Genomic DNA, 72089 nt, shown 5'->3' with positions numbered 1-72089 from the left:
TATGAAGTTTAGAAATTATCATTAGAGCAGCTAAATATTGGACATATCCCTATTTTTGTTAATGAAGAAAGCCAAGCTATATGACATAACTTTAGACACTTATGCTAATTTATGAAGTTTAGAAACGATAATTAGAGCAGCTAAATATCAGGTATTATCTATTCCATAATATTTTGTTAATGAAGAAAGTCCAGCTTTCGGATATATCTATGCAAGTTTTTCTTCAGGAACGCCCAGGTAATTTTGATATAATGTATAGTGTTTAGAAACGATTATTGGATCAGCTAAACTGTTGAATTAGCTGTGCTCATTGATACAGTTTAGAAAACAAAACCTTTAAAGGCTCAATTCCGCACCTTGCTTGTCATTCAGTTGGTTGTATAATTCAGTATATACCTTTCTTTTTTCATCTCCATTACAGCGAGTAGAACACGTACCATAATTAGTTTTCAAGAATTGCTCTGCCAAAAATATTAAATTAGAGTTCCACATAAGAACCTTTTAGGTCTTATCTTATAAAACAAACTTGAAACAAAATAATTTAATATACGATGCTAATAATATTTTGAGATCATCCGCGATTATGATTTTGGCTGACTTCTTTCATAAATTTATATGTTTCAGGAAATTTGCCGTATCTGTGTACCCCTAGAAATATGATCCCAGTGGCGACTAAATCATATTAAGTTCACTTCATATTTTGACATACGTCTGTTTCAAACAAAACGGATTTCATATAAGCATTATATTGCCTTCTGTATTGTGTGGAGCAAAAACAAATGGTAGAATGTAAGATAAGCCGTAACTTGAAATGTAATCTTTTGGGGTATTAGGTAAGTCTTGGTCCTATTTCATGAAAACTGTAAAGGATATATATTTGCATGTTACAAAAGGTCACCTTAAAGAAAAATAAATCGCTTTACTAATGATACCCCACAACCAGGTTATGTATAAGTTAGGCTCGGCATATGACTTAAACAAAGACAGGTTTAACAAAAATGTTCGTGGGTCTCAAAATCATGATTTTGCGGTACCCTTCAACACATGACTGTGACAGCTATTGCGTCCCAGTATTTTTTCAGTTAAAAGTCTATTTCATATTTGTGACTTGGCCTTGTAGCAAATAAAACAGATTTCATACAAGGCATTACCCTTTATTATATGTCTAGGTTAAAAAGTTGTAGAATTTTACGTTTAACAAAAAAGATGCGATTCGCAATACTTTGACTTTACAGTTCCCTTTTCCAATATTTTTTCTGTTAAAAGTCTCTTTCATATTTTCATATGTCTCCGTAGCAAATAAAACAGATTGCATACAGAGAATTGCCCTTTGTAATATGTTTAGGTAAAAATTGGTAGAATTTGAGATAAGCAGTGACAGTAATTTTGCAATATAAAGTTTGGGGTATAGGGTAAGTTTTGGTCATATTTTATAAAAGCTATGAAAGATATTACATATTAAAATATGTCATCTAAAAGAAGAATAAAATCCCTTTCTAATGTAAGCCCACAAGCTAGGCTATGTAAAAAATAAGCTCAGCAGATTACTTACAAGAAGACAGGTTTAACAAAAACGCATGCGAGTTGGCAATACTGTAATTCTGCGGTACCCTTCAAAGTATGACCGATAGACCTATAGCATCCCAATATTTTTCCTATCAAAAGTCTATTTCACATTTTGACATGTCCCTGTAGCAAATAAACAGATGTCATACAAAGCATTGCCTTTTGTGTTATGCCAACGTAAAAAATAGGTAGAATTTCAGATTTTTGGGGTATTGGGTAAGTTTTGTCCCATTTCATATAAATCTATCGAAGATATTGCATATTACACATGTCAATTTAAAGAGTAATAAATTTCCATTCTAATGATATCCAACAAGTCAGGTTATGTTAAAAAAACTTAGCAGAAGACTTACAAGTACTACAAGAAAAAAGCACATGGGTAGCAAAATGGTTATTTTGCGGTACCGTTCAAAAGTCGACCATAACAGTTATTGCATCCCTATATTTTTTCTGTCAAAATTCTATTTCGTATTCTAGGGATCCCAAGGCCAAAGACAAAGACAGGTTTGTTATCCCTGGGGTACAAGTAGACCCCTCTAGCCCACGGCCTAACATTTCTTGACTGCTGACACAGACCTTATCTTTTGAGGCGAGCGATCACTCCGCTCGCCTACCGCTCGCGCAAATCAAATAGCCTTGTTCACGGTTACAGAGGTTTGTTACTAAATATAGCTGTACGCGCGCGACATCGGACACGCAGCTTGAAATGCGGACAAATTTTATCAATGTTGCATGCGTGGCTGTTTTGCAGCTTGTACTCTGAGTCGTGAATATGTGTTTTAGTATTCACTGTTACACTAGCAGTCGCCCACTGAGATGTATTTTCGTCGTTCTTGCATGCGTAATTTTCAAAAGCGTAATCTAAAAATGCGGACAAATATTTATTTTTGCATATTAATGAGAGAACAGTGACGTAAACTGTGAACGGCCCTATTCCGGGATTGTGCTAACAGCCAGTCTCAATTTTGAGCTAGAAAAACTCTTTTCAGCAAAATTATGAATGGTAGACAGGAATTTTAGATCAACAACAATGACGTTTAAAATATTTTCAATCAGGTTTTTTTTTTTATAAAACTAGTCTATTTTTTATATTATTCGCCTTTTAACGTACGTCGCAGCACAGTGTATAAAAGTCTTGCTGACTCAATGATGCTTTTTTTGTAAATCAATCTCCTAACCCTGACTGAAATTCAGTTGTCCTCTATAAAACACGTATTACCTGACCACGAGGAAGGCTATGATGCTCAAAAACATTTTATTAACCTAAGAGCAATTGCGCCCGTTTATTACCCCAAGAGGTCGTGTGTTACCAGAAAGACATATTCCCCGAGGCCGAACGAGGGGGTAGAGCGATGTGTTTCTGGTAACGCTCGGCCACAAGGGGTAATAAACGTGTGGTATAGCCCGAATAAAGACCAGGTAATAAATGTTTTATAACACACCACATGCTCATGTTGTTTTTATGAAATAGTTTTTAATGTGTTTTGATATTACGCTCTGCAACAATCCATTGTCACAAGTTAACTGGGCGATTTCTCAACAGCGGTAACAGTTATACCAATTTTTTTCACGAAATATCATCAGCATACCTAGCAACTTCCTTTGTTGTACTTGAATCTCTGTCATCGATGATCTATTGAAGTTCCAACACTGTTGGAAAGGAGTATATTGCTGTTTAGAGAGAGGCTCGTCGCGCATCCCATGTCATGGCTCGAAATTAACTTTTCTCCCTGGTAGTCCGATTGGGCTACCATTTTCTGAAGTTGGTAGCCCAGCGACAAGGTCTGGTAGCCCATGCATGAATGAAGAGGTTTCTTTTTGTAAAGGATATTTTTATTTATATCTAGACAATGAACGATTTATTTTGCATGATTCTATCCAGGAAGTGAATTGTCTAGTCATTTGACATCAATACCTGCAGATCATAGCCTTAGGAGAACGGTATACCATTTGCAGTGGACAACGGTGACGCTACAAAGTTTCACGAATTATTCACACATACGCAGAGCTTATATGTAAATTTTGATGTTCGCAATGACAACGACTTTTCTTGAACTTTTAAGTAACTTTAAGTAGAGCAGTCTCTGTATTGTGAAACTTTCTATGTTTAGATTACAAAGTTTCCAGTAGCAACTTGGAAGTGAGGAGTGACAGTGTTTGCCATTATTTTATGAAAAATAACAAATCTCATACGATAGCTTTTTAGGCCATTGCTTACTTGAATAACGTAATAAAGGTACTTTTCCAGACTGTAGGGAGCGATTAACGGTTTGTGTACAGAATTAATTATTCAAGCATTTCTTCAGCAAGGCTGTGGGAAGGGGATCAAGACAGCTTCTTTGACTGTATGATGAGAGATACATGTAGTTCTTCGGCTCTGCTCGAATGGAAAGACAAGAAACTGAATTTACCAACGATATGAAAATTTAAGAACTAAGAATCTAGTCTATACAAGGATTTATATTTATCTTTCTTGCACACTACAAAGATGGAGGTACAAGCGAGATTACTGTATTTTCTGGTTGGCAGTTTCACTTTTTGTCGTTGTTTTGCTCATTTTAACACTTCCTTTGTTGTGTTTCGCACCTCCTGCATCTTTTGTTCTCCTGTGTACATACCTTTTTACAGTGAATAATTATGTGGGTACGTTTGTTTTGGGCCACAGTCCTGTGATTCAGTTTTTGCACGGAGCACGGTTACCGTACCCAAACGTGCATGGGGATACAAGCAAGATGGTCTTTGCTTAGATTTCTAGTTTTCGAAATCTGATACTATATACCACTGATCGAATTTAGGAATACAACCTATTGCTGTAATGTTTACCATTGAAGATCAAAACGGCGGCTACTGTTTTGCAGTACCGACACTGATAGTTGCAAAGGCACCTGATATATTCATGAAAGCAATAATACATTACATTTTGTGCAACAACTTCTCTAAGGCTCAATGTGTTCAACTTGAATTGTGATAAATCAAACACTTTTCCATCATCATACCGTATGGTTGGAATAGTGGAATCAAATGTAAGCATTAATTTGTCAAAATTGGTTAAATTGTGAATGGTCAAGGGTGGAGGTGGGCTGAACCATCGTGGCGCAGTTGTAGAGTCCAAGCCTTTGGAACCATAGTCAATAGAAGTCAGGCCGAATGAATAGAGTTCAATACCCGCACAGGCCCACCTTGATGCAGAGACACTTGGCGCACCTCTACTTGTACAAGCTACCAAAGACAGAGCAAGGCGAAAACCAGGCCCGAATACAGCCCCGAATCTGCAAAGCAGTCTGTAGTCATTTATTGTTATTAAAATGGAGACAGTGGTTTCCATGGTTGGTATCGTGTATTTTTTTTCTTTAAAAATATAACTTTAATAAAAACCTTTGCTTTTATTCTTTGGCGGTAGTAAGTTATAATATATACTTTGTTCTGCTTTCATGACCCATTATTATTATCACTTTGAAAATGTGATGGAAAAAATGTGTGCAAAAGTTGGAACAACCAAGAAAACTCTTTCCATGTAGGATATCCCTATCTAGGCTAGCTATTGATTAAGCAAGAAAGTACCGTTACTGTATTACTGACATCAAAGACATTTTTTTCAGAAAAGCAACATTTGAAAATATGACCAAAATATATACCAACATCACTGTTATGTAAATCAAAGTCTTGAAATGTAACAAATAAGTCTACTTCTATGACTTCAACAGTACTGTCTGTACATTAATTGCCATGCCTGTTAACTGAACTAAAAGCAAGATATGTGGAGAGTGAAAACATTTCATGATACAAGATATTAGGGCTAGTTCAATTTGGTTTAAAAAAGTCTCTGCGATAGTGTAGTCCAGGCATGCAGTGAAACAGAAAGTGTGACACGGTGATATATTCAATTACATCATTTGCCACCATCAGTTCGTATAGAACTTGAAGATGAATTCCAACCTATGATTCGGTTGGCCCTGTTACCATGTCCTAATATCTATCCAACAGTAGTAACAAAAATGAATAAAGATAGAAACATCAAAGTAAGACTAAATTAAGCTTCATTAAACCAAGGTAAGTTTACTTCAAGTTGAGATCGATGCGGTCGTTGAAAGTAATGCTTGAGTCAAGGACGATATTAAAATCTAATTTTCGTTGTCACATCTGTTAATTGCCCTCCCTGATCCCCTTCATTAATTTGTCCTACCGATCACCGATGCGGGGGCATATAGCCTTGACCAAATAACTTGTTAGCAGCTCTTATGATATGCTAACGAGATATTTGGTCAGGGCGATAAGCCCCCGCGTTAGTGAAGGGGAACAGGAAGGATGTAAACTGTTTTCTTTGAAATACTATGACGAGTTAGCGATGGTAAAGTAATAGGTACACACGTGACACAGGTAAGGCTTATATAATGAAAAAAGGTCAAATACACGACATTTATTGATCATATTCATGACTTCTAGACGAATAATGCCTGCAGTACCCTGTGGTCTATGTGAGTGTTTTGCTTACGCCGCAAGGGAATCACACACAAGTAAACTTAGTGAACAGTTTGACTTTTGACCATATGTTGATCATTTATGTAAGGGTATGGAGGTCGTACACTGTACTAGCTCCATGGGTAGCTACATATCTTACACCGCAAACTTGATAGACTTGGGATTGGTCCCATTGCATTTCTTAGATGTAAGTGTAACCTTTCTGAAAGAACATAGTGCAACTAAATATTCTTGTTAAAAGTGTTTGCACTGTGACCAAAAGGTGATAAGCAATACTTAATGACTTCGCCTTCCTCGGTCAGTCTGCACAATTCAGCGTCCGACGGCGTGAATGACGCCTCCAACGACGCGTAAAAGTTGACGTCATTTGTCAGCCGTCGCAAGTGTAGTCTGGTTCCCTGACCCATTTCCCCGGTAGAGGGCGTGGGGAAATATAGGGTCAGGTACCGGGTAGCCATCTTGAACAGAATTTTGTTCAAGATGGCGGAGGTTAGTCACCTGACAAAACATGATACAACAAATATGGCTGCTACCATGAAACGCCGGTCAAAATTCGACTGGATCAGAATTATGTTTGAACACTGGTATCCGAACCAAAAACATTGGCACACGAGACGGGAAACATAAACTGAAAGGATTAATCCAGAAGTACGGAGAAATAGAGGTGATTGAAGGCTGGCTGTGATATCGCAGCAGTACTTGTTGTGTGTATCGAACGCGCTAGGGTCATTGAGGTCATCGCCGACTGTGGCGTGACCCCAATGACCCGAGCACGTTCGATACACGCCACATATACTGCTGCGATATCACAGCTAATTGAAAGCAAACTTTGTTTGAACTGTGAACGACGATGATTTCGATGGATAGAATGGTATCCGAATTTCGTGAAAAATGCCAGGCATCATGTCGACGTTCTAAAAGTATTAAGAGGTGTGCTAAATCACAGTGGCTAAATCATGGAGGTAGAAAGTCTTTCTTTCTACCTCCACGGCTTTGTGGTACAAACAAGAAGTTGGTGTCAAGTGAGCCTGAAAGTGCGAAACCCAAGAAAGATGAGAAAAAGTTACAAGTGTTACTTTCACCCAATCACAGCTTGTTTTATTTTAACCCAATAGCGTCCATGTTTACATTAGCCGGTACCTGACCCTATATTTCCCCACGCCCTCTACCGGGGAATGGGTCAGGGAACCAGACTATCGCAAGTGACGCTTTGATAGGGATTCAGGAACGATATCCATGACACGTATAGTGCAACATGTATAAAATAAAAGTAACATTAACGATCGTAATACGTTGTTTCAAAATATTATTTTACAAAATACTATTCACTGCGATATTTTTTCCATGGATGAACCTACTATACCAGTAGGTTCATACTTTAGATTAAAACTTGCAGACCTGACATCAGAACAGTAACTGAACACTTTTGATTTTGATCAGGGTATGTCAAAAAAAATAAGTCAACTTCTCATTTGCAATCAATTTCAAAACTGTATGATGATATTGTTAAAGCTTTGAAGGATGCTGGTTTGCAAAGCATTCCTTCTAATATCCAGTGTAATAATGGGGCTAAATCAATTCCAGGTTGGAATCAACATGTTAAAGATTATCATGACATTGCTCGTGATGCTTTCCTGTTGTGGTGGGACTCTGGCAGTCCCAGACAAGGTCCTATTTTTCGATCTCATGAGGACATCACGTGCTAAGTTTAAGTATGTTTTTAAGATCTGTAAAAATAGTGAGTCTCAAATGAGAGCTAACGCCTTAGCGGACAACCTCTGTAACAAAAATGACAAGCAGTTTTGGAAGCGTGCTCAAAGTAAGAAGAAGTCACCGTTGTCATCAACCATTGATGGCTGTAATGAGCAACATTACATCGCAAATTTGTGACGTGACCATTTTGCAAGTCTGCTTTCCTCTGTCACCAACAACAATAATGAGTGTTTTGTGAAAGATATTATTTCGATTCTTTAATTCGATGAGGATATGATTGTCACTCAAACTGCCACTAAAAATTCAATTGCAAAATTGGCCAGTGTTAAATCTGCTGGTCCAGATCATAGGGGATTCAATCTCCGATGATGACGATGACGATGATTAAATATTTAAAAATGAAGATAAATAAACATATATTTGGACTCAGTAAATTTGTTGTTATGTTGTTGTTGTCGTTGTTGATACTATTTGCAGAAAAGAACAAAGTATGCGCTGCAAATTTCAACACAGCCTAACTATACATGTGCGTCGCAAATTCAATACAGCCTAACTATACATGTGCGTTGCAAATTCAATACAGCCTAACTATACATGTGCGTTGCTGCCTAACTATACATGTGCGTTGCAAATTCAATACAGCCTAACTATACATGTGCGTTGCTGCCTAACTATACATGTGCGTTGCAAATTCAATACAGCCTAACTATACATGTGCGTTGCAAATTCAATACAGCCGGGTAATGTTAGGCTGTATTGAATTTGCAACGCACATGTATAGTTAGGCAGCAACGCACATGTATAGTTAGGCTGTATTGAATTTGCAACGCACATGTATAGTTAGGCTGTATTGAATTTGCGACGCACATGTATAGTTACGCTGTGTTGAAATTTGCAGCGCATACTTGTTCTTTTCTGCAAATAGTATCAACAATGACAACAACAATAACAACAACAATAACAACAAATTTACTGAGTCCACATATATGTTATTTATCTTCATTTTTAAATATTTAATCATCATCATCGTCATCATCGGAGATTGAATCCCCTTTGGTCAGATGGCATTACAGCTGAGCATCTAAAGTTTGCGCATTCCCGCCTGCATATTCTTCTCTCAGTGATGTTTACTGCATATCATGGTTACTTGCCATCTCGCATGATGGACACCACCTTGGTTCCACTTGTAAAGAATAAAAATGGTGATGTTACTAATTCAGGGAATTATCGCCCAATTGCTATTGCCACTGCCATTTCTAAGATTATGAATTATTCATTCTTGATAAGTTTGATAGTCTACTGTACACAAGTGATCATCGATTTGGTTTTAAAGAAAGTCACTCAACTGATATGTGTTTTTATTAAAAGAAATAATTGATTTTTATAAGCGTCATAATACCCTTGTTTTCCTTTGTTTTCTTGATGAGACAAAAGCCTTCGATAAAGTGAATCACTGGACACTATTTCGCAAATTGATTGATAGGGGTTTGGGTTATCGATCTGCGCATAATGAGATCTGCATAATGATCTGCGCTCCCATTCTGCACTGTCTATCTTTCTACACTAAAGGAAAAAATTACGAAACTGGAGCGAGAAAGTGACACTTTCTCGCAATTGGTGAGAATCTCTTGTCATTCTCACTGCAGTGAGAAATGCACTGCTTGGTGAGAATGGAAATTCTCACCAAGCACTGTGAGATTGGTGATTTTCATGGTGAGAATGTATTCACCGGTGAGAATCAACCAGACTCGTTGTTCAGGGGCCGTCATTGATACATTATGATCAAAATGCAATGAAAATGCATTTCCATTGACCATCACTTCCAGTGCCTGTCATTCAAGTACGTCAGTTCAGATATTTGACATTGCACGCCAAGTACTGACCGAATTTTATGTTTTTATTCAGCCGAAAAGGCGTTGGGTGATAAGACTCGCCGAAGAGGGCGTGGTGTAAGACGATGTACAGCGGTAAAACCGAAATCAAAACTGCGAATTCAACATTATACCATTGCATATTGCAGTTTCCTTGCAAGTCATGAAGAAGCAAATAAACACAATCGACATTGGTCTTAAAAGTTGATATTCCGGTGAGAATGTAGGGGTCTATTTTTATTACGCCTCGCGCATTGTTATCACAAACTTCATGTAAACAGGTTTCATTCATAAAGTCAATTAAGTCGCGTGCAAGACCGTAATCGCTTGTTACCATGGGTGTGGCACTGACTGCCACGCGAGTGGTAATGGACACTTCCGCTATTGCCACCAAAGGGGATTCAATCTCCGATGATGACGATGATGATGATTAAATATTTAAAAATGAAGATAAATAAACATATATTTGGACTCAGTAAATTTGTTGTTATTGTTGTTGTTATTGTTGTTGTCGTTGTTGATACTATTTGCAGAAAAGAACAAAGTATGCGCTGCAAATTTCAACACAGCCTAACTATACATGTGCGTTGCAAATTCAATACAGCCTAACTATACATGTGCGTTGCAAATTCAATACAGCCTAACTATACATGTGCGTTGCTGCCTAACTATACATGTGCGTTGCAAATTCAATACAGCCTAACATTACCCGGCTGTATTGAATTTGCAACGCACATGTATAGTTAGGCAGCAACGCACATGTATAGTTAGGCTGTATTGAATTTGCAACGCACATGTATAGTTAGGCTGTATTGAATTTGCAACGCACATGTATAGTTAGGCTGTATTGAATTTGCAACGCACATGTATAGTTAGGCTGTATTGAATTTGCGACGCACATGTATAGTTAGGCTGTGTTGAAATTTGCAGCGCATACTTTGTTCTTTTCTGCAAATAGTATCAACAACGACAACAACAACAATAACAACAAATTTACTGAGTCCAAATATATGTTTATTTATCTTCATTTTTAAATATTTAATCATCATCATCGTCATCATCGGAGATTGAATCCCTATGTTGCCACGCGCACATTGCAATGGACACACCACAGTCACTCGTGATCAGTCTATTCCGCTCGGCGTCTATGCCCCCATAGACTTGTGTACATATGCCTCCGTTTGGCGTGGTTGTACAGTTAACCACCATCATGTGGGGTAGAACTGAAAATTAATGTATCAAAAACTAAAGTTGTTGTTTTTAGAAACAGTGGTAGGTTAAAAAATTATGAAAAATGGAATTTAGATGGTAGAGATCTAGAAACTGTATCTTATTTCAATTACCTTGGAATTTCTTTGTCTTGTACTGGAGTTTGGTCTCATGCCCAGGAAAACTTAGCAAAACAAGCTAAGAAGGCAATTTTCAATGTTAAAAAACGTTTAAGTGAATTTAAAAATGTGGATGTTGACATAGCGTTGCGTATCTTTGATTGTAAGATTTTGCCAATACTTATGTATGGTTGTGAAATCTGGGGGTTTCATGAGGGTAATGATGTTGAAAAGGTACACCTTTCATTTTGTAAATATATTCTGCAAGTGAGTTATTCAACATGTAATGCCGCTGTCCTAGGTGAGCTTGGACGCCACTCTCTAAGAACCCTTCGATTATCACGGATAATTAAATACTGGATAAAACTCATTCACAGTGATGATACTAGATACATCAAACAATGCTATAATTATCAATTTGAAATGGCCTCGAAGGGTTATATGTGTGTGGCAAAACATGTCAAAGATATTTTGTTCACTTTGGTTTTGGTATTATTTGGGAATCACAGAATGTAGGGAATGAGTCTGTATTTCTCCATGATTTTAAACAACGATGTAAAGACATAGGATCACAACAATGGAAAATGAACCTGGAAACGTATTCAAAGTTAGATACATATCGTTTGTTTAAAAACAGTTTGATAGTTGAAGATTATTTGAAAGTTATAAAGATTGATATTTTTAGACGAGCCTTGTGTAAATTTAGAGTCTCTAACCACAATCTTCTCATTGAAAGTGGAAGATCAGAGAAAATTCCAAGAGAAAGCAGAATATGTCAGATGTGTAAATTAAATCAGGTGGAAACTGAATTTCACTTCTGTTTAGTTTGCCCTGTATTTCATAATTTAAGACAAGCTTTTTTACCATCATTCTTTTGGGAGTTCCCATCACATAGCAAATTTTCAATTCTTTTATCATCAAAGAACCCAAATACTTTAATTAATTTATCTAAGTTTATATTTTACGCTTTGAAGTCAAGAGAAAAATTACTCAGAAACGAACCGCTGTTGTAAATTACATGTTGTAATTAGTTTTATGCATATTTCGCCTCACTGTGTCGAAACTTATTTCTTATTTTTTGTACTGTATTGTAAATAAGGCCAGAGGCCTCTATTACTGAATAAATTATCATATCATAAACAAACACACACCATTCTTTATTGACAAATATGAATAAATATCAATTCTTTATTGGTTCTTTATTGTACATGTATATGGAAATAATCATACATAAGTAATAAACAAACACACATAAACAAAAAATAAACAAACAAGCTTGAGTTTCCTATAGTCAATGCGGTCTGTTGCTTTTTCAAAGTCAGTAAATGATACTTTCTAGAATGCAGACAAAACTTTTACCTACAATGGGTAGCATTGTTATTCCTCCGTTAAGTTACATGCCACAATCATTTTAGATCAGAGTTATAACACATACCCGTGCTTTTGGGAAATTGTCAGTCACTAAATCAGTATTAAAAAACTCCAAATGAGTTCAGATACAATTTAAGATATACCTGAGGTAATCAATTACTTATTCTACTTCCTCAATTTCAATTGTTAAATTCCAAACTTCCTAATTCATCCAAATTGCTTACCTAAATCCAAACCATCATTTTCAAAATTATCAACAAAATCTTTAATTTTGTCATAAAAGTTCCATGCCATGGTCTTTAACAGAGCAGGAAATAACTGAACCACTCATCAAAAATCAGTATCAAAAGCTGGTAGCAATTTATCTTTCACCAGCACCAAAATTGTTTTACATCTGTTTCTTAAAAAGCTGGCACCAGTTTAAATCACACTGGTTGAGATTTTTCTTCTTTAGCTTTTACAGCACAATTTCTCAGAAGTCATTCTTGTTTTTAAATACTTCTAACATTGAAAATAAACTCTCTGATTCTAAAGTAAGAGATATTGTGCCAGTGCAACAGATTATGTTAAGGGGCTGTCTCACATTGTCGCATATGTTCAAAAAGTGAAATTCATTTGTTTATGGGGAAGGAGGTTTGCCCTACATTCAATCAGGGAACTGTACTTTCACACTTTTATTTTGCAATCAAAAAGTGTAAAAATAAACTGTTTCTAGCCCATTCGTGTCCCAAATACAATTTACTGACAGTAGCATGGTATCCAATACCTTTCATTTATCAAATTATTAAGATACAAGTCATCGTTGATGACACAGTCCCCGCTTGTCTGCTTGGTTAATAATCTTTGGTGTCTTGGTTGCTGTGGAATGACCTTGATGCAAATTGCATGGGGCCTACGATTTGCAAACTAATGTTATTTGTGGAATGTTCAATGAATGACCCATTTCTGTGGGTATTGACTGCTGATGTCAGATTTTTAATAAGTTGATTATTTTTACACTGCCTTGAAATCACACAAACATGCAGTTTTAATGATTGAAACAAATGTTTCCAGAGAGAACTTTAAAAACATACATAGCAAAAGTCAATGGAATTGCACAGGCAATTTGGGCGAAATATGGTAACAGTGTAATGTCATTAGGAAGAAACTGCCCCAAAATAGAAATGTGCAAATTTAACCATTCTTTTACTTGATTTCACTTACTTCACTCACGGAGATGTTTACAGTTGTCAAATGGGCTGTTATCGTGGGAAGACGAATTTTTGACCAAAACTGGCAAAGAATGCCCGGAAAAATATGAATATGCAAATGTCAACAAAATGTGAACAAATCTCACTGAGAGAAGACTTTTCTTGTTATTGCCCAATAAATACAAATATGCAAATTTCAACACAATTTGAACAAATTTGATGAAAGTCACCGCTAGGGATCTGCATATTATATTTGAAAGCAATCAGATCAGTGCAGATGGCTTTTTGATCAAAAACAGCAAAAATTGCCCCAAATATTTTGATATGCAAAATGCAACACAATTTGAACAAATCTGACTGTGGGGTATCCCAATGAACCTGCATATCAATTTTCAAAGCAATTGGACCAGCCGGTCCAGAGTAGAAGATGTTTTGACCAAACATAACGAAAATTGCTCCAAAATTACAAATATGCAAATTTCGTGACAATTTCAAGAAATGTGACTGTGGTCGCCCCAACAGTCTTTCATATCAAATGTGAAAGCAATGGGATCAGCAGTTTCAGAGAAGAAGGTGGCAATTGTTGACGGACGACATATGGACGGACAGTGACGGACAATGAGCTATCTGTAAAGCTCTGTGTCGATGTCAGCGGAGCTAAAAATTGCAAAGGATGGCTGCCTCTCAGCTTGGCTATTTTGGATTGTATTGTAAAACATATTGATGTGGATATGTTGGTCATGGTGCTATGCGTTTGTGCCAAGTTGCAACAAAATCAGTACATGGATGTTTGAGTTATGGTTCAAAGACATGAAAAATCGCAAAAAAATGGCCGCCTCACGGCCATAGTTGATCGTATCACTAAATAAATTTGACATGCACATGAAGATCATAGTGCGTTCCTTTTGTCTAAAGTTTGAACAAAATCAAGTCACAGATGTTTGAGTTAATATTCAAATAAAAATCGCAAAAATATGGCCCATTGCAGCCATATTGAATCGTATCACATAATAAATCGATGTGCATCTGTAGGTCATAGTGCTATGCCTTTGTGCCAAGTTTGAACAACATTGGTTCAGCAGTGTCTGAGAAACTGTTGATGACGGACGGACGGACAGACGGGACCCAATCTATAAGTCCCCGCCGGACTTTGTCCGCGGGGACTAAAACGTATCATTTTTCAATGTGCTAGAAGTGTGTGCCTGCCCTTACCATACCTAGTCATTTGACTGTTACTGTGTTGACAAACAGAACTGAATACTGACATCTTCATGAGACGCATAATTCTCAGTACATTGTTCTCCCAGGCAGATGTCAATGTTTTGCACTTTTGAACTTTCATGTAGGGGAGGGGGTTTTGATCTAAATGAAGGAATTTAGTTTCTTGAACTTATGTGACAATCTGAGACAGTCCTTAAGATTTTGCTAAAGTTTGTAAACTTTTTAAAGAATATGACTGAATTTGACTGAAATGATTACTATGAAAAATAAAAATTACAATGCAAATTCCATGACTTTTATTTCATTCTCAAACTCCAGCCAAGATAACATTTGAAAAAGTATGTTGAACCATTTTCTTCTCCAAGTTTAAAGTGCAACATAGAAAAGTGCAAAGATAACACACAACTTTTACCAATCCTTCTATTAAGATGGTTCAGTTTCGATAAACATTTTGTTACGTGCAGAGAAAACGAACAAAAGGGTGAACTCAGCAGTTAATGTTTAAACCAAATTTATTACAAAAATAAAACTAATTGCTAAGTCAGGGATAGAGTACAAGCTTTAAAAGTGTACAGACTACTTATCTCAGCTGGGACGGCAAAGCTCCAGTCTCAGAGTTGTAACAGTCAGTCGGATGAATGAACAGTCCTTTGGCTTGCAGGCTTGAAGCTGCACAAAGTCCACAGTATAAATCCAGCGTTGACAGTGAAGGTCTTGAAAAGTCTTGAGAATGACTACTGCTGGAGTTTAGTAACACACAAGAGACACGATCCCAAAAGTCTGACTGGAAGCTGAGCACGTCCCTTTTATAAAGGCATATAAGAACAATCTAGAACTTTTATTACATGCTAATTACTGTTCTAAAATTATCTCCCTTACACAACTAATCAACTTTCCAGAACATTCCAAACATGACTAATTGGATTCAAGGTTGTTAGGTAATCAAGGGCAGTGACCTTGAGAATGTTCTAGACTAATTGAACTCAGGTCATGAGTGTGGGGGAAATGACCTACATAACACACCCCCTCTTCAAAAAAAGAAAATTTTTCAAAGAAAAATCTTTCTTTTACAAATGTAATCTTGAAAAGGATTTAAGTACTCAAATAATGTTTTACTCTAAAGTAAAATTTCTTGAAAGTGAACAACAATTAACTCTAAATACGAGAGAGACAGTCTGCAATTAAATTGTCTCTGCCTTTGATATGTCTAATGTCAAGATTAAACTCCTGTAACATTAAACTCCATCTTAGCAATCTCTGATTTTTGCCTTTAAATTTCTGCAGAAAAACAAGAGGGTTGTGATCAATATAAACCACTATTGGCTGATTTGAAGAAGTAACATAAACTTCAAAATGCTGTAAAGCTAATATCAAAGATAAACACTCTTTTTCAATTGTAGAGTAGTTTCTCTGGGATTTGTTAAATTTGCGTGAAAAATAGCAAACAGGATGATCTACACCATGACTATCCTCTTGCAATAAAACAGCACCAGCAGCCGTATCACTAGCATCTACAGCTAATTTGAATGGCAAAGTGAAATCTGGTGCAGACAACACTGGGGCACTTTGCAGTATGGCTTTAAGTGTATCAAATGCCTGTTGGCATTGCTCTGACCAAACAAACTTTACTTTCTTTTTAAGTAAGTTAGTCAAAGGCTCAGTAATTGTGGAGAAATTTGGACAGAATTTTCTGTAGTAACCAGCCATACCGAGAAAAGCGCATCAGTTGTCGTTTGCAGTTTGGTATGGGAAAACTTGAAATGGCACTGATTTTGGCATCAACAGGTTTTACCTCACCCTGTCCTACAGTATGTCCGAGGTAAGTTACCCTAGCCCAACCAAACTCAGATTTGGCAAGGTTGACAGTCAACATTGCTTTGCTCAGTCTCTCAAAGAACTTCCGCATGAGCTTGATGTGTTCCTCCCAGGTGTCACTATACAGGACGACGTCGTCAACGTAAGCTGCACATCCGTCTAGCCCGGATATGACGTCGTTGATCATCCGTTGGAACGTTGCCGGAGAGTTCTTCATTCCGAATGGCATCACCTTGTACTGGAACAATCCGTCTGGTGTAACAAAGGCGGATATTTCACGAGCACGATCCGTCAGAGGGACTTGCCAAAATCCCTTCAGTAGGTCAAATTTCGTCACAGTACTTGGCTTTTCCCACTCGGTCGATGCAGTCATCAATCCTCGGGATTGGGAAAGTGTCTGTCTTTGTTAAAGTGTTGACCTTCCTAAAGTCCGTGCACATACGATAACTGTGATCTGATTTGGGAACAAGTATGCACGGCGAACTCAGTTACTTTTACTGGGTTCAATAAAGTCATTGTCCAGCAGGTATTGACTTCTTCCTGGAGATATTTCGCTTTTGTTGGATTCAGTCTGTATGGATGTTGTTTTACAGGCTTACTGTCCCCAACATCAACGTCGTGATAGATGACGTTTGTCCTCGTTGGAACATCTTGAAACAGGTGTTTATATTCATGGAGCAGTTCTTTCACCTGTTGTTGTTGTTCTGGCTGGAGGTGTGCCAACTTTGTAGACTCCAGCTTCTCCAGGATTTCTGAGTTCTGAAGCTTGACCGAGCCCAGCTTTGAGTTTAGAGTATTTTCACTCAAGTCAGTTTCAGTATCACTATCTTCATAATGGCCAGAACTGACTGTACTGACAGGCTTTGTTTTAGTAGGATTATCCCTATCCAAATATGGCTTAAGCATATTTATGTGACATAGCTGTTTTTGTTTTCGCCTGTCAGGTGTTATTATGATGTAATTTAAATCACTCAATTTCTTATCGATTAGATATGGCCCAAAGTAACGAGCATGGAGTGGTTTGCCAGGAATTGGAAGTAGAACAAGAACTTTTTGACCTGGTTCAAACTTCCGTTTTGAGGTGCTTTTATCATATTTGATTTTCATTGACTGCTGAGATGACTCAAGATTTTCTCTGGCTAATTCACATGCTTTAGAGAGTTTCGTACGAAAATCTGACACATATTGCAAAATATTCAGACAATCATCATCGTCTGATAGGAATTTCTCTTTAACTAGCTTAAGTGGGCCACGGACTGTATGTCCAAATACAAGCTCAAATGGGCTAAAACCAAGAGACTCTTGAATTGACTCTCTAACAGCAAAGAGCAGAAAATGAATTCCTTCATCCCACTGCTTCTCTGTGTCAAAACAGTAGGTCCTAATCATGTTTTCAAAGTTTGATGAAATCGCTCAAGAGCACCCTGACTTTCTGGATGATAGGCGGATGACCTATACTGTTTAATGCCTAGCTGATCCATACTTGTTGAAAAATACCAGACATAAAGTTGGAGCCTTGATCGGACTGGACACATTTAGGGAGGCCAAATAAAGTGAAAAATTTGACTAAAGCTCTCACTATAGTCTTTGTCTTTATATTTCTCAGTGGTATGGCTTCGGGGAACCGAGTTGATGTACACATTATTGTCAGCATGTACTCATTTCCTGATCTTGTTTTTGGTAGGGGCCCAACACAGTCTATTAGTATCCTACTAAATGGTTCTTGAAATGCAGGAATTGGCTGTAAAGGGGCCTTTGGAATGGTCTGATTTGGCTTTCCTACCATTTGACATGTGTGACAAGTTTTACAGAAATGTGCTACATCCTGCCTGAGATTAGGCCAATAAAAGTGACTGAGAATTTTATGATAAGTTTTCCTGACTCCTAAGTGACCAGCCCAGGGCGTTTCATGGGCCAGGCGCAATATTTCAGCACGGTAGGGCTTTGGAACCACAATTTGATGTTTTATAGCCCAATCGTCATCAACCAAAACATCTGGAGGTCTCCATTTACGCATTAGAATACCAGACTTTGTATAATAGGAAACAGAGCTATCTGAAGTTTTACCTTCATCATCTACCCTGTCAAACAAAGACAAAATATCTGGTCTTTGTGTTGTTCTGCAATGAGATTTGATCTAGAAAATGTCTGACTTTGGTCAGCAGAAGTTTTACTGGAAGTTTCAAATCCACGAGGGATAACGGAATGATCCGTGTCAAACACCTGACTGAGAAAGGTGTCATTTAAGTCAACATCTGTGACATTATTTTTGAGAGTATTTTGATTCTCAGAAGTTTTCTTTGACATGGCTCGAGTAATAGCACATGAAGGAAATAAATCGGGTATCTCTTGTTCAATTGGCTCTGGATCCTGATCTAAAGTAGGATTATCAGTCACAAGTGGATTAGTAATGACCTTGTCCCCAGCAAGGTCGTTTCCAAGAAGAAGGTGAATCCCTTCAAAAGGCAAAAAAGGCCTAATACCTAAAGTCACAGGTCCAGAAACAAAGTCCGAAGACAAATAGACATTATGGAGAGGAACAGGAATGTAGTCATTGCAATCTACCCCCTTAATAAGAACTTTAGAACCTGAAAATGACTTTTCAGAAAACGGCAGGGTATCTGCCAACAAAAGAGACTGGGAAGCCCGGTATCTCTTAAAATTTTGACAGGGTAGCGGAAGAAAAATCACTAGAAAGTGATATAAAACCATCATGAATAAATGGTTCGAAAATACCCATAATGCTATCTTGAGAAGAATTGACCTTGACCTCATTAATTGGGGATAAGAGGGATTTAACCTCAGAAAATGTGTTGCACACATTATTAGACTCTAATTGAGTTGATGAAGAAATAAAGCCGGTGGGCTTAGATCCACTTTGACCACTTTGACCTTCACGTTTTCTTTTCAATTTGAAACAATCTGACATTAAATGGCCGTCTTTCTTGCAATAATTACAAGAAAGTGTACCGAACTGTTTGTCAGAAGGAGATTGAGACTTGGGATCTGATGATGTGGGAGTGTTACTTGAACTCTGTGAACTGTTGTCATTTGATTTTCTACTGTCCTTTGAAAAATTCTTGGACGAAAAGGAGGAGTTAAATTTACCTGCATTGTTTCTGTAGGAAAAGGACTGGGATGGTTTGCTGAGAAATGAAGATTTGTGGGTCAATGAATAATCATCGGCCAAACGTGCAGCAACCTCTAATGTATCTGCCTTTTGTTCATTGATAAACGTCTTGATGTCACTCCGGATGCACCTTTTAAATTCCTCAATCAAAACAAGTTGTCGTAATTTGTCATAATTCTGACTGACCTTTTCAGAAGAACACCAACGATCAAACAGTTGTTCTTTTGTTCGAGCAAATTCAACATAAGTTTGATCCTTCACCTTCTCACAATCCCTAAATTTCTGACGGTAAGCTTCAGGCACCAACTCATAGCCCTTGAGAATTAATTCCTTCACAGAATCATAATCTGAAGCCTGCTCTACTGACAATTGAATGTAAATTTCTCTGGCTTTACCCACCAAAGCACTCTGCAAAAGCATAGACCAGGACTCCTTAGGCAATTCAGACTCTGAGCAATTTTCTCAAAATGAAGGAAATATTTATCAACATCCTTTTCTTGGAAAGGGGGGACTAACCTGAAATGCTTAGTGATGTCAAAACCGTGTGAAGGGAAGGATTTTCCTGACTGTCCAAGCTCTAAACGTTTCATTTCTAATCTTTCCTGCCTATCTTTCTCTCTCTGTCTTTCTTCCATTTCTAACTGCATTTGTATTTTTTCTTTTTCTATTTGTAATTCTAGTTTCTTGATCTCCAAATTTGTCTGCATTTCTAATTCTAATTTTCTGAGTTCAGAGGTAGACTCGGGCTCATAATCTTTCAGGGTGGATTCCTCAAATTGGCCTAAATCAACTAGATGTTTGGCAATGCGGTACTGTATTTCCCTCTTGCGCATAGATCTTTTGACTTCTACTTTAAGGAAATTGGCCAGTGTTATGAGGTCGTCTTTTCTGAGGGAATCAAATGTGTCCTGATCAAGTTCATCCATTTCCTCTGGTTTAAATTCCGCCATGATTAAATTTCGCTGAGTTCACAGTATACAGTAGTTTTAAAAAGGCTGGCAAAATGTTGTCAAACGGCTCAAAATGTTCGTACCCCGGACGAGCCCCCAATTTGTTACGTGCAGAGAAAACGAACAAAAGGTGAACTCAGCAGTTAATGTTTAAACCAAATTTATTACAAAAATAAAACTAATTGCTAAGTCAGGGATAGAGTACAAGCTTTAAAAGTGTACAGACTACTTATCTCAGCTGGGACGGCAAAGCTCCAGTCTCAGAGTTGTAACAGTCAGTCGGTTGAATGAACAGTCCTTTGGCTTGCAGGCTTGAAGCTGCACAAAGTCCACAGTATAAATCCAGCGTTGACAGTGAAGGTCTTGAAAAGTCTTGAGAATGACTACTGCTGGAGTTTAGTAACACACAAGAGACACGATCCCAAAAGTCTGACTGGAAGCTGAGCACGTCCCTTTTATAAAGGCATATAAGAACAATCTAGAACTTTTATTGACATGCTAATTACTGTTCTAAAATTATCTCCCTTACACAACTAATCAACTTTCCAGAACATTCCAAACATGACTAATTGGATTCAAGGTTGTTAGGTAATCAAGGGCAGTGACCTTGAGAATGTTCTAGACTAATTGAACTCAGGTCATGAGTGTGGGGGAAATGACCTACATAAACATTTGCAAAAATGTAAAGGATATGAGCTGTTGAAGTTTAAGACTTTCAGAAAATTTTGACACCAGGAAGTGCATGCATCATCATCAAATGGATGGCAACGGTTTATAACTTGTTTTTTTAACAGCTTTGTAACTGAAGGAGAATGCATGGATCAATCAATCAATCAATCAAAAAATTTAACACATGTTTTTGATCAGTGTCATAACTCCACTGAGAAGCTCAATACTGTTTTGGCAGTAATCTAGAATGTCACAGAAATTTCAGTGCCTTTTTAAAACATTAAAAAATAGAACAGAATAGAAAAACTTTATTGTCCATTTATGGAAAATTATCTTTTGCTTCACCAAAAACACATTACACATCACAACATTAAGTGTTAAATATAAAATATGAAAGTGTCAATCACCTTAGTAAAACAAAGAGATCTGTCTCCTATGGACAAAGGTCTATATTCAGTATAGTTACAATAGCTATAAACAATATTTTGAAAAGGTTATTTTGAATTACGAGTACTCTGTATCGCCGTTGAGATGGCATCTTCTCAAAATGTAAATGTAAAAGGTGAGAAGTATCACTGACAATTGCATTGGCTTTTCTATGAATGGTGATTATACAGATCACAGAGTTGATTTGTTTCTTGTCAGTTGTTTTTCCTCCAATGTTTATGACACATGTGAGTTTATTTCTATTGCCCACTCTGTAATGTTACAAGTGAGAACACTCTCTTCAAGGCTTTCGTAGACCTTTTCCACCACTCCGACAAACCTCAAAACTTTTCAATCCTCAATGAAAACATATGCTGCATAGTCTTCTTGTCTATGTACTAACTAGTATTTTCACTGAAATTCAACCATTCATCTATCTGTGATTGAAAGTATTTAAAACACTCAAAAATTTCAACAGACTTTCCATTCACGACAACCGGTTCAAAAGTAGAACCCCTAGTACTGGTACTTTTATCTTTGATTAGCTCCTTAGTTTTACCAACATTCATTTCCAGTAAACTTGACTTACACCATTTTTGCAAGGTCGCTACATAGTCAAAATAAATCTATTAGTAGCTCTTTCAAAAAGATTCCTACAAGTGCCATGTCATCAGCGTATCTAAACAAATTGACAAATGAAGTTTGAATTTTCCTTTCATTGAAAGCATGCAACTGTGAGGAGCACCTGTATTCAAAACAAGTGTTTTTGAGAACATGCAATCAGTCAACACCATTTGTGGTCTATCACGAAGAAAATCTCAAATCCACAGGATAATATATTCATTCACATTTACATCAAGCAGACGTTGCAGACAAATGTGAGGGTACATTGTATTGAATGCTGAGCTAAAATCAATGAATAAAATACGCACCTATGATTTCAAGGATTGCAGGTGATTTGCAACAATATTGAATAATGTAATCACAGCATCTTAAGTCCCCCTTTAGCTTTGCATGAAAACTGCAAAGGATCTAACAATCTGAAACTGATGATACCAGATGTTTACTGATGACTCTTTCCATACACTTAGCTAACAGAGAGGTGAGGGCAACAGTAAAGTCATTGAGTGAGTTCAAATTTTTTATTTTGGTACAAAAATTACAGTCGACATGTTACATGTATTTGGGACAATGCAATGATTAAACAAATGCTGGAAAAGCATTGTCATAACTTGTTTCAGTTGCATTGCGCATGTTTTCAACACTTTACCACGTAAACCATCAGGTCCAGGTGCCTTGTTTGGATGAATATTTGCAAGGCATTTAACTACCTCATCTTCTGTCAACTGTACAAGATTGATGTAATGGAATATTTTCACATATCCTGTCACACTCTCTGCTGAAATCCTTTGTGTCAAATCTACCACAGAAAACATTCAAAATCATTTGATTAAGTTTGACTGTTTGAACAATTCGTTGGTTGCTGTTTCTTTTGCCTTCCCATCATGATGTTAACTTCAAAAGCCTGTTTTGCATTTCTGCTGATAAAATCACTCCTCAATCATTTGCATTTCTGCTGATAAAATCACTCCTCAATCATATCCTCGTATTGCAGTTTAGCTTTCTGCATTTTTTGTCCAATTCAATCCTCTTTTCTTGAAAGGCCTGCAAGTCGCCTGTGAGAAACTCAAACTTTTTGTCATTCAGACAAACTTTAAGATCTTTATTAGCCACGGTTTGCTGTTTGGAAAAACTTTACTGATTTTGAATTGATGATATTCACAAAATTGAATATAGGAAGTTACTGTATCTATCAATTCATGGATATCAACACAAGATTCAAAGAATAATTGCCAGTCTATTGATTCAGAACAATATTTTCATTCACCTATACTTTTCTCTATCTACATTGACACTGACTTTGTTTCAGGCTTTTGACATTTCAGTTTTTGTCTGTATTTTGGTAACAGATATATGACATTGTGGTCCGCTTTCCCCAGCTTCATACGTATTGTCGATGTTACCATGACAACTACTGAGAATTATAGTACGATGGGTCAGGCAGATGATAAACTGAAGTTGTACTTTGAACCAGTTGCCATCCAATTAATAATAGTGAAGCTGTGAATGAATACGTGTATATGACTTAACTGGAACTGCTCCTGTTAAGCATTTGATTTGATTTGATGCAAAACTCATCCACTATGTTTACTCATTCATGTGAAATCTCAGAGATTCTTGTACCACTGGACAAGGGTATATTCAGAATAAAGATAATTATGTCAGAAATTTCTGATCTCTTTTCATTGCTCTGCTGTTTCTTATCAGCAGAAAATTAAACAAAAGCTTACAAATAGAATTGCAAACTACATGATGTGAAAAGGGATTGAAATTCCTAAGCATATTTTTAATTTGTTTTAATGTAGTACGGCCAGCACAATTACTAGACTCAAAGAGACATATATGTATTCATTGTGAGTAAAACTAAAAGAAAACATTTCAATTGATTAAAATTTCAATGGAAAACAAAATGATTGGTTCACACACAGTAAAAAAAGGCAGTGAGTAGAGCCTGTTTGTATTCTGCATAATCACTGATGATTGCAACCACTCAATGCCATGTATTTCCATTACATTTAGCAAAACTGACAAAATCAATTGTTTGCAAATCACTTGGTATCTACATGCTGTTTCTAGTTATATGTTCAATGATGTAAAATTGCTACATACAGGTCCATACAATGGGATAAAAATATCCAAGAGTGGAAATACAATAGTGTTCAGTATTACTACCCAGGTACATCGTTGATGAAATACGGCTAGTTTTCAATCGGGTTCGAACCCACAACATACAAGCTATTAAGAATTTGAAAGTACTGTACAGTCTTACTTGGTTTACAAGAAGTACACTGGCAGATGATATGGCAGCATTCCAGCTATAAGTGCTACCTTATCATCACAAATCATGAAATCCATCACGGATGTTTGATTTCTGGTATACATAAGAAAACTACCACTTTCCTATCTGAAAATTTAAACATTGAAGATAACACATTATAGCCCAAACAAGGGCCTATGTGCCTGAGGGTGGGGTGACCATTTGCCAAACATAATGAGGGCAAATGGTCTCCAGCCTCAAGGGTACATAGTCCCTTGTTTCAATCAATCAATCGAGTGGATTTCTACAGCACCAAATTCCAAAACACCTGTTTGATGCTGCTTCACAGAGTCAGAGTTGTTCAGCATGCTCCACTGAACAGAAAAGTTTTGATGTTCTTCTTGAAAGAGAGGGTGACTGGCACACCTCTGATGAAACATTGTTCCAGGTGAGGGGCGCAGCACGTGTAAAAAAAACACAATTGCCATGGTAAGTTTGTCAATTAGTCCGTGGTAATTGAAGCAGAACTTTGTCATTATAGTGAAGAACTTTAGACAAATCTTTTAAGAGGATCAGACTGATATGTAGGCAGGAGTATTGTTGTTCAGAGCTCTATAGGTGATGGAGAGGATCTTATACTGGATTCTTTTGTGTACCAGTAACCAGTGTAATTCCTTGAGAGTGGGAGTGATGTGGGCAGTGGCTTCTGGATGAGAGACACAATTCTGGCTGCAGAATTCTTGGCACGCTGAAATGGAAGAATGGAAGCTGATGATAAAACAACACAGGAGTGAATTACAGTAATCTGGTTTTGATGTGTTCAGGGTATGAACCATCATCTGACAGATTTCCTTGGTTAAGTACTAGCCAATATGGCTTATTTGACAGAGATGGTAAATTGATCGGCATGTCGTGTTGATGTGCTTACACAGGGTGTAGTTTTCATCAAATGTCATGCCGATGTTTGGGCTAAAATATTTTAAATACATGCCTCTCTTACACAGTTTTAATTCTAAATTTTTAGGTTGCCATGCAAATTGCAATCATATTCTTTATTTCCATGTGGGATGAAAATCTGTTGAAAAAATTGAATGATTTTTATCATCAAATGCTGCACTTGTATGTAAATCATTGTTAAACAGTTGGTTGAATTTTTTTGTACAACTTCATAGAAAAATAGTATTTTCTATGTAAAACATGTAATTTTATCATTTTTAAATCCTGAAATTGTCAGGTTGAAAATAGTTCTGGTTCATTTTCAGTCAAGTGATGGCTATGACATAATCAACGAGTTATCATTTAATCCTATGGAGCGCACGGCATTTCATTATAACTTCACAAAAGACTTGTTTCAGATATTTACATATCAAGCATGCAAAAGATGGAGCGAATAGTGTAATTGTGACAATAAAATTAGCAATTTCAGCTTCTAAATTTTTTAAGGAGTGGGAACATTATTGACTCTATGCATAGGCGTGTTGTATCACATTTTCACAGAAAATATTGTGTATCATACGTTGATCTCAGTATATACATTTGAGAGCCAGAGTAAGGGACCTACTCTACAAATCTAAGTTACAGTCACTTGGTTTTCATTGGTTGTTTATTTCCTGCTAATTAAATTCACTTGGTAATGACATTTGATATTTTAATGAATTCACTGTATAAAATACTTTTTTGTATTATCTATTTGATTTTAGTGCTTTCAATTTTATTTGCTGTTGCTTCAACTGCAACTTTCAACATGTCATCACACTTCAAAAATGTTTACCTTGTCAAAGTGTATACCAACCGACACGATCGACAATGTTATAATGAAATAAAAACACATTAAGTGAATGAATGAGTTGAAAAAACTGATAACTCCTGTCCACCAGATTTCAACTGTGCAAAACCTCATTCTACATGGCCATCATTGCGGAGATACAAAGTTTTCACATCAATAATAAAGACCACTTGATATGATGATTTTAATCCTCTTTCTCCCAGTGACAGTCTACTATAAAGTCTGACTTGGTTGCAACATGTCATGGGTTGCCAAGTGTATGCTTGACATAGTTAAGCAAAGTAGTCCCCTGCACTGTTTACTATGTTTGATAGCATCTTATAGTATTGGGTTACTACTAAAAAAGACTTGGGATATAAGAGTAACTGGTGCCTGGGCAATTAATGTTCAGTTTTAACTAGATGTAGATACTGCCTAGTAAGTTCATGGTAGCTTACAACTAATTCTAACCTGGGAGAAAGAGGGTTAAAGGTATACAGTCACCTGTAATCTAAATATGCCCATATATGGTCAAAGGGGCGTTCCTTGGTATTCAAAATACCCATGTGAGGGCACTGTTCCTAAAAAGCGGCCACCCGCTTAAAATCTGTGATTGGTTAGATTTTCTCTTTCCATGGTAACTGTGGCAAAATTGGAACAGGTTACAATATACCTTTAATGTCATCATGTTGACATCTTTGATGATATATGTCAACATTTCCATCTGCTCTGATGGAATCTGTCTGTAAGGCAGAAAAAGTCCTAAAATCAGTTGAAATAATTTCTGTCAGTACAAATATTAGCAAATTGGAGGCCACAGAAATTCATGTGAAAAGAGAAAACTCAGGGACAGAGAACATTATAGGCTTCAAAGTGCTTGGTTCTGAGCAGTTTTGATATTTACAATGCAGTCTGCAGAACGTTAACATGCACTATTGTAACTTCAAGGGAAATATAAACATTGCCGGCTCAGTCAGCATGCATGTTTGCAATTTTATATTTAGAAAGATAAGTCCACCAACAAACTGACACCCAATCTCCTTTTTTGAGTATTTACCTAAAAATTGAGTTTGTCAATTATCACTAGGGTGGCTCCTTGATGCTTGACAATGGCTTCTATCAATTATATCAGGGTAGCTTGCTCATCATCATACTGTACATGATGCTGATAGTTTTGTCTCCAAGGGTAACCACGTGATCATCAGCAGTAGCTGTGGACTTAAAAATTTCCATCAGAGATGTTAAAGGAATAGTCCACCCAAAATGTAATCTGCCTCATACAGATTTCTATGTATGTCATAAAAGCATTTATCATTACTTTTTGCACAGAAACAGCGATTTGTTGAAGTTATCTATGAAAATAAATATCAAAATCAGGCAATATGGAGACCTTTTTAGCCGACTGTGCGCAGCCATATTGTCTACTCCCTCGCAAAGCATGCCGGGAGAAATGCCCGGATGATGACGTAAAGTTTTCGTGTTTTGGTGCATTGGCTAGGGGGTCTGATCTAGGGAGTCTCATAAATAGCTTATGCCTGCCTGTAAGTATTAGGGATGTACCAATAATCGTGGGCGAGATTTTGATAAGGCATTCTGAATGATTCGAAACCCGAAGTGAAAACACCGCCTCTAAAAATTATTGCCGGTAAAGATTGCCACTGACATAAGTTTTGAAAATTATAAGTGCAGTGCATGTTTTTACGTATGCAAAGGCAGTTTCCAAGAGAAGGACTTCGTCGGCAGTTTGACGATCCACAATCAAATTTGGATTAGGAAAAGACTTCAAGATGATGCTGTACCACAAACTTACACTGGAAAGCACATGCATTGGTGAAAAGAGGACATCCAAGGGCGATATATTGTGGGAGAGACTCTCCATATAAAAGAAAAGAGGTTCATGGTTTAAATATTTATGATTTTTCTGAACCGCTGGAGAGTTTGTTGAGATCATCTTTCTTACAACAAGTTTACTTATTATTCTTATTATTTGACGACATCGCATTGGTATTTAAAACATAATAAAGTTTGCGTGATCAGTTGAAATTAGAAAGTTGTATTTTTGCTCGGGCATGTTTAACCACATCAACGCAACTACAGCATCCACGCATCAAGTCAACGGAAACGATCCATATGTTAAATGAGTTATCTGGAGCCAAGAATAGGTTCAAAAGAGTTCGAGAAAGAAGTAGATGCGTATATGACAACTTTCATGATGTCGGAAAAATTTCAGACATAAGTCTTCCTTCCTTTTAGAAAAAAATAGGCACGTCAAAGTAAACTCTATTATCGGGCATCCATGCTGTAAGTTCAATGTTTCTACGATACCACGGCGGCGAGTCATATTTTGTGGCGTCGAAAAAAATAATGAGCAATTTTGCGACTAAATTGAAAATAAAAACAAGAAGCAGTAAGTGAAGTTTGTTACTGCATTGCCAGAGCGGAATTACAGGGATTTTCCCCAAATATATTATCACATGGATTTCAATAAATGGTCCAAAATGAACCAACGTTTCATATAAGCACGCTGCACGACCGGCCGTACGACCATGTTGGATTGTAGTGAAAACGAGGCTCTCTGTTGTGGGGTTTCTAGAAATTTCCATGTAACTACGCAAAGATTTGAGTGCATCGTATCGTAATTCAAACACGCCACTCAACCTCAGCAAGCACATAGAATAACATCATTGAGCTAAAGCCTGAAAACTTTAAGTTCCAAAGTGAAAAAAAACGGAATCAGATACTCAATATGTGTGATCGAATATATTTTACGTTTCTCAGTCAGGCTATTAAGACACCATTATTCTTGTAGCGTAGAGTAACCATGATTCAGATTTTTTTCTTAGAGCTGTTTCTTTCCATATTGCTATATAATAGTACATGACTTTTTAATTTTGCCATCTTCCCGCTCCCGATCTGTCGAAAGGTAGTTATATTTCATTCCTTTTTTCTGTAATTTTTCTCTACGACCAGTCGCGAGGTCGTGGCTGTAACTTTAGTGTTGAATTTTTCCGACATTTTTCTCCGACACCAGCCGCGAGGTTGTGGCTTTCAGGTTTATTTTGTCGGTCGTTTCTCTCCACGACCTGTCGCCCGGACGTTGCTGGAAAGTATTGAATTTTTCCCAAAGTTTTCCCAATGACTGGTCGTGAAGTCGTAGCTTTCAGATTTTGACCATCCTCAATTATTTTTTTCCAAGACTGCACCAAGTTGACAGCAGCAACGGCTACTCGGATTCGCGATCTCTTTCCATGGCGGTTTCTAATTACCGGTAACTTACGTTTTAAGTTCAATGTGAGTTGTGAGAACAGGAAAATTTTAGTGTGTTTTATGACTGTACGTTGAAAGGATAAATTGAAATTTCATTTAGTACTCCTAGAACATGAAAGTGTGTTTGAAGTTTAATTTAGTGCCCCGGAGAATATGAAAGTGTGTATGTATAAATGTTGCTTGTCAGATGAGTGACGCACCATTTAGAGTCAGACGGCTGAGCCGTTTCTGGTCGTCCGCTTTGTCTCTCCTCCCTCCCCCATGGGGAACGGTGCTTGGAATTTTTTCCTCATTCGTTCATTCTTTTTCTATATGTAACTGAAAAACTAGCACTTTGAATTGGCAATTTTCGCTAATCATTCTTTTGTTATAAAAAGAATCGTATTTTAAAACCAGCGTTGCAATGGCTAAACATGCGGAGCAATGTCGTCATACAGTTCTCTTTGGGAGTTTGAAATCCAACATCGTATTTTTCAAGTGATAACAGCTAGCTTGCAATGCTGATCAAAATGTTCTACCCAAAAGTACAACCATTGTGGGTAAGTTAGAGTTCGTTTCGTCACCAGGCGATATCGAAGATGTGTTCAGCCACGGTGGAGGGACCGTGGTTCAGCTCCAAACATGGCCACGTAACGGTGAGCTACCAAAAGAGCCATGCTTGTACAGCTTCCTTCGGTAACTGGTGGAGCCACTGCCCTTCTTTTACTTCTGAATTTATCGAATGTGTCCGTCTTTTCGTCGGAAACACCAAGTTCGAAATCCTGGAGTTCGGAGTCGCTGAATTCCGGTTCAAAGTTATAGGTTGAAGGCAAAGTGTATCTATGGGGCAGTAGCTCAATAGAAACGTACGGTAGACCAGACCCCCTAGCGATACCCCCTAACTTCCTCAACCAAACACGAAAACTTTACGTCATCAAAAGTTAAGCCTCTCTGAGGAATTCCGATAGGTGGCGCTTCCATATCGCGAAAATGGCGTCATACACATCAGCAGTGTGCCCTCTAACTAACAGGATTACAGAAAACTTTTGAGTCAATTTGAAAATTTGCTAATTTTTCGTGTTAATAAAACATTAATTTCTAGGATAAGGCCAAAGTAATTAAATTCTTTGTTTTGCGTCCCTATCCGCTTAGGTTTTTAAGGTTTTCATGAAAAACACACACAGTGTATTAGAATAGGACATTTTAGGACATGACTGCTTAGCTTTTCTGTACTAAAATTTTGTTACAATTTTTTATTTGCTGCAATAAAATTAAATTGTGCTAATTTTCTTGTGTGTGTTTTTCAGCTGCTTAGCCGCGTACCTTTTCCCATTTAGAGTGGACGCAAAACAAAGAATTTAATTACTTTGGCCTAATAAACAGCACATTTTTCATCTTTTCATCATAAATGTTACAATAATAATCTTCTTCAACTTTTAAAGGCAGGTTGTTATTTGGGTGGACTATTCCTTTAACTGCTTTGAGACAAAATCTATGGAAAGTTTCTGCCAGCTTCCTGTCTAAATCTTCCACACCTTTCAACTGGTAAAACTCATCATAGCTTGTGTGATGTGGAAATCTGAAATAAAAAGACAAAAAAGTTTAAGAAAAATCTGAAACTTTTAATTAAACCCTAGAAAAGTATGCTTCTGATCTTAATAGCACTGAAACAGATTTTGCAGGCCAATGTTGTGGTGTAGGCGCTTGACCTTGGGAGAGTGCATAGGTTATAAGGCCATACTATGGAGGGCTGCGTATATCACCAGTACCAGTACCAGTACTTGGTAGTCTCCATTGGTTGCCAGTTCAGTATCGACTTGACTACAAAATTCTCCTGCTAACTTACAAAGCTCTCAACGGTCTGACCTCAGTCTACATTCAGGATCTAATCAAGCCATACAAGCCCAGTCGTCACTACGCACTAACTCCAAGAACCTCCCGTGTGTACCCAACTACAGATTCTGAATTAAAATGTATGGTGGATGTGACTTCTCCGTCACAGCTCAACTACTCTGGAATGCTCTACCTTCTGATATTAGACAGGCCCAAAGTGTTAACATTTTTAAACAAAAACTCAAGACATATTTATTGATTGATTGAAATGTCAGAGCTTGTCTACCGTACATAATAATTTTAATAAACAATTCAACTTGACTTATCAAACGCCCATCATAAACACCATGTCCTTTAATTGCCTCATATCAAAATACAGTTCACTGTATTGAGAAGGAAGTTGAATGGTCCCTGGTAGTTCAAAAAAGACAAAAGAAACCCACAGTCAAAATCATAAAACCAGAAGTGTCTGAAAAAATGATTGCATCAGAGTAGGAAAAGTATTACAGAACAGCATCTTTAAAAGCTGATCCTTTGTAGTTGTGAGAAAAATGTCATTTAGAGTCTCTTCACCTTTCAGTAACAGAGTTCACACCAACTGAATTCAGAACAATATGGTGGCTGAAACAGCAAAAACATTTAGAATGCACTGGCATCCCTTTTAAATCTGGCTCAGCTTTGCTGCTAAGTCTGGTCATGGAGGTAAAAAAAAATCTGCTCGAACAAGTTCAAGGACTTCATTAATTCAAAATGTGATATATCGGTATATATTAGGGAGAGCAAGCAGTGGCAAAGAAAATGAAATCCAACCAAACACCCAGCAGTCACTATTATAGAATGATCAAAGTATGTGCATAGAATCATGTTGGCTTGAGTAAATTTGAGAAATGGCCTCATTATGAAAAAAACAGATTAGTGATTAATGTGCAGGTGCAACCAAACCGAATAATGGGTTACACTGTCATAGCATCTATGTACGTTGACAGTTACCATATCTCAAAGCAATCAGACAGGCCATTTCAGAGGACACTTTTGACTTTGAACTCAGAAGGCTTGTGTCATTGTACATGAAACTGCCAGCGACTCTGGTTTGAGACATGTAAATCAGGTCTAGTGTGGAAACCTCTTGTCTCCAATAATTCAATGCTGTGATTACATATTGTGTAGCTACAATGCGCACAAGAAATATAGCTGTTCAATGTGCACAAGAAATATAGCTGTTGAGAAGCCTTACTGGTTCTCACTGCTAGATGGTGCCACAAAACACAGCTCATCAAACCCTTCACTGCCGTGTACACTCATATGAACAAAACCACTGGGCACACTTGTCATTTTATTATGAAAAAACCAATCATATTTATAAAAGTATTCAAGATGTAGTATTATTAACAAAGTGATTGTCATTTTTTTATTATGATGTAAACAGTAAAGTTAAATAAATTGCAGGTAGTTTTTTATTACAATGTACATCACAATCCCCCTATTACTGTACCAGTATATCCAAATTTGAGCCATAGTTGAAATAATTTAAAAAGTAAAAACATAGGGCCAAAGTCCCTGAAGCTACTATAGACATGGATACAAAATTAAGTATTTCCTGACTGTATGAAATTATCTCACTAAGGTCATCCTAGGGACATGTAAACCAAATATTGAAGCTGTCTGACCAGCGGTTTTGAAAAAACAAGCGACTCAACAGTTGACAGAGCTCTACTGTGTTATGTAGAGAATAACCTTTTGTGACACATGTATTGATGAAGAAGGTGGATATCTTTGATAACTCCTTTCAGGATTGCCTGACCAAAAATGGAAAAAAATTCCGTAAAAATACAGATTTGCATATTTCATCAGACTATATTAGTGTATAATAGCAAATAAACGAGAGTTCATTACATTCTAATCAAAGTAAACAAGACTTGCTTAAATCAAGATTTACGTCATAAAAAAACAGCATATCTGTCAGGTTATAAAGAATCTTGAGCTGGTTATCATTTGGTAATATCAGTATTTCATCTTATTAACCAAGCACATTTTAACTTTCAAATTAACATTGTAAGTAAGTCTGTTGAATAAGTTGAGACTGTACGTACTCAGAGAAAGCACACTGAAGAGACAAATGTTTGAAACTTAAGAAGTTCAAGGTCATCAAAAGCATTATAAGGAATCATGTTACACTTTCATTGCACTGTTTACACAGATTGCATAATTGCTATAAATAGCACATGAGGAATCTTACAGCCCAGCTTTACCATAAAAACCATATCACTTTGACTACTCTTTTAATTGACCACTCTATTTTTTTCCTCAAAAAGTAATCTTATTTTATCCTTACCAAGTCAACCATAAATGGAAATTAGAACTTTGTCTATCTCTATTTATTTGACCACCCTATCATGACAAACTATTATGAACAATTTCTTTTAGATAACATAAATGGTGGTTCAGAATATATAAAAAGTTGGGATTCAGGAAAGTTGCCTTTACATGTTTTAATCCTCAATTCACTATGAACTGTCAAAAAAAGTTGAACTTTCTGATAATTTCACACTAAAATTATTTTGGCTTTGATGATTTCCTAATTAATTCAATTATTTAAAATCATATTAATTATTTTTTTTTGGTGAATTGATAGGGTTTATACAGTACAAGAATTACATACAATGTAAGTCAAACTTTGACCAAAAATGACAAAAAAATTCCTTAAAAATACACATTTGCATATTTCATCACAATTTGAACAAATCTAATTTGGGTTATCCCTAGGGACCTGTATACCAAATAACAAAGCTGTCTGACCAGCGGTTATGAAGAAGAAGATTTTTTACCAAAAATGCCTTTTTTGGCATTAATTTGCCTATTTTCAACAATATCAAAAAATTAAAAAAAGTAGTTTCTCAAAATCATATTTTTCATCTACACAACAAATATCAAATCAGTAAGTACTGCGGTTCTCAAGATATTTGAGTGGACGGACGCTTCACAAACGGACATACATACATACATACATACATACATACATACATACATACATACATACATACATACAGACTGACAATGGACGCCGGACGGATACCCATCCCAATAGCTTCTATAGACTATAGTCTATAGTAGCTAAAAAAATCATCAAATTTACAAATGAGCGATTAATTTATGTGCAATAATGCTCACCAAACTTTTTGCATAGTAATTCTACAAGATGATAAAAGTATGTGCAAAGTCATATCACATCCGCTTGAGAAATTCTTTAATAGAGCCTACAAAGTCATTAAATATGCAACTGAGAATTAATCAAACCAAACCCACTAAACTTTCAGCATAGTAATGCTATAGGTAAATCAAAGTATGTGTAAAGTCACATTGACTTTGGTGGAGCACTTCTTGAGATATAGCATAATTACAAAATTCATTAAAATATGCCAATAAGCAATTAATTTGAAAGCCTCATCAACCAAAATCTGATGAGATCTAGATCTTATCATGACTGCAAAATATCAAATTATGTGACATAAGACGCAACAAGTAATGATTTCCACTAAATCTGTCTACAGACAGACAGACAGCAGATACACATACGGTAGACATTAGGTTGACGACATAGGTCACTTTTGGTGCTTTGCGCCATAGTATCCAAAAGTACCAGTGAAAGAGCAGCATTTATTTCCATCTTTAGGCCGTCTAAAATGTATTCAACATTCCCAAAGGACTGCAAAAATTTGAGAGTCAAACTGACATGATGCAATTGGCACTTTGAAAGCTGCCTCGTCCACTTTGCTGTGTTCAAAGGTCCGATAGCCATTTGTAGCCATGTCAACATGCAAAAATGCACTCATATAGAGGATCAAGCATTGACACGACAGTGATATATCGAGACCTAACAAATACGAACTGCTTTATCTGATAATGTTGAAATCAGATAGCTTCAAAAGTTAAAAATGTCTTCTCAGGATGTTTTTGTCACACACTAGTACCAAAGAAGTGATATACACAGACCCGGCTCACATTTTATACACATACCAAACAGAAGAGGTCCAGAAAGCTCCTGGGAAGATCAGTTTTTCACTCTCGGCATGACAAAAATATTCCAAAAGTTAGAAGTTACATATTTCATAACAATTTAAGAGCATCATTTGCATGATTCTGGCAGTGAAAAAACATCATTTGACCCTTGAGAAATCAGAGCATAATCTGACACTTCTTGTAATTAAATTGATCAAAGATAACAAAGTAATTATATCGGGTTCATGTTACAAGTTCCACTTTTCCAGAGCAGAAGTAAAGAACTGCATCATTATTTCAAATAATACATCAGTCTGACATAGTGTAATCAAACTCTTCCTACAACAAGTCATCGTTGATGACACAGTCCCCACTTGTTAATGGGTACTTTGATTACAAGTCCTCAAAGAGGATAGAGTCTTCTTCATTAATTAGGTCTGTGATAAAAATACTTTGATACAGATGGCGCTCAATGGCCAAGAATGAGTTCCATGGTGATGAAAACATAAAACCAACGTAGTCCACCATCCTCAAGGTCATTAAATGAGTCAACAAGGAATTAATCGACAGGATGTTGCAAAACATTTTTGCATACTATCCTAACACTAACAGATTATCACCGGTACCATATTTCATTAAGTTTGATGGAGTATTTACAACACTATGAGATCAATATCTGTATCAAGTTTCATTAAATTTGACTCTCTATTTGTGGATATATCACTCTAATTAAGAAAGTTCATTACATATGGAATTACAAATTAATTAAAATGACAATGATAAATGTCTTTTTCACTGTTAAAGCAATGTGAGCTTACATCTGTACAAAGTTTCATGAAATTTGATACAGTATTTCTTGACATATCAGCCTAATTATGAAACTTCAATAATTGACATGATACTGCTACATGACGTGAAACAAATTGACGAGCATATGTATGAAATAGGTCAATGTCCTTGTACCAACTTTGAATGATACTGGTGGAAATATGTCTGAGTTATGGCTTTGTACATGAGAAAATCGTAACAAAATCGCCGCCACGCAGCGATATTTTTACTGTTTAAAAAATCAACACTTATATGTACCATGTACCAACTTTGAATAAAATCAGTTGAGACTTGCCAGATTTATGGCTCTCGATATGAAAAAAACATAACAAAATTGCCACCATGTGGCCATATTGTACCATATCGTGAAACAAATCGACGTACATATGTATAACATAAGTCATGTCCTTGTACCAACTTTGAATAAATTCGCTTGATACATGTCTGAGTTATGGTTCCGGACATGAAAAAATCATTAAAAAATGGCCACACGGCGGCCATATTGGATTGTATCACAAAACAAATCAATGTGCACATATATGATAAAGGTCAATGTCCTTGTACTAAGTTTGAATAAAATCGGTGAATAAAATCGGTCGAGATGTGCCCGAGTTTTGGCTAAGGACATGAAAAAATTGTAACAAAATGGCTGCCATGCAGCCATATTGGATCACATCACAAAACAAATTGACGTGCATGTGTATGTCAAAGGTTAATGTCCTTGTACCAACTTTGAATAAAATCGGTTGAGATATGCCTGAGTTATGGCTCTGTAGATGAAAAAATCGTAACAAAATGGCCGCACAGCAGACATATCGTATCCCAAAAGAAATTGACATGCATATCTATGACATTAGTCTATGTCCTTGTACCAACTTTGAATAAAATCAGTTGAAACATGTCTGAGTTATGGCTCTGTACATGAAAAAATCGTAAAAAAATGGCCACCTGGCAGCCATATTGGATCATATCACAAAACAAATCAATGTGCATATATATGATATAGGTCAATGTCCTTGTACTAAGTTTGAATAAAATCGGTGAATAAAATCGGTCGAGATGTGTCCGAGTTTTGGCTAAGGAAATGAAAAAATTGTAACAAAATGACTGCCATGCAGCCATATTGGATCATATAATGAAACAAATTGACGTGCATGTGTATGTCAAAGGTTAATGTCCTTGTACCCACTTTGAATAAAATCGGTTGAGATATGCCTGAGTTATGGCTCTGTACATGAAAAAATCGTAACAAAATGGCCGCACAGTAGCCATATTGGATTGTATCACAAAACAAATTGACGTGCATATCTATGACATTAGTCAATGTCCTTGTACCAACTTTGAATGAAATCGGTTGAAACATGTCTGAGTTATGGCTCTGTACATGAAAAAATCGTAATAAAATGGCCGCCTGGCGGCCATATTGGATCATATCACAAAACGAATCAATGTGCATATGTATGACATATGAAGTAATCCTTGTACCAAGTTTGAATGAAATCGCTCCATGCATCTCTGAGATATCTGCGTTAAAAAATGTGATAGCAACCAATTACACACAGGAGTGGCTTAACTTACTCAAGGTTTCTGTCTCAGTGTCTGTTAATTTCCTTGCAACACTGAAGATGTTGTGACATCTGGCCAAACAAGTCAGTGGGAGATGTTTTTGTGCCACCAATGCAGCTTCAACAATCAGCTCTGGACAGACTCTAGCAACGACTCCAACTGGAGAACATTATAGTTTCTGTAGGTTTTCAGCCTGTTAATTAAAACAATTATATGTATCAGTGTTACTAGTTCAGCTCAAAATATGACTTTTAGGACAAATTTGAACTTAAATAACAGAAACTATTACACAAAGTACATGTAAGTTAAATTTGTATAAGAGAGAAAATGAAACTTTGCAAAGACTGTGTCTTCCTGAAAATTTTAAAAATAAAAATTCTGAATGAAAATTTGATCCATAAGTTGTTTTGATCAATTTTTAATGAGAAAAATATTTTGAGAAATGTATTAATTTTTTTTAAATCCATTTTTTAGAGATTATTATTATCAATAAAAATACAGATTCACTTTCAAAACAATATGTGTGCATATATTTTAATTGATACTATAAGCATGTGTGATTCACATGTCATATTCATGTGCATTTGCTATGGCTGTGTGACATGGTCATGTTACAACCATCACACATCATGATCAATATCAGATTAGTGCTATAATATGATAAATATTTTATCAAACAAATTGTTTCTCATAAAAAGTGTAAACACATTTGGACTTAGAGCTCCATTATCTGAAGCTTTTGGCTATTCTTCAGTATTCTTGTTCTGTGTATATACTGCGCTTCCTTGTTCAACTCACCAAAACATGTGATATAATGCTCAGTATTGAACATCTTAACACAACCCATGGGTAAACATCTAGATTTGTTATTGTCTAAAATTGAATTCAAGTCTGGATTTGAATTCAATTATTTTGAACAATAACAATGGCCATTATACATGTGCAGGATGTGTACACATCATAATACCAGGATTAAGGACACCACATGGAGTAGAACAAGAATCTGTAGTTGATTAAATGCCAATCCAAAAATACATTGAAAATATAGCAAAATGTTACTGACTGTGGCCCTTGTACATATCTTGACTGAAAGATATTCCCAAGTGTTATTTTGTTACTGAATGCCAGACAGTTAGATAAAGATATGCTTTGAATTATGAAATGTGCACAAAATTCAAAGTAATCAGTCTTAGGGGGTTATGCAGACAAATATCTAAATGGTTACCGACCAATAAACATCCATGATATGCCTGTTTATGAATCCTAATGCTTGCCAAAGTTCTGTCTAACTATCTAAAGCAATATCCTGCTTCACACAGAAGACTGATTTCAAGATCGGAAGCTTCTGTTTCCTACAAGCATTAATCAAATTTAATTGAAAAAGCATTGCTTAATTTTCAGTAAAGGTACAAAACAGACAGCAAAGTACCAGTACAAACAAAAAAGTCAAATCCGTAAAAGAAAGCTATATAGACCTCTGGCAAAAAGACCAAGAAGTGATATCAGGATTTCTATCTGTTCAGTACATACTAAACAACAGTAGTGTACATTGATGTTGTGACAATGATTTCAACACAGTACAATTACACCCAATGAAACTAGTATATAATCAAGTTCCATTACTTCAAAACTGCTTTCCAGATAGCTTTGATATTTGGTGTATAGGTCCCTGTGGATGATCTCATTCAAATGTATTCAAATTATCCTGACTTTCCGTGAACATATGAACCCTGATAACCATTCTTAATAAAACCATAGACAGTACTATTGTCTATAATAATACAAAGGTGCACATTTCAAGGTTGATAAGGTGCCCACATTTTCGAGGTGAAAGTGACATATACTCCTACTGCTATCATCATTCTTGTCACAAACATGTTTGTCGGTAACTATGGATGTGGTCATGGTTGCTAGGGAAGCTACACAAATTTTTGAAAGTTTATTGATTTGAGTACAGCTTTCCCAAACACATGCTTTTGATATGGGTGTGGTCATGGTTGCTAAGGAGGTAAATTGAAAAGATCATTTACTGGAGGACTGATCACAATCATCACTTTAAATTTTAGCCAAAAGTCGTTTGTTTATTTGTTGATAAGGGTGTCATCATGGTTGTTCAGGAAAGTTATACAAGTTTTTGAAGTGTAATGGCTTTGGGCAACGTCAAAAGTTCAATGAAGGATAAAAAACTTAATCCTTTCAGTTTGGGGATTGGGATTTTGACCCAAAAAAGTTGCTATCTGAAAAATCAATATAAGGTAAAAATTGAATGGGTAATGAATGTTTAAAAAGATACAGCAGAAATACGCACTTTCCTGTTGAAGCCTGAGTTGACAGATTTTTTAAACACCTGCCAGACCACTCCTGCCACAGTTAGTGTGAACAATGCAGATTGCCTGTTGCACTAGGAATTTATAATGATATTTTGCTACATTTCTGGTATACTTATAGTCTTCCTGGCTAGAGCAGAGGGCAGTTGTTAAAACCACCAGGACAGATGAGACAGTTTGTGTGTTTAATACCTCTGAAAGGAGAAACCTGAACTTTACAGTTGTTGTTGTTCATTAATTGATTAAGTCAGTGATTGTTGTATTTACATCAGATGAAACACAAAATTAAAATATGTTCCTGATGCAATACTTTTATTATTATTATTATCATTTATTTCACCCCTAAATTGACTTATCCTTTGCTATGCTTTACACATATAGAAAGAGCCTGGCAATGGGCTCGATATAAGTCAATTAGGTTTCAGGGGGGGGATTGGGATTTCAGTTTTTTATCATACATTGAACTTTTGACGTTGCCCTTTAGGTTCCTTTAGGTGCCCTTTAGGTGCCATCATCATTCCTGTCAGAAATATATTAGTTACATGTTGCTATGGGTGTGTACACTAAGTTGCCAGGGCTGTTACCTTAGTTTTGCAAAAGTTTATCAATTTTATACCCAGTCAAAACCAATTCAGCTAAGCTTTTGTTAAGGGAGTGGTCATGATTGTCATGGTAACTGGCCTCAATCACTTGACTTTATACATGATACTAAATTATGTGCTAGCTTCATTGCCATTTATGAAAATGAAACATACAACTTAAGTAGTTATGATAGACATTTTGCCCTTACATCAGATACAGGCAGAGATTTCATTCTACAAGTATTCAGTCAGAAACTCTCTATAGGGAAAAGTTAACTTGTTTTGTTCTGTCTTTCAGTACACTGGTGCATCCACTGTTGGAACATCTTGCAAAAGCAATTGCACAAGGTTGATGACATTGAGATCAACTTAAGCATAAAAGTTTCACTGTGGTGAGATTCTGTGGTGACATTCCTATCGATTCTGAACTAACTTGGCACCTTCTACTGAGATGCATTGTTAATTGTGTGCGCAAAGACATTGGTATTGACAGTGTTTATATTAAGAGATACAAAGGTCAGATGATAGGAAATGTAAAATATTTAACTAATTACAATCTTAATACTCTTTTAACATTACAATATTTCTCGAATATATTTGATTGGAGACCAAACCTGCTAAAAATCACCTTCAGCTTTGCTTTCTATTAAAGATTTTTTTACTGCATTTTGACATCAAATATAGTTTACCGTATACGATGCTTCTTAAAACACCGCATTATGTAGACAAAATTCAGACAGGTATCAAATCCCCCAACTGTGTCTCACTCATGAAAGTCCATAACCCAAGAACAAAACCCTTGTTCATAGAGTTGTGTTCAGCTATTATTGCAAATGGAAATGATTGACAGATGAATGTACCAAAATTTATGATTTCAATCATTAAATGTCACTTACATTAAACTTACAAGCTGTACAACTAGCACACAGTTTACTGATGCTGAGAAGATGCCTGTACATCAAAGTGACTCATAATTATATCGCCTGTCAGACACAATCATAATAGCTTTCTCCGGGTCATGACATTTCATCAGATGCCACTTAAAGGGCCATTATTTGTAACTTTTGACCATTTTTTACCTCGGAAAGTTCCATGTTGGAGGCTCATATTTGTTGCAAAATGTTGTTTTACGAAGAAACAAACATGATTAGTGATGTTATAGCCACATAAAACTGCTATTTTTGTTCAAACGTGTTGCCCTTTTGAGCTCATTTGTTGACGTCTGGCATGCTCAGCGTGCTGGGATCAAAACAACATTGCGTTGAGGATTGCCAGACATCTGGCTACGCAACGTGCTCGGACAATGGACTACGACGTAAGTGCCGGGCATAAGTAATGAATATTTATTTTGAAATTGCTGTAAATGGCTCGCGCAGGTGCAGAAAAATGCCTACGTTGCAATCCGCGTGTCAACAGAGTTTGTATTTCTGTCCGGACAAAAATTGAAATTTTCGTTGTAAAATCACATGTTATTTAGTTGTAGGGCACATAATGTTTCCGAATAATATGCGATTCTCTGTTATTTGACAGGCTATTCAACATGAGCCCGTGATCATTTGAATCAAAACTAACGGAAAAATCGCAAGAAGATACAGCTAATGGAACTTTAAAGATTGCACTGGTACTACACTTTTCTTGCTTTTGACACTCGATCCAATTGAAATTTTTTCTCTTGTATTGATTTTCTGATACCAAATCTGATATGAACGTTTCTGAGAATGACAGTACACAATGGTGCCATACGTGGTATTGAAAAATACCATGAGAGATACTATTGTTGTGACAACTGGCAAATCAATTATCCAAAATAAAAAGATCGACAGCGCTAGGATGAGAGAGAGAGAGAGAGAGAGAGAGAGAGAGAGAGATCTGGGCATGAACTGCAATCACTGCTTGACTCCAAAATTTTATGGTTTTAATTTTTTGTTGTCAATGTACAGACAAATAATCAGGACCATGTCATATATGGTTCATTTAATGATGAGGTCCCAAAAATATCAATGCTTGACTTGGCATTTTGAACTGAATTTCTTTCAAAGCTGTGAATTGAATTTATTACAATTAGACATACTTGACAAGTAATCAGTAAAACCAATAAGGGGGAAGCTAAACAATTCATCACAATGCAGAACAGTGTTTCCTAAATATTCACTGCCAGATAACATCTGTGGCAGTGTTGAAAAGTCACAGTCTAAACAATTCAACCACATGATTAACACACCAAGAAGTTGTTGCTTTGACCTTTTACTCTTGTTTGGTTAAATGCAATTATACTCAAATCAGTTGAGTATGAGGGGCAGTAAAACTAGTACCTGGTCCAGAAAAATGATAAACATTGTTTCCGGATTGCAGGTTTTCGAGAACTCTGTTTCATTTCTCATGAAAATTCTATGCAAATCACCACAACAATAACCTATTAAATAATCTCATATTAATTCATATAATCTGATAATAACTTTTAATTAACAAGTCATTGACAATGACATAGTCTCCACTTGTAATAGGAGTATTAGTCTTGATGGGGCAGGGAAATGTGGTCATTAAGAAGTATCACTGGAGTGTATATGTTGAGATCTATGGGCACATAGGTCTATGTCGTTGTTCCCAATTTGAAACACATGAGGCATGTCCAAGTTATGGTTCTAAGTCAGGAAAAAAGATAAGACCTCTAGCTGTATTGGCCAGCCAACAAATACATATGCGCATAATAATGAGGTACAAGATGTGACATTTTAAGGTCTAATGTCCAAAGGTCATAAGGTAACGTGACATTTTGAAAAAAATTGTATTGCTAATTAATCCCTATATGCCAAAAATCAGACCTCTAGATCTATTCGCTTGCCAAGAATTAGATGTGCGCATAATTAATGAGGTAAAGCGTGTGTTGTCATAAGGTCTCCCACCCTACTAAATATAAAGGACATAGCACTTGTGGTTACGTATTTATCGACATTAACGTATATTTCAGGTCAAAGGTCATTGAGGTCACATGACATTTGGTCAAAAAATTTCTATCCTATAGTTATCCCTATATACCAAAATCAGACATCCAGCTCTATGGGCTTGCTCAGAATTAGATATACGCATAATTAATGAGGTACAGTATGAAGCATAATAATCGCTATCATACAAATCCATAATCCAATAACACTAGGTCAAAATTTGTTAGACAATAGTTGTAAACATAGACACATCATAAGGTCTCCGATCATACCATATATGAAGGGCGTACCACTTGTGGTTACTGAGTTATGGACAAATATGTATATTTGTGGTCAAAGGTCACCGATGTCACGTGACATTTTGTCAAAAAAATTGTATTGCTAAGTTATCCCAATATACCAAAAATCAGACCTCTAGCTCTATTGACTCGCTCAAAATTAGATATGCGCATAATTAATGAGGTACAATATGTGGCGTCATAAGCTGTCCCATCATACCATACATGAAGGGTGTAGCACTTGTGGTTACTGAGTTATGGACAAATATATATATTTGAGGTCAAAGGTCACCAAGGTCACGTGACATTTTGTCAAAATATCTGAGATATCTGCGTGAACGGATGGACTTACGGATGGACTCACGGACGGACATGACCCAATCTATAAGCCCCCTGGACTTCATCCATGGGGACTAAAAACTGTGTCACTGCATCCTTTTTGCAATATGAATACGATGAGAAACACAATTTTTATTTTTCTTGGCCTTATACATGGGAGTCTATGGACTGCCTCATACATGGGAGTCTATGGACTGCCGTATACATGGGAGTCTATGGAGACTGCCTTATACATGGGAGTCTATGGACAGTCTGCCACAGAACCCCTCATTTCCGGTACCATTGTATCATGGGTAATTTGGGCCAAAATGGCGATCTCTGCGAGACTCGCTGATCAGTGGAAAACAACAACTCACTCAACTTGGCTTTTCAACACAAATTCGCGATGCTTCGTGTTTATTTTTATTCCGACGTCGTGGCCCAAGTTCGAAAGAATACCATCAAAGCCATATGCCACAAAATTACCCAGTTTTATTGCCATGATCATTTTTTGAAAATCCGGTAGCTAAAAATAGCTTATTTTGCAATAAACAACTTCAAAAACGTGTACTTTTGTGTCCAAAGAACGATATGCGAAGACACGTGTAGGATTACGATCAATACCTTTCTGACTAATGGTGAATGGGTCAGCTCGATGATCGAATGCGTCATTGTCTCGTAAAACCGCCAGAAACCACAGTTGGTAAATTGGTCAAAATCGTTGATTTTACGGATTTTTAAGAGGTCGTACAGATCACAGCGTTTATTTAGTTTTGAATCAGAAAGTAGAATCATGTACAGTAACATGCCGCCATCGGAAGGAACCTGTTGGTGGTCATGCTTGCATAGTTTTACTGGCCTGTCAATAGTAGAATCCAACATGCACTATTTCCGGGGGTTGGAGCAGTACATTTTCGCGAGCGTGTACTTTTGTGTCCAAAAATGAAATACGCACAATATTGTCATCAGCGTGTAATACCGTTGACATTAAAAACCTACGTTGTAAAATTGGGTGGAATTCTGACGCGACGACTGGTTTGAAGACACTCGAATTTCGAGTAAAAACGTAAAATTCTGTACAATTTCAATCACTTCAACACACCACTGAAATACGAAAACACACACCGCAATGCCTTTGAATTTCCAGTGGGTTAGTCCGGACAACATGCTCTTTCAAGCTGCCCATCAATATCTAGGCTGTACCCTTGTCAAACTTTAGAACGTCATCGGATCGTGATGACAGGCATAAAATTGTAAAATGACACGTGTCAAATTCCTCACATTGAGGGCAGTAAACACCGTTCTATCCAATCATAGCATATGCAATACAGTCCGGTCTCCTCCTACTGAACTCTGACACTCAAATTTTGCATGATCACCCTCTATATAAGGTAAAATGGGCAGGAACATGCTTCTTTTTTTGGCATATTGCATTTGGCGGGAAATTCTGGCATGTCCTAAGGACACGCCCAACAATAAGGTCACATGACATATTTTGTATACCGCCATTGGCCAGCTACGTTCATTATTGACACAAGGCGACGTGAATGAATATATTACTCACCAAGGTCACTCATCATTTACGCGCAAGTAACCGTAAGGGAAACACCTGCTCGTCTTCATCTCTGCTGAATATTTCATTGCCTTCTTCATTCTATTGTAAAAATCTCTTTCATTACTGTATTCTGAAAGGTTTGATGTTTTTTGCACAAATTTTATCTGCGTAACGTAGTTTCCTGTTTGTTCCTGAGCGCTGTAGTAGTGCCACCGGGTGCCAAACTAGTCCAGTTGGTGAGTGATGACTGGTACTGATTAAATACCTTCATGCCGAGTCGGAGTATTTTCATCGTCTTTTTCAATTAATAATCAAGTAGGTTATCACGTTCAACAGTGTGTGTTGAAAAGTCGGTGAAATATTGTATATTTTACAGTCTGTAGACAATTAGTCAGTAGGTGAACGCTTTGTATGATTACTTAGCTCTGAGTTTATGACGCGTGGCCACACCACACGCTGTGATATAATTTGATACAGTTCATTGTAAGCAAACGTGCACTGGCGATCACAAAGTTCTTCTTTCAACGAAAATTATATTGTATCACTTATTCTTGTAAGTCTGTGAGCGAAACGCGCAAAAAGACAACACAGTTGCTTTCCAGGCATTGATAATTCATGTTGATAATTAAACAATATGCTGTCAAAAAATGTTTCAACATTTGATTGGGCATGTGGCTATCTGAAATGCTACCTATATGAATTCAGTTCATCATTGTTGCTGTCATGCAAAGGTAAGAACACTCCCCACAGTGGTAAACACAGTACAGGTAATTGTACAGCCATCAATCCAAAGTCAAGCAATGCACATGCTCCGAGACATCAATCGAAAGACAAGGATAGAAATTGTGATGGCAATTTTAGTAGCAGAGGGAATAATGATGGAAATAGCCCTGAAGGTGAGACTCCACCAAAAAAGTCCAGGTTAAGTGAACCATCTGGGCCATGTTTTGTCTTTGTCGCATTGGGCAAAAAATCCATAGATGCATCATTTCATGATGGACCTTTTCGACTGGTTTCTCATGATAAAGTTGAATATTTTAGAGATAAGTTGCAATATGGAGAACAAAAATTTAATGTTATTTGTGGATCAGAGTTGTGCCGAAACTGTTTCTTAGGATGCTATAAGGGCGGAAAGCCGTACTGGAAAAGAAAACGGGAGCATGTTGAGAGAGGTTCACCAAAAGATGATAGAATTTGCTGTGCATGTGAGAAAAAGCATGAGAGATTTGCATCAGACAATTGGTTAGATAAAAACAGTTCAAATTGTACAATTTATTTTACAAAAAAAATTAAAAATCTTTGCAATGTTTGTTGGAAAGAGTTTATGTACTTTGATGAAACTGCAACATGTTCTGTTTGTTAAAGAGAATGCATGGGAAATTGGTCATTTGCTGAAGATGCAGCAGACGATATGCAACAATTCTTTTTTGCTGGTGATGAAGGACAGGTAAAGTCTACTACAAAGTCCTCCATAAGTTGCATGATACAGATATTGCAGACACAGATACATGTAATTCAAATGTATACACTGAATCATGTGAAATAGTAGCAAAGCATGCACTTAATGTGATCAGTGAACATCAATACATATTTCAAAGTGAACTAATGAGACTGTATGAAAAATTGCTGATAGAACGTCTTGGTATTCCTTTTGTGAAGAAAAGACAAAAGACTGTTTTCTATAAGTATTGCACAAAGATGATAACTGAACACAATCTAATGACCTGCTTTAAAAGTTCAAAATTAGGAAACATGATATTTGATCCCAAATCAATCTCGTTGGCTGTTGCAAGCCATATCTATACACTTAAGGAAGAGATGTAAACTCAAGTCAATGTTACAGGATACCCAGACAAATGCAATAAATATTGAAAAAATACAGCAACTCATCAAAAACCAATGCAAAAAATTTCCATCAACAGCAAACTTTGACTTTCACACAATGTTTTCAAATTCTGAAAGTGCATTAGATAAATGTAACAATTTCTCCTTGTTGGAGCAATATTTAGAGCCTGAGCTACTTCAATTTATAGGGCAAATTTGTAATATTGAAGACAAACTGCAAAGTAGCGAGTGTGCTACACATGAAACAGATAGTGAAAGGGCTAAAATCCACTCTCTCAAGCTTAAACTACAAATGGTTGTTGCATTACTCTGTAACATATCTGATAAGCGAACCATTTTCCTTCAAACCCTTCTTGGATTATCTGCCTATGCAAATGGCTTGCGATATCGCGGTTTCCAGGTGTTAAACATGTTTGGAGTGGTATGTAGCATATCCCAAATTCGAGCTCATGGCTCATTTTGGTCAAGAACAAGGAAAGCAATACAAGAATTGCTACCAACAAAGTTTTGGCGTGTTACTTTTGACAATCTAAACTTTAAAATGAAATTTGCTTAGACACTGAAATCAAGCGGGCACCCCTTGCCAGAATGTTAAATTTGTTGACATCACAAGTGAGCCACAGGTCAAATATACCGGTACATACTCCAAGCACTTTGAATGAATCATTCAACAGTCCACATGGTTCACAAATTCAACTTTATCCCCAGTCAGGGTCAGCTAATCTTCTAACATCAGGTCAAACCATGGATGACCAGACTGGAAATGATTCCACACTGATTGAAAGAGCTTCTCCCCCAATCGATGAAATTGCATCACCTAATGGTCAACATGGCATTGTATGTACCAATACTGTTTCAGTAGTAGAAAGCCACTTTATTCTACAAGAAAATGAAAAAGACACAATTGCATATGAAAAGCTGAAAGCTGAACTGCTGAAAACTACACAGCTTAGAAAAGGTACCTGTGGTAATAAGACATTATTAGATGATCTTTTACCAAACTTGCCACATTGGAGTCCATCAGCAGGGGACAACATTGTATATGCAACTGTCAGAGAAGCTGATGCAAACATAAAAGATATAAAATCTTATTTGTTTGATCTTAAGGCAGACTTAAATGTTGGTAATGGTGGGCCAACACAAGTTGTACTAGGAGGAGACCAACAGACATATGCAGCAGTCAAAAATTTACAAAAACAAGATTCTGAGCTATATAATTGGTGCCTACCAGTTCCTGGTGACTGGCATATGCTTAAAACAGCAAGTGAGGTTCTGAAAAATCTTTTGTGGGATGGGGGCTTAAAAGAACTGACAAAACTATGTGGGCACCAAAACCCAGACAGTGTTTACCAATGGCAGGACATTCACAATCTGTTAAGTTCTTTGCATGAATCTTTGCTCTCAGAAGCTGAAGATTTATGGCAGAAAGCTGACACTACAATGACATTTTGGGACTGGGTTGATTACAACAGCACTGAAAGAAATTCAGATGAATTGTCAAGGTTTTGGTATGGCTGCTTGTTCTTTCTGAATGGGTATATAGCAATGTATATTGCAATCCGTACTGGAAACTGGTTTCTACGCATATCATCAATGAAAATCTTAGCTCTGCTGTTTTCTGCATATGCAAGAGACAGATATGAAGAACTTGTTGCAAATACACTGTATGACATTAACTTTTTTCCAGCTGATGTATTAAAATGTTTTGAAAATGGTGAGTGGACAATGAATATAACAGGCAAGCCATACCATAACCTTGCCCTCGATGAAGGACATGAGTGTGTGGTAAATCGCAGATTAAAACAAATTACAAAACGTCCTTCCCATTTCCAAACTGTTACCCTGGCAGATTTCATGGCTTACCTGGAAAAAGTCCTGAGATTATTTGAAGGTCACATTTTCAAATATACCTGCAAAGTGTCCCAGTACACTAAAAAGTCTTCAAATCCTGAAAGAGTAAAGCGTATGAGAGCCGAAATGAAAGCTGTGAGTCTCCTTTCAACTGAATCGGTCAGACATTTACTCAACCCATTCAGACGCAGGGCACCCCAACTACCAGGCAACACCATAACAGACCTCCTTCAGATAAAACATGTGGGAAAGGAGAGATTTCTAAAATATGTCAGGCAATATGTGTTGAACACTGAAGCAAAGCAGAAACGAAAGCGAAGTAGACTAAATACATTCACACCAAGGAAACAACACAAAAGATCACAGGTGTCTACACTTGCCCAATTTAGGACAATTCTTAGATGTACATATGCAACAATGAGTGAGAGTGGGATATGAATTAGTCAGAGTGTCCCCTTTCCCCTTGCTCTGTCAAACACATCAGGGGAAATGCGGAAAAGGGTAAAGGCAAAGTTCAAGGAAGCTCTCATTCAACTGAACTTCATGGATGTCTTCCAGACAGATTGTACATTCTGGAATGAGCCAAATAACACTGAAGTAATTATTGATGTTCTACGCTTCATACATGAGGGGCCCCCAACAAATTGTAAAACTTATCGCTCCTATGGTAACTATTTTTACAATAGAGTGGTCATTGAGCATGGTTTTAAACGGGGGGCAATTGGTGTGACATTAGTGATTGATAAGGATGAAAATCTCCCCCCTCCAAGGCAAATACGGTAGTGCACACAGAAAGAGGACACTCTATAAAGGTACCAACAACAAATTACTCAAATGTTGACATAATAAATGAAAATGATGAATTAAACAGGGACCAGTTCATGCAAGATCTCCATGACCCTTTGCAGAAAGCAGCCATTGTTAAGTTTTTATCTTACTTCATAATGAAAAGGGCTGAGAAAGAGCTGCTTTCCCAACCACCTCAGGTTGTTATTATAGATTCTCCAGCAGTATGCAGTTAATAACACTGTGCTACTGTTGAAAGACAGTATTGTCGGTGGAGATGTGTATTTGAATCGCCGAAACAAACAAGGTGAGGCGGATTCTGCCATATGGTATCATGCAGCACAATCGCCATGTAAAAACATATTACTCATAATAGCTACAGATACAGATGTATGGATGTTTGGCCTTGCTCTCTATGAAGCTGGTTGGTACCAAGGCAAAAATGTGATGGTTGAGTTGTCTAAAGACTCATCCTATGTTGATATTAACATAGGTGCACAAACAATAAAAAACAAATTTCCATCTCCATCTATTAGAAACCCTGCCTGTAACTTGTTGGCACTCTATGTCATTAATGGCTGTGATTACACAAGCCAGTTTTATGGCACGAGTTACAAGTTATTTCTATCAACATACTTAGAAAACATTGAATTCATTGGGGATCTAATTGAGCTTTCATCAGATGTTATCAGTGTTGGAAGGGCTAAGGGGAAATCACTTGTAAATCTGAACTTACCTCCTGCAGTGAAGCTCATCTGTGCTGTCTATCTGACAAAGTACAACATCTTCAAGACATCACCATCAGATCTGTTTTCTGGTCTGCAATATCAAAACAAAGATGACAAAATAAAGAATGGTCTAGCAATAATTGGCAAAGATGATGCATTTTGCACAACAGATATTCTATCCTTTGTTGACATTGTTAGAGATGTGACATATCACGCAAATATGACAAAGGCTGAAAGAGAGCAATTTTTACTCCCATCATATTCTGCTCTTATGTATCACTTAAAGAGATGCTTGTACGTTTTACACTTAGCCATTGATTCTACACAAATAGAGAATAGTGAGATAAACAAATATCAAAATTATGGCTGGAGAGATGTCAACGGACAAATAATGATAATGTGGGATGACAATTTACCTGAAAAACCAGTGACTAAAAAATTAAAACCATTAAAGTGTTCATGCAAGACTGGGTGTAATGGTAAATCAAATCTGGTTGTAAAATTGTTTTTGGTCATGTAAACCATGTTTGGCATGCTCATGCAAGGATTGTAAAAACCCACACAATAATGGTGGTTCATGTGAAAAATGTGCAAGCAGTCAACAATATCAAGCAAATGTTGCAGGAATGCAAATCCAGAGGGAAGAAAACCATGATCAGGAATCTGATTCAGAATCTGTGGACACAATGTCAAGTGATGAATGCTTAGGTTCGTATAGTGACAGTGACAGTGATTCTGATGGTCTGCTTATCATACCTCATAAACAGTTATTGACTGAAGCAGACTTCGAGTATGGTGAGAACACTGAGGAAGAGCTTGGGCAGGTGGGGATGGAAGAAATCGACTACGATGCCTTGGATAGTATTTAACAATGTCAATTTTCTCGGACGTGGTGGTGGTGTAATATGCAATTGGTTTCTAATTTCTACCTACGAGGGATTGTTTTACATTTGCTAAATTACAATACATGTTGTAGTTGTCTGGTTTTACTATTTGAAAAAAATAATGTTGGGAACTACGTGAAATAGGAACTGAAAGCTGAAGTTGACATTTTCAATTTACGAGGTTGTAATGATGTTTTGTTCTGATTCTTGAATTTTCATGCTCAACCATGTAGGCGATATGTTTCTCGTCCGAATTCAACAATTCTTTTCAATTTGTGTTAGCATACACTGGAATAGCAACCAAACCCTGACTGCAGTATTGGATGTAATATACTAGTTCGCATTCAGTTGCTAATTCAAGCAACATGTACTATTTATCCAGTTGTGAGAGAAATTTGACTTACCTTGTCCTAGGATGTCTTTATATTATTACTCGGCAACTGTTGGAAGCCCTCAATACATCGGAAAATATCCGTCAACTCTGCTTGGCGAAGAACACGATCCACCTTTTGTTGACATTTCAGACAAAATGGCCGCGCTGGCATGGCGGAAACCATTTTTATTGTGGGGCCGAAGCGAATGCTAATGTGAATACGGTTGGCTTGTAATTGCACAGATATTTCTAATATTTGCGATTGAATTACTTAGTAGGAATTTCAGATAAATAAGCAGCTGAGAAAGCGAGAAATAATATAGTTTAGAAGCATTTAATAACTTTTTTTGGATCACAAGTAACTGGCAATATCCCCCTTCCATAATGAGAAGTACCATGCATGATGTCATTGCTTTAGATCCAATCAAATTGCTGGTACCGGACACACCCCCAAATGAGGGGTTCTGTGGCAGACTGGGAGGTGAAAACTTAAAAGTCCTCCAACACGGCCAAATTTGATGGCATTGTGAAACAAATCGACGTGCATCTGTATGGGGTAGGGTACCCTACTTGTGCAAAGTTTGAAAGAAATTGACCTGGGCATGTCTGAGATATCTGCGTGAACGGACGGACGGACGCACGCATGCATGTACGGACATGACCAAACCTATAAGTCCCCCCGGACGGTGTCCGTGGGGACTAATAACCTGAAAATGACTCGTATATCCTGACAATAACTCAAATACCTGACAACAGCTCATATAACCTGACAATAGCTCAAATACCTGACAACAGCTCAGCTAACGTGACAATAACTCAAATAACTGACAACAGCTCAGATAGCGTGACAATAACTCAAATACCTGACAACAGCTCAGCTAACGTGACAATAACTCAAATAACTGACAACAGCTCAGATAATGTGACAATAACTCAAATAACTGACAACAGCTAAGATAACGTGACAATAACTCAAATAACTGGCAACAGCTCAGATAACGTGACAATAACTCAAATACCTGACAACAGCTCAGATAACGTGACAATAACTCAAATAACTGACAACAGCTCAGATAACGTGACAATAACTCAAATAACTGACAACAGCTCAGATAACGTGACAATAACTCAAATAACTGACAACAGCTCAGATAACGTGACAATAACTCAAATAACTGACAACAGCTAAGATAACGTGACAATAACTCAAATAACTGACAACAGCTCACATAGCATGACAATAACTCAAATACGCTGAAATCACCATTCTGCATCACTTCTACATTATGATAAATGCATACTATATCTCCAAATCCACACTACAGATTATGATTTTGCTGGATGTTTCGGTGAAAATTTGGTGAAGATGCATTTCTTATATCTGCAGAAACATGGACTCTACAAGTGCGGATTCTCAGTTCTTGAATTTTTATTTTGTCATTACAGTCACTTCTGGTTTTTCAAGCAAACCCGTGCTAAGAAACTCAAATTTTGCACTGACAGTCAATACTAATTGCCTTGACCCCCATCTCACTAGCAGAGTTGAACAAATGCCTAAAACTTTACTTCTGTATATAAATTTCACTGTAAATCTCTCACATCATGATCAGTCTGGAAGAAGTACCTACAGGTCATCATTTAAAGGGGAAGTTACAGGACCGTGGGTGCACAATAGGGGATTACTCATGACACAGATAGATGTGCGTCCCTGACAGTGAAGATAATAACAACTCTTGCAAGTGCCATAGTGCCATAGCAGCAGTGTTTTGTGGCTACCATATTTGCCCACTGTGAACAGTCACAAAATCTAAGGCTTGGCAGTGAAATGAAAAGACCTGACTACCATAAAACATATTTCTAGCTTGTGTTCAAAACTCGCATCAATGCAATTGTTTTCATCAAATATGCTCTGCAATGCTATCCTTAGTAACAGTGTACTTCAGTGAGAGATTATGAGATGATGGAAATGAACTGTGAGATATTCAGGTTGGCAAATATTTAGAGTGTATTAAAGGTAATTAATAATCCCTTCCACAGTTCCATAATGAGATCATTATACTGTCAATACAAAGGTAATCATGAACCTATCCCAAGGTAACCTACCAACTACATAAATGATCTGACTGGCAACCCCGTAAATTAAGCCTCAGTGTTTCCTTTAGTTGAGTCACAATGCTGTCACTCCGATATGACAAGAACATCAAAGACCAGGTGTATCTGAACTAAGTACTGGGCCAAAATGGAGCCAACAGAGCCAACAAACCCAAACGGGGCCACAAATACCTTAAATGGTTGACTCTGATACCTGACCGGGGCCAAACGGGACCAAAAGTCCTCCAAATCGACTGTATCGATGATGTCTTTCCAGTCTTTTCCCTGATTGACTACTGAACCTGAATCGGAATCAATTTTGTGAAACCAGATATGGAGAAGAGCGCCCCCACCGTTAGGAGTACAGGCCTTTCGGCAGTCCCTCTATTAAATGGACTTTGATCATGGAGGGATGCCTCAAGTGCAAATGAATAATGCGTGGCTGTACTATTATGTAATCAGCCCATTGTAAATGCAGGAAACTATTTACATAACAAAGCAAAGGCACAGGTCAGCTCACTTGACCTTGGATCTAACAAAGAGAGTCTTTGTCTGTGTACAGTCATGACATGTACAAACGGCAAAAGGAATATGGTATGTTCCTGGCATGTGTGTGTAAATAGAAGTAGCTTTTGAGAAAGGGTATATGAGAATGTGTAAAATTCTACAGACTATTTTCGTAAGGGAATAATTATAATTATAAACATTACTCAAACATTACTTGTTCAGTTTTACAGTCCTAAAAGTCAGGCAGAATCATCTTGTCGGGTGTCCTATAGGGCACAAATATGAGCCTATAGGACTAGTACGAACCCATAAGACATGACACATAAATCCTACAGCACAGGCGTTGTCCTATAGGACTCCTGCAGGGATCCTTGGGTCCTACAGGGATCCTGTAGGACTTTTTTGTAAGGGGACTGTGATCAGAGAAAGTGTGTTTGTTTAAGCAAATGAAGAAGATGCACTGATGCAGATGGATTTTACAATCAGCCATTCCAGGTCGATCGAGCGTGCGTCACTACGCATGGTATCTTGATAACTTCAATCTCAAGTGAGTGAGTGTATACACAATATTTAATAGCTTCTATGGACCTTCTGATATTCATGGTCAAGTGCATTTGCAAAAATTTTGATGCACCGTTCATTGAAGTACGCAATGGTTGGCAACTGATGCAACTGTACTGTTGATCACACACACACACAATACCATGCAACCTGGTACACCATAATTAGTGATACCATCTACAATACCAAAGAAAAAGGTGTCGTCTTATTATACATGTATTGTAATGCATAGAATTGATGTAGACAATATTTGGTCTCTCTAAGGTGGCACAGTCAGGTAACATGTAATAATGGGCATTCTTTAGAGCTTCCACTGTTAACCCTTTGAACCCGGCTCGGACATAAATGTCCAATGATGTCATAGAGTACCAGGGGCTCAGGGTGCAAATTTAAGGGTTAACAACGCTGCCACACCTACATGATAATGGCATGTCAGAAACTGCCAACCAGTTAAACAAGCATTGCAGTATCATAGACCAATGGGGAAACTTCCAAGCGCAAACCAATATATACCACCATGGAGCCTGAGACATCAGATATGTGTCATGTGTTTTAAAGCTATTCTAACCGACTTTCAAAGCATCAAACCAGGGACTTGCATAGAAGCCATTACTTGACTTACACAGACTAAGAATTCCATAAATATACAATATGACAATGGAAAGAAACAAAAACCTTTCAAACCAATTTTCCAAACATTTTTATCATACAAAATTGTCATATTTACATCCACACATGTAAGCGTGTGTGATTAATAACCTGACCTTGCTGGATTAGGCCGCAAAGTTAGCTGTCTATACATGTAACACTTTTTGTGAACAAGTCATTGACACATAGTCCCCACTTAGGAGTATTAGTCTTGATGGGGCAGGGAAATGTGGTCATTAAGAAGTATCACTGGAGTGTACATGTTGAGATCTATGGGCACATAGGTCTATGTCGTTGTTCCCAATTTGAAACACATGAGGCATGTCTAAGTTATGGTTCTAAATCGGAAAAAAAGATCAGACCTCTAGCTGTATTGGCCAGCCAACAAATACATATGCGCATAATAAATGACGTACAAGATGTGACATCTTAAGGTCAAATATCCTATCAAAATTGGAGGGTATAGAACTTGTGGTTACTGAGTTATGCATATATATGTATAATCAAGGTCAAAGGTCATCGAGGTCACGTGGCATTTTGAAAAAAAAATTGTATTGCTAATTAATCCGTATATGCCAAAAATCAGACCTCTAGCTCTATTCACCTGCCCAGAATTAGATGTGTGCATAATTAATGAGGTAAAGCGTGTGTTGTCATAAGGTCTCCCATCCTACTAAATATATAAAGGACATAGCACTTGTGGTTACTTATTTATTGACATAAATGTATATTTTAGGTAAAAGGTCATCGAGGTCCATGACATTTTGTCAAAAAACTTCTATCCTATAGTTATCCCTATATACCAAAAATCAGACCTCCAGCTCTATTGGCTTGCTCAGAATTAGATATGTGCATAATCAATGAGGTACAGTATGTGGCATCATAAGGTCTCCCATCATACCAAATATGAAGGGTGTACCTCTTGTGGTTACTGAGTTATGGACTAATATGTATATTTCAGGTCAAAGGTCATAGAGGTCACGTGACATTTTGTCAAAAAAATTGTATTGCTAAGTTATCCCTATATACCAAAAATCAGACCTCTAGCTCTATTGGCTCGCTCAAAATTAGATATGTGCATAATTAATAAGGTACAATATGTGGCGTCATAAGGTGTCCCATCACACCATATGTGAAGGGTGTAGCACTTGTGGTTACTGAGTTATGGACAAATATGTATATTTCAGGTCAAAGGTCACCAAGGTCACGTGACATTTTGTCAAAAAATTTGTATTGCTAAGTTATCCCTATATACCAAAAATCAGACCTCTAGCTCTATTGGCTCGCTCAAAATGAGATATGCGCATAATCGATGAGGTACAGTATGTGGCGTCATAAGGTCTCCCAGCATACCAAATATGAAGGGTGTAGCACTTGTGGTTACTATACTGTGGCGTCATAAGGTCTCCCAGCATACCAAATATGAAGGGTGTAGCACTTGTGGTTACTGAGTTATGGACAAATATGTATATTCGAGGTCAAAGGTCATTGAGGTCACATGACATTTTGTCAAAAAAATTGTATTGCTAAGTTATCCCTATATACCAAAAATCAGACCTCTAGCTCTATTGGCTCGCTCAAAATTAGATATGTGCATAATTAATAAGGTACAATATGTGGCGTCATAAGGTGTCCCATCACACCATATGTGAAGGGTGTAGCACTTGTGGTTACTGAGTAATGGACAAATATGTATATTTCAGGTCAAAGGTCACCAAGGTCATGTGACATTTTGTCAAAAAATTTGTATTGCTAAGTTATCCCTATATACCAAAAATCAGACCTCTAGCTCTATTGGCTCGCTCAAAATGAGATATGCGCATAATCAATGAGGTACAGTATGTGGCGTCATAAGGTCTCCCAGCATACCAAATATGAAGGGTGTACCACTTGTGGTTACTATACTGTGGCGTCATAAGGTCTCCCAGCATACCAAATATGAAGGGTGTACCACTTGTGGTTACTGAGTTATGGACAAATATGTATATTCGAGGTCAAAGGTCATTGAGGTCACATGACATTTTGTCAAAAAAATTGTATTGCTAAGTTATCCCTATATACCAAAAATCAGACCTCTAGCTCTATTGGCTCGCTCAAAATTAGATATGTGCATAATTAATGAGGTACAATATGTGGCGTCATAAGGTGTCCCATCATACCATACATGAAGGGTGTAGCACTTGTGGTTACTGAGTAATGGACAAACATGTATATTTCAGGTCAAAGGTCACCAAGGTCACGTGACATTTTGTCCAAAAAATTATATTGCTAAGATATCCCTATATACCAAAAATCCGACCTTTAGCTCTATTGGCTCGCTCAAAATTAGATATGTGCATAATTAATGAGGTACAATATGTGGCATCATAAGGTGTCCCATCATACCATATATATATATATATATATATATATATATATATATATATATATATATATATATATATATATATATATATATATATATATATATATATAATATATATATATATATATATATATATTGGCTCGCTCAAAATTAGATATGTGCATAATTAATAGGTACAATATGTGGCATCATAAGGTGTCCCATCATACCATATATATATATATATATATATATATATATATATATATATATATATATATATATATATATATATATATATATACATAGGACAGGTTATTTCAGTAACAATATGGATGCCCAGCACAAATACACAGATGAAGAAATTATTAAAATGCTTAATTTCTTAATCGACAACATATTTGTTAAGTTTGGCAGTATGACATTTCAACAATCTATCGGCATACCAATGGGTACAAATTGTGCACCCCTTCTTGCTGACTTATTTCTGTATTCATATGAAGCAGAGTTCCTACAGTCTCTCTACAAAGCAGGGTCTAAAAAACTTGCAAGGTGTTTTAACAACACGCACAGATATATCGATGATCTGATTAGTCTAGACAATCCAGACATATCAAATTACTTACATCATATTTACCCTGATGAGTTGGATATCAAAGAAACAACAGAGGGTGGGAACTCTGCTTCATATCTTGATCTGTTCCTACAAGTGGGTACTAATGGGCTACACACTGAGCTGTATGACAAAAGGGATGATTTCGATTTTGAAATCATAAATTATCCCACTAGTAATATTCCATCTGCACCTGCTTATGGTGTGTATGTGTCTCAACTTCTCAGATATTGTAGGGCTTGTGATTCCTACACTGATTTTCAACTGAGACACGGCTCATTGGCATCAAAATTACTGAGACAAGGATACACAACAAAAAGACTCGTTAGGACTTTCAAAAAGTTCTACGGTTGATATGACGACATTGTGGCCAAATATGACACCTCGGTCACTCAAATGATTAATGACAGCATTCCTGGCTTTGACTTATTACAGTGATTCATATCCTGCATCTTTTCATACAATATTTAGACAATTTTGGGACCAATCCTGACGGGTGTAGCATGCTAGCAGGGTACGCTTACCCATTTCGGACACCTGGTACCACCACAAATTATCAGTGGTTCAGGATGGTCCTACTTAAATTTGTAAATCACAATTGTCCCATGGACCTGGTAATATATTACCTTGAATGGAAATGATTATTGGACCAGTTTAATGTCATATATCATATATATGAAGGGTGTAGCACTTGTGGTTACTGAGTTATGGACAAATATGTATATTTGAGGTCAAAGGTCACCGAGGTCACGTGACATCAAAATATCTGAGATATCTGCGTGAACTGATGGACGAACGGACGGACATGACCCTATCTACAAGCCCCCTGGACTTCATCTGTGGGGACTAAAAACTGTGTCACTGCATCCTTTTTGCAATATGAATACGATGAGAAACTAAATTTTTATTTTTCATGGCCTTATACATGGTAGTCTATGGAGGTGTAAACTAAAAAGTCCTCTAACACAGCCAAATTTGATCGCATTGTGAAACAAATCGACGTGCATCTGTATGGGGTAGGGTACTATCCTTGCGCAAAGTTTGAAAGAAATTGACCTGGGCATGTCTGAGATATCAGCGTGAACGGACGGACGCAAGGATGGACGCACGGATGGACGCACGGACATGACCAAACCTATAAGTCCCCCCGGACAGTGTCCGTGGGGACTAATAAACTTATGTTATCCTGCACTTTGTACCCGACTGTAGGGTAAATGAAAGGCTGGTTGTTTACAAGATCTGTATACCACAACTTCTTTTAGATTCACTCATGGCTACAATATGCTAAAGTGAGGTGCCCTGCCAAGACAATCTAACAAATGTTTATTGAAATTTTCACAAAGTTTACACTTTTGTTGCTCATTTGCATTTTTAGTAACACTGACTTCATTTGAACAAATACTAGTTTACGGTTGAGCATGTATCTACCACAAATCAAAGGTAAAAAGTCAATCAATTCTCAAATTTTTGCAATTGCACCAGGGACTTCAAGGATATCACATTTGGAATTTTTAAAATAAAACAGGCAAAACTTGGCCCATATTACTAGATCTGTACCCCAAAACTTCTTTTAAACACAAAATATAGATATTTCCATGCTAATTTTATTTTGTAAAACAGTGTGTCAGCTGCACTGATTAAATAGTAACAATAACAAACTTCTGTCTGCCAATTCACTTGTATTAAATCCAAATTTCATCAATATTTTGATACATGGTAATCAGATGATCCTGACGAACTTAAAATCCAAGTTTGATGCCTGGATCTAACGTTTGATTCCTGAACATAGCACTTTTTGACCAAAAATTGGAAAAATATTCAGAAATACATACATACCAATTCCCTGCTTTTCAACCAAAATATCGCACATTGTCCTCCCAACATATGCACCAAATAACAAAGTAATAACTCTCTTATCAATAGAACTATTGCAGATAACAAAAATCCATTCAAAGCTTGCCACATTTCATACGAAAATTATTCAGTTGTGAGCTCCACAAACTTGGTCTACAGAAAGACTGACAGATGGATGGACATACAGACAGACTGACATACACAGACTGGAAGAGTGATGACATTGGCCCCCAAGTATGCCTTGGCCCACGAAGAGTGATGAAGATGTTAAAAAAAAGGTAGATGGAATGATAAAATAGTTATATATACAGGCACCCAGGGTGAATATATTACATCGTCCTCTATGTACTTAATATTTAAGACAATCAACCAACAAGGCAGTTTTGACAAATATGTTATCTTTCACAGGCATAAAGCAAACTTTCCTTGATTTTTATCAACAAGAAATGATCTTTCATGAACAATAGATGACATTGACTAAAATACATACTTTAGCATGCATCCAAAGTTTACATTTTGCCCATACACCAAATACATGGAGAGATTTTAATATACAATCATTAACTCAGAAAGCCTTCAGGGAAAAGTAAACATTGCTTTCTTCCAGTACAACTGGTACATCCACTTTCGGTACAACTTACACAAGGGTGATAACATCGAACTCAAGAATTTTAACTGTGGTAAACTTGACCATTCTTTTCAAATCCTGACCTAAGTTGGCAACTTCAACTGAGATATACAGCACTGTTAATTGAGCGAACAAAGACATTAGGGTTGGACGATTTGATATCTTGGTGAGGGGGGGGGGGGGGGTCCTGGAAGATTGATGAAGTAGCAATATTTTATTTTTTACCTGATCCATTGCATATTGTTTTCCACTCTCCCACCTTTTCTTTTTGTCAAGCTTTCCCTGGATGATTTTTTTAAAAATTGACATTAGCTGGGAATTTTTTTCTGAAAATCTTCCATACAACTCCCCCCTCATACAAAATGGTCCATTCCTTTGTATTGATCATGTTTACATTTAATCACAGTCCCTCCACACACATTATTCAACAGCCAGATGGCAGGAAATGTAACTATTCATGACTTTGATACTCTCTGTTGGAGACCAAACCTCCTAAAATTACTTTCAGCTTTGCTTTCAAATGATTTTTTACTGCATTTCAATACCAAATGCAATTTATCATATCAAATGCTTACTAAATCACCACATTATCACCCTGTTGATATAAAATTGTCAAAAATAGGAAAATCTTTCCACAGTTTTTATTAAATTTGTTCACATCAACACAATCTTAATAAGTTATGGTACAACCACTCAATGGAACCTTCATGCCAAATTTCAAACCAGCATTGGAAATGGTTCTTGTAAAGATATTTTGTACAAAGAACAACAAAGAAAAATTTTAAAAAATATTAAAATTGTTCATCTCATTCTGACATGGCAATATACATATGAGCACATTTGAAGGGATTTACAAACCAAATTTTAAATCAATACAGCTGACTGTTGAAAGACGCCACTGACAAAACAACTTCAATTAACCACGAAAGAGGCTAAAGAGTACAGAAGAATGCAGTCAGGAGGTAGGAAAGCAAAAAATTCAGCAAAAACTGATACGTCAATGAACGAACAGGCCACACCTGGTTCACTCAAACACATAACTGATTTTGAAGGCTTCAGTGTTGCACCAGAAGATAAGCGTATAGCCGATGATGACTGTGAATTCCGTAAATTTATGTACACAGCGGTCACAAAGATACAAAGTGATATGAAAGAAAATAACAAAAATCACAGTGTAAACTTTGAAAAGACTTGAAGTCGTTGAATCAATGCATAATCACAGCAAATATCACAGCTATCATACCAGTAGTTTTTGAAGAACAAACTATTTGACCAAAAATGACAAAATTTGCCCCAAAAATACAAAGTTGCAGATGTCATCAGTTAGAATACACCAGATTTTGATTAAGTTTATGAACCTGTATACCAAATATCAAAGCTATCAGAAGAGTAGTTTTTGAGGAAAAAATGTTTGACCAAAATTTGGGAAAATTGTCCAAAAATTATACATATGAAAATTTCACTGCAATTTGTACAAACTTGACTTAGGTCATCCTGAGGAACATAATAGATACCAACTTTCAAAGCAATCGAATGTGTGGTTTCAGAGAAAAAAATTTTTTACTAAAAACTGAAAAGATCACCCGAAAAATACAAAAAGAAAATTTCACCCCGATTTCTGGACACCTTAGTATACCGAAAGAAACCTGTATACCAAGTTTCAACTTAATCTGACATATAGTTACAGAGTTTTATCAATTTGCTGGATTTTTCCTTTTTTTGCCTCATTTGCAAATTTTTGACACTAACATGTTCATTTGAACAAATTCACCTGGGTGCACCTGTACATCAAATACTAAGGTGGTAGGTGCTGCGGTTTTGGAGTTTTTTTAATCTGGATGGACTGACAGACATACATACATACACAGTGTTGAATCTAGGATCAGAGAGTTGGACGGCATTTTGGCCCATGAACTTCAATTTTGGGGGCCTTTTTGAAAATTTGTGGGACATTTTTTTCATTCATTAATATTCATAAGATTAAATGATATTCATTTTGTTTAACCGTAAGTAAGCATTGTATTCATGTAGGCCTTTTCTGGTTTTCTGAGACCTCCCAAGGACACACAAGTCACAAAGTAAATGACCTTTGCAATTGCTGTGTTCTCTGTAGCGATGTTTGGAAGTTTGATTTGCTGTTCCCCCACCTTTTCGACTGGAACTTTTTGGACTATGGCTTGCTCATAAGTGCAGTTTGAAATTGCGCTCATACCTAGCTGGCCATTCTGACTTGATTGAATGACAACAGGAAACCATGCACACATGACTGGACAGTGGACTGTTAAGCTGCAGAGCTGCCGTAGTTTACAAAGAAAAGTTTTATTCCAAACAAATTTTCTTCATATCATTGATAGCCTTGATTTCCTTTGGATAATAAATGGACAGATTTATGAAAGACATTACTTTAGCTTGTCCATGAGAGTGAATTGATTTTGGCAGACGCTCGATAGGCCCAGCCAAGTACACATGCTTACTCATAAACAGCTGGACCACGGTGATCACAACAGTGTTTTGTAATATCCCGATACAAAATTGCAATATCATTATTAACATGTATATTGACTATAAAGTTGCAAATGTTTCTTTAGGTGTTGAAACATGTTAGCACAATGTGACAAATTAACTTTCCAAATGGTGATGTTCTTGTATTACAGAACAACCTTGGACTTTCTGGTCGCCCATTGCACTGGTGTGCAATATGCTATCGCATCATTTTTGATGCACTGGGTAATTCCGCAATGCCATGCTCTAGATTCAACACTGCATACATACTTATACATACATACAAACAGACATGCATATGAGATGCTAATGAACTGAATCACCTTATACCAAATGTGTGGTAATAAATGATACGTCAAGCTTAGTCAGAGTTGAATGGTGCCATCTAAATGCTTCTGAATCAATTAATCCTAGACACTGCAATGGTCAAAGGTGATTGATGTCCCAGGATCTGTGTTTTGTGGCTGTTTTACACTTGTGTAGTTAACTTTTTGTCCTGCTTGGCCCTGGTCATGTATCAGAGTCAACCATTTAAGGTATTTGTGGCCCTGTTTGGGTTTGTTGGCTCAGTTTTGGCTCAAACCTTTGTTTGGATACACTCCCAAAGAACAAGCAAAGGTGGAACAACATCTTGACTACATTTGATTTAATCAGATTGGGTGCAGGCAACTAAAAACCTCTGAGCACAGCGCTGTTTGGATGACTGTTACCAGAAGGAAATTAATCAAACCACAACTCTAAGCTTGCATGGCAATTTTACCTCAGCACTTGTTCAGTGCTAATTCACAAATCAGTTACACTAAGTAGTCTGAAATGAATTCATTTAACATTTACATAATTTCTTTTGGCCAAAACAATAGACTTACCTGTAGTGACCATCAGAGTCTGTACAGGTGCACATGTTGTGGTACAGTTCCTGTTCATCACCATACCAGCATCCATAATGAGGATGAAGACTGTAGTACATCATAGTGGCCCAAGAGTGTTTCACTAGTCATTTTTGATTCAATTTGGTTTATGGTATCAGAAATCTTTTCAGGTTCCTTATCATCCCCTTCACAATCTCTAGATGCATAGTACATGTCAAAGGTGTAAAGTGTTTCACTCTCTTACAATCCTGCATGTAAAATAAGATTTCCTGGCATCATGCTTTGTATAAATGTCATGTCCGGCTCTTAGCATCACAAGGCAGTAATGGGGAATGACTATACTCATCCGAGACTATGGCTGTTGCAAGGTCACAGTGTTCAGTGTATAGATGAGAAAATGAGTAAGTGTTCCAAGTACTGTACGTGATCGATGTCTTAGTTGACATGTTGTTTGTTCTTTAAATTCAAGATCTCTCTGTCTTTGATGTTTTAACTGCAGGTAGTATTTCATTGGGATCAGACAGTCACCTGTGAAAATAAAAAGAAGAGAAGGCATACAATCTGACCTTTCACTTTTGAATGTCAACATGCATGCATTTCTCCACAATGACCCTCCTTGCCTTTAAGTACCACTTTTCATGTTTTTTGACATCAAAGTCGGCCATTTTGTATGTCAGGGTTACAGAGTGAGCTGACAAAACAGATGCAACTAGTCATTTTCAATGACATAGTCTTGCCAAATACATATTCTGTCGAGGTACTTCAGTGAAAGTGTACAAATCTTATTGTGAGTTCATTTTCAAAATCTACAAGTGGCAAATAGGTACAAGAATGCGTCTCGGGATTGATGTAGCAGCAATTTCTGCTTCACTAACAAATTTGCCTTACATCCTTTTATTTATATCAGATGTTGAACTGGCTTTGATCTTATAATATAACATCCTGATATTTCCATTGCCAGTGATTAAATACAACATGGTGTTGGAAAAGCAATTGCCCTCTCCAACTGTATCTTTTGTCAATAGAAGTCTCTGGGAAAAATGAGCTTTGCAAGGCCTTGAAATATACAGAATTCAGGGGTAGAGTAATCAGAAATGATGATGTTTTTGCAGTTTGTTATGTGATATCAGTTGAGGTGTATGTCAATCATCATTAGTTGCTTAAGTACAAGTTTTTGTCATAACCCCTTCTGTTGCGGGTGAAAATTCACCAGTTTTTGTATAGCTTTCTAATGTTATCTACCTAATGCTTAGTTTACGATGATTTATGCACAATTATTGAACACCACTTAAACTCTCATTCACTTAAAAAATCTACTTATTTACTTATGATTTTGATGAACTGGCATGCAATGATCATATTGATACTGACAGACAACCATAGCCAAAAGACAGCAAAACCCTTAGATGATTTCTAAACTTTAAAACTGACACAATATTGCACATCCCTGTTTCAAATCAAACTGATCATACAATCCCTGGATGTATACAGAAGTGACATTTTGGTGATATTTCTGCATGAATTATATCTTGAAATATAAAGTAAACTTGAAACAAAGACGTTATGTATGCTGCTGATCAACAACATAGTGTAAACTGTGAACCAGTATGTATTGGATGGCCATAAAAGCAATTAACTCAACATTCTGATATCAAACACTCTGCATCTCATGAAAACAACAATATAGCAGAGTAAATATTAATTCAGTCACCAATATCAACTCTTTACTGAATGAAGGATAATTGCTTCAAATAACTGTAATTTCAGTTTTACAGTACGCAACCCAACATCATGAACGTGAATGAAAATAAACATTGGCAGATGTGAATTTGGAGTTGGACTATACTATTTAGGTAATGGGGGATGGAGGTTCACAAAATTTTCCATTTTCCGTATATGATGCTGTCATTGTTTATCAACATGAAGCATGACTTAATGTAAGTGTAACTGCTGTACAAAGATATCATCAGATAGCTGTACTCATAAAACTAATACCATAACCTAAGTATGATCAATGGTAAGCAGGGTTCTGGTCAAATTTGGTGCATTCTTGTGTTGATATACAACCCCATTACATGAATTCATTAAATATACCAATGTGTTTAAAATCTGTAAGTCAAGCTCACCAAAATGTTAGAATAGTAAACCAACAAAACAATGTACCTCCTAGTACCTGGTTACATCAAGTTTTGTTATTCTTGAGATATAGTCTAGTAAAAAATAGTGACAATGTCACTGTTTGCTCCCATATAGTTATCAAAACAAGCCAACAATTGTATGAAACATGGACATACATACAGACTGACATACACAGACTGGCACAGAATGATGACATTGGCCCCCAAGTATGCCTTGGCCCATGGAGTGTGATGAAGATATAACAAACAGCTGAATGTAATGATGAAATAGTTAAATATAGGCCTATACCGGTAGACACTCAGGGTGAATATGTTACATCAATTTGATTAGTTTCTTTAAATTTCCTTTTCTACTTCTGTGATAATTTTTAAGACAATCAATTGCAAGTCAGTTTATGTATTGACAAATATGTTATCTTTTATAAGCACACGGCCAACTTTTCTTGATTTTTATTGTCAACCTTGTGGAAGATTGGCCTTATTAGCTGAACAAGTTCTCAACAGTAAATAAAGTTTAACTGCATAATAACTTGATTTAGCTTGATTTGTTATGACATTAAAAAATTGCATTATAATCACGCCTATCCCCAGAAACGTCTTCATACGCTCATGACAATTTATTTATCATAGAGTATCAAGTTTCTCTTACACTGAGACACCCAAGAAATTGTTGCAAAGTGTGTTCACATATATATGTATCATACAAGTGATAGCTGGAACAAAACAACTTAATCTGCCACACTGTCACAATAAATGTCTAAATTACATCTCACGAAAATGTATTTTGATTGGAAATATAAAATTCCTGGCTGTATGTTATAAAGATATTATCTCTCAGTATTTTGTAATGAGTGTTATGTCATCAAAGAAGACAGTTTTCCCTAACATAGTGGCAGCATCCCTCTGAGCCAGTAGTTGAGGGTCAGTCAAGATACGAAGTAAAGAACATGGTGTGACGGAAAGTAATGCATCACGGCTAGTGTACATATTTTTTCTTTATTATCCAGACAACTATTAACAAGAGACACAGTTTACCTTTATATCTACAAGAAACTTGTAGATATGTTGTTGGATGACTATGCATCAGTATTATTAATTTTAATATATAAGACAGCAGACAGGGAATGTAATTTGTAAAATAGGTATTTGTATTTACTTTGTGTAATTTACTTGTAGAATGATGTCATAAGTTTGGATTTCTCTCCAGCTCACATTCCTGTGTGACAAATTACAGTTTCCAAGTCGGTATAGGGCTGGCTAAGTGTAAGAGGTTGCTACCATCAGTTTATCTAATTTGGTGATTTCTAACTCAAATTCAAACTCACAATGTACTGCCTCAAGTCACATATTGAACACGTTAGAGTCAATACCACTTTGCTAAATCCCAACCCTGAAAATGAGAGTAATCAACAACTGAGCTAAGTTTTTACAATTTCTGACTGCAAGCTGTCCACACTGTAGAGTTCATGAAGCACTCACGCACAAATATTTAGTATCAAACTTCAGACATAAACTCCATGTATATTGAGATATAGTACTGGACCAGAGCTTGACAACTGATGGTAACACAGTCATGTTTATTTGTACTAAAAGTAAGACAAACAGTATAAAAACACTTGCCTGTGCTTCCCTAGCAACAGTTCAAAGAGAAGGAAACAATGCATCAAGGGCTGGTAGGTCTTTCTGCATATTACTCCGTCCAGTTGCTATTTACACCCACTATGGTTAGTTGCATTGTCAAGACTTTCACCAGTAGTTGAATGATGATCCAGAAATGCTCTTGCTTGTTGTCACGTCTCATCTAAATTACCTGCATGAAAATTGAGTACACAGCAACAAATAAAATACCTATTCCTTTTCTGTACCATACATATTCTGAAATTTGATTTTAAATTGTGTTTATCATGATCTTTTGCACAATAGCCATTTTGCTAACACAAACCAATACATTTAAATTCAGAAATATTTTTCATATAACAGTATAAGAAAAGTGACATATTAAGCAACGTAAGTAAATTAATTAGTTACCTTTGTTTTTTGTTTGTACAGTGCTGCCATACACTTGATCAGTTATGAAGATATGAGCAACGCTTCAGTTCAAATGGTGCATTTGTTCTTGAGAAGAAGATTTTTGAACATTATTTGCTGGTTATCATAGCTTTCTCGCAAAAACCGAAATAACTGCCAAACCATGTGATAGATCCATATGCCTTTTGCAAACTTGATAGCACTTACACAAGTGATGACATGAGTAAAATTGCAGTTCAAAAGGTGTTTTGGTTCTGGATCTTAAGATTTTTGTAGATTAAATTGGATTTTATGAAAAATCCAATATGGCGGCCATGTGACTCATTTTTTAGCCTTTCGCAAAAAATGATAGTACCGGTACTCACTGTAGTGAGGACATGAGCAACGAAATTTCAGTTCAAATGGTGTGTAGGTTCAAGAGCTTAAGATTTAAATTTGAATTTACAAAAAAATCCAATATGGCGGCCAAACCACTTGACCCATCCAAAAGCCTTTCGCAAACTTGATAGTACTCACTTATATAATGACATGTTTAAAATTTCAATTCAAAAGGTCTGTCGGTTCTGGAGTTCAAGATTTGCAAAGATGAAGTTGGTATTTTTTGAAAATCAAATATGGTAGCCAAGTTCACGTGACTGCTAAAAATTTTATTTGCAAATTGTCAAAAAGAGAGGGCATTCTTGCTACATACCAAATTTCAAATTGACAAAACCCCCAGGTTACCAGGGATAGCCACTTTTAGGTTTTCATAAATCCAATATTACCACCGGGTAAGGTGACTAATAAAAAATTCAGGGGTTAGGTGCACCACTTCTTGTTGGCCCTGATTACTGTACCAAGTTTGAGAAGTGAACATGCAGTGGTTTTTCAGATATTGGCTGGCACAGAATTGACAGAAGAAGAAGAAAGAAGAGAGAAGAAGCAGCAAAACCACAATAAAACAAACAGGGGCCCAGTTAATAAGCTTGGGCCCTAATGACCCAATGAAAAATAATAGGGGCCCAGCTGATATGCTTGGACCCTAAATACCCCAATGAAACCTATAAGGGCCCAATCAGAGGTTAAAGTACAAGTTTAGGACAAGAGAACAAAATTTACCAAGATTTACCAATATTCTAGATTCAAAATGGCCACCATCCCTGTGTTAACTCAATGGAGAAAATAAAATTTTCAATTTTCAAAAAAACTAAGATAGTGCAGTTTTCTTATGCCAGAGTTTTAAAATGATCCCCCATAAGTGGTAGATCAGAAAAGAATTGTAAAAGCTTGAGAGTCAGAATATCTTTCCCCAAAGCACATTCTTGTCCTTAAATTGTTTTTATTATGATATTTTGCATAATTGCCATTTTGTAAACACAATCCAATATATATTTTTAGACAGAAATATGTTAATATAACAGTAAGAAATGCAGTCTGTCAAAACAATGTAAGTATATTTAATACTTAGCTTGGCTCTTTTGTAGAAGAATGCCGTACCTTTGAAGACCATGGATGAGTCAGTCTGCCTGTTGCTTGTTAGATTGTTGCTATCCTAGTCTCCCACCTAGAAAAATGCAAAAAATGGATTTTGTCACTGTCAATTTGCAATAAAAGTGTTTTGGGTTGAACTTTGGTTACACTGGAAGAGGTGTTGAAAACAAAGTAAATTGTGATCGTCAGCAGAGCCCTGATTGCAATCATTTAAAAAAATCAAGTCTGTGCAAGTTGTAATATTGTGTGCATGATATTAGGTTAAACATGGGGCCCGGGGGCACCGACGTCCTTTGTATCTCCTTGCTGTTTATTATTTGCCATAAATGTGAAATTTGGCAAAAAGTCAAATTGTTTGGACATAAATGAAAGTTATTTGAACTGGTTGGTTACTGCTCAAGCATAAGTTCAAGTGTGGATTCTAAGTATCAACAACCCTGATATGAAAGTGAATTAAGAATTAGAGATGCGACTCAATAGGATCAACAATATCTAAAACAGGAAACGGTGAACTTATATAATACAGAAGAGGAGAAAATTTAGTCAATGGCTAATCTAAACCAAATTACTTAAACTGGACTGTTGGCATTGATTACACATGTATTTATTGTCCATCATATAGAAAATAAATTTGGGCCATTGACTAAAAAACATTTGCTTGTTACACTCACCACACTTGTACTTAGTATTTGGAGTGTAAACCTATCTACAATACAATGATAAAAAGTTTGGACTCTGTAGGTCAACAGTGCATCTTTAATGTGTGAGACTAAACAAGCTTACCCCTTAAGTATGTATAAGCCAAAGACAATATTTAATTTTGAATTATGTAGTGCAGGGAAGGACATACAATATGGTGAAAAGCAAATTAAATATAAAAACTGAATATACAATTATATGTGTGAGACTAAATAAGCTTACCCTCAAGTATGTATAGGCCAAAGACAATATTTAATTTGAATTATGTAGTGCAGGGAAGGACATACAATATGGTGAAAAGCAAATTAAATATAAAAACTGAATATACAATTATATGGAAATGTTGTTTTACAGTCATGAGTATCTGGTGTGTGCCGAGAGACAAATATTAAAATGGACAGTATCATCCTGACCACAGTTTGTCTGACTGGTTGTTTCCTTCTGATTTTCTGACACGGTGATAAGTACAAAATATTATGCTATTCACGATAGTTATACAACATAGCTTGCATTTTGTTCACAGTAGAACTGAGTTTTACATGTAAGATAACTTTCTCGTAAACTGTAAATTCTGGCTTCTGGCAGCTCAAACGTCGCAATACTACATTTTTTGATATGATATGGAATGACTTCCACACATATGCAATATGCAGTGACAGTCGATATTAAGAGTCTACTACATTCAAGCATAGTGATGTTGACAACTACATGCATGCCAGTGCACGATTTCAAAGTAGCAAGGATGAAATTCTAATGGTCTTTTAGTGGAAATATAGGTATTAAACGACAGTGAAACAAACAACATTAGTTATCGTGACCTTGCTGAAG

General features: G+C 36.7%; 1 protein-coding gene and 1 long non-coding RNA gene across 6 annotated transcripts; both read right to left on the bottom strand.

Annotated features, from left to right (window-relative positions):
* Nucleotides 1–20777: 20777 nt before the first annotated feature.
* Nucleotides 20778–71457, bottom strand: LOC139132763 (uncharacterized). Of its 5 annotated transcripts, none has more exons than XR_011552409.1 (7): nucleotides 70569–71457; nucleotides 68685–68874; nucleotides 64924–65454; nucleotides 37854–38034; nucleotides 30985–31197; nucleotides 27430–27590; nucleotides 20778–25355 (listed from the first exon to the last, which is right to left on the bottom strand). XR_011552409.1 is itself a non-coding variant. In XM_070699027.1 (6 exons), the coding sequence occupies exons 3-5, from the start codon at nucleotides 65025–65027 to the stop codon at nucleotides 27521–27523; spliced, it is 387 nt and encodes a 128-aa protein (XP_070555128.1). In that variant the 5' UTR covers nucleotides 65028–65454; nucleotides 68685–68874; nucleotides 70569–71457; the 3' UTR covers nucleotides 20778–25355; nucleotides 27430–27520. The 5 variants fall into 5 exon arrangements, 2 of the variants coding, with proteins under 2 accessions (XP_070555128.1, XP_070555129.1); XR_011552410.1 differs by having other exon boundaries at nucleotides 31154–31197; XR_011552411.1 differs by lacking the exon at nucleotides 37854–38034 and having other exon boundaries at nucleotides 31154–31197.
* Nucleotides 47338–56154, bottom strand: LOC139132756 (uncharacterized). Its single transcript, XR_011552402.1, has 4 exons — nucleotides 52341–56154; nucleotides 51061–51143; nucleotides 49551–49635; nucleotides 47338–48566 (listed from the first exon to the last, which is right to left on the bottom strand). It is a non-coding gene; the product is annotated as an uncharacterized lncRNA (long non-coding RNA).
* Nucleotides 71458–72089: the final 632 nt, after the last annotated feature.

The sequence above is a fragment of the Ptychodera flava genome, chromosome 5 (assembly GCF_041260155.1).
Source record: "Ptychodera flava strain L36383 chromosome 5, AS_Pfla_20210202, whole genome shotgun sequence".
NCBI lineage: Eukaryota > Metazoa > Hemichordata > Enteropneusta > Ptychoderidae > Ptychodera > Ptychodera flava.
The sequence above is the reverse complement of the archived record's forward strand: the minus strand, read 5'-3'. Positions and strand labels throughout refer to the sequence as shown.

What these genes read in the sequence shown, in the direction of transcription:
- LOC139132763 (XM_070699027.1), bottom strand. Translation starts at nt 65,027, where the DNA reads ATGATGTACTACAGTCTTCATCCTCATTATGGATGCTGGTATGGTGAT. An exon ending in GACTCTGATGGTCACTACAG is followed by an intron (nt 31,198 to 64,923) that starts GTAAGTCTATTG and finishes TTTTTATTTCAG; the next exon opens with ATTTCCACATCACACAAGCT. An exon ending in GTGCTGTTTATTAGGCCAAA is followed by an intron (nt 27,591 to 30,984) that starts GTAATTAAATTC and finishes GAAATTTTTAAG; the next exon opens with TCCACAGCTACTGCTGATGA.